Source organism: Caretta caretta, chromosome 24 (genome assembly GCF_965140235.1).
Source record: "Caretta caretta isolate rCarCar2 chromosome 24, rCarCar1.hap1, whole genome shotgun sequence".
Lineage (NCBI taxonomy): Eukaryota > Metazoa > Chordata > Testudines > Cheloniidae > Caretta > Caretta caretta.
Window position 1 is genome coordinate 13,262,962 of NC_134229.1, and position 67,958 is coordinate 13,330,919.

A 67,958-nucleotide genomic window follows, 5' to 3' on the forward strand; every position below is an offset into this window, starting at 1 on the left:
AGGGAACACCAAAGGCTCTTTGTGTCTGCAAGGCGGATCAGAACAGCTTCAATGGGAAACAAGTATCAAAGAGTGTTTTTCTGAGCTGGCAGCCGACTGACGCATCCCACCTCAGCAGCAGCTGACTGAACGCACCCCGTGGGGCATATCTGTGAGGCTGTGAAATAGCTGCTGCCCCTCACCCCAGAGGTGGCTGCATTTCAGTGGTGCGGGAATGGGTCACCAGGTTCATACACTGTGGAGTGTTTTGGAGAGACACCAGATTAATCTATAATTGTAGTGTGTGAACAGCAAATTCATTAGAGCGGGGGGTGGGGGTGGGGAGCCAGGATTCCTGGCTTCTATCCCTGGGTAGGGACTGTCTCTCAATGTGTCTGGGCAGCGCCCAGCAATATGGGGCTCTGATCTCAGCTGGGGCAGGGTCTGTCTCTCGCTGTGTCTGTGAAGACTCACCATGTTGAAGTTTCCACACTCACAACTCTCACCAAAAGCATTAGAGGAATTCTCAAAGAACAGGTTTCAGAGTAACAGCCGTGTTAGTCTGTATTCGCAAAAAGAAAAGGAGTACTTGTGGCACCTTAGAGACTAACCAATTTATTTGAGCATAAGCTTTCATGAGCTACAGCTCACTTCATCGGATGCATACTGTGGAAACTGCAGAAGACATTATATACACAGAGACCATGAAACAATACCTCCTCCCACCCCACTCTCCTGCTGGTAATAGCTTATCCAAAGTGACCACCCTCCTTACAATGTGTATGAAAATCAAGGTGGGCCATTTCCAGCACAAATCCAGGTTTTCTCACCCCCCACCCCCATACACACACAAACTCACTCTCCTGCTGGTAATAGTTCATCCAAAGTGACCACTCTCTTTACAATGTGCATGATAATCAAGGTGGGCCATTTCCAGCACAAATCCAGGTTTTCTCGCCCCCCACCCCCAACTCACTCTGGCCCACCTTGATTATCATACACATTGTAAAGAGAGTGATCACTTTGGATGGGCTATTACCAGCAGGAGAGTGAGTTTGGGGGGGGGGGGGACGGAGGGTGAGAGAACCTGGATTTGTGCTGGAAATGGCCCAACTTGATTATCATACACATTGTAAGGAGAGTGATCACTTTAGATAAGCTATTACCAGCAGGAAAGTGGGGTGGGAGGAGGTATTGTTTCATGGTCTCTGTGTATATAATGTCTTCTGCAGTTTCCACAGTATGCATCCGATGAAGTGAGCTGTAGCTCACGAAAGCTTATGCTCAAATAAATTGGTTAGTCTCTAAGGTGCCACAAGTACTCTTTCTCAAAGAACAAGCAGCCGAGGCCCCTGTTTCAGCCCCATCTTGACAGGGAGTGCGTGCGGGGGAGGGCGGGGGAGTGGGGGCGGGTGTTGGAGGAGGGGAGCTCTCCCAGGACAGCTGGGTGGTCAATGTGGTGGCTGATTGGAAAAGATCAGGGTGTCGGGGGGAATGGTTTTGGGACGAATGTCTGTGTTTTCAGGGATATTTACCTTTTACCCCATTATACAACCCCATACACCCCCACTGCTTACCTATCCATCCCCATCCCCCCTCCATTATCCATCCCCATCCACCCCCCATTATCCATCCTCCCCTGCTGCCCATCTATACATCTCCATCCACCCCGCCATTATCTGTCCCCATCCACCCCCACTGCCCATCTATTCATCCCCGTCCTCCAACCATTATCCATCCCCATCAACCCCCCTTTACCCATCCCCCTCCACCCACCATTATCCATCCTCCCCGCCACCCATCTATCCATCCCCATCCACACTCCATTATCTATCTCCATCCACCCCTTCATTATCCATCCCCATCCACCCCCCTTCGCCTATCCATCCCCATCCACCCTCCATTATCCATCTTCCCCCGCTGCCCATCTATCCATTCCCATCCACACTTCATTATCCATCTCCATCCACGCCCCCCCCATTATCCATCCCCATCCACCCCCACTGCCCATCTATCCAACCCCATCCACCCCACATTATCCATCCCAATCCTCCCCCACCATCCCTTGTTATCCATCCCCATCCACCCCCACCACCTATCTATCCATTCCCTCCACCCCCACTGCCTATCTATCTGTCTCCATCCACTCCCACCGCATATCTATCCATCCCCATTCACCCCCCCCCATTGTCCATCCCCATCCACCCCCATTATCAGTCCCCATCCTCATCCACTGCCTATCTATCCATCCCCGTCCACCCCCACTGCCTATCTATCCATCCCATTCCCCATCCACTGCCTATCCATCCATCCCCATCCCCATCCACTGCCTATCTATCTATCCCCATCCACTGCCTATCCATCCATCCCCATCCACCCCCACTGCCTATCTATCCATCCCATTCCTCATCCACTGCCTATCTGTCCCATTCCTCATCCACTGCCTATCTATCCATCCCCATCCACCCCCACTGCCTATCTATCCATCCATTCCCATCCACTGCCTATCTATCCATCCCCATCCCCATCCACCCCCACTGCCTATCTATCCATCCCCATCCCCATCCATCCCCACTGCCTATCTATCCATCCCCATCCCCATCCACCCCCACTGCCTATCTATCCATCCCCATCCCCATCCATCCCCACTGCCTATCTATCCATCCCCATCCCCATCCATCCCCACTGCCTATCTATCCATCCCCATCCCCATCCACTGCCTATCTATCCATCCCCATCCCCATCCATCCCCACTGCCTATCTATCCATCCCCATCCCCATCCACTGCCTATCTATCCATCCCCATCCCCATCCACTGCCTGTCTATCCATCCCATTCCCCATCCACTGCCTGTCTATCCGTCCCCATCCCCATCCACTGCCTGTCTATCCGTCCCATTCCCCATCCACTGCCTGTCTATCCGTCCCCCTCTACTGCACAGCTATCTATCCGTCCCCACCCACCCACCACCGCCTATCCATCCATCCCCATCCCCATCCACCCCCACCACCTATCTATCCGTACGCATCCACGGCCCACTATCTCTCCCCACACATCCCCCACTATCTAGCCATCTATCGAGTGGGCGCCTCCCCTAGGCTGGGTGACCTTCTCTGAGTCACGCAGGTGCTGTGTTTATGCTCCTACAACTAATGACTCTTCACTTCCCCTTGTGTGTCGGGGACTAAAAGTATCGTTGCTATAAAAGCCTGCGGGGCAGGGCGCAGTCGCTCTGGGTCTGTGAGCTCGCAGCGCCGCAATCAGTCTGTCTTCAGTGGCACCGTTGTTAATAGAACCCAGGCGATCTGCTCCCAGCCCCTCCCGCTGCTCTGACCCACCAGACCCCACTCCTGCGAGGGCAATGATAGAACTTGGCTCCCCGCTCTCCTGGCTCGCTCCCACTAGCTCCACTCCCCTCCCAGAGCTGGAAGCAGTGGACAGACAGACACAGAGCCCCTGCCTGGGGCCGGGAGAGGGGCGTGGGGGGGGGAAATACCCCAATGATTTGTCTGTCGCAGATTCACCAGCGATGTGCTGAGTCACTATTGATGACTCAGTACCTGGGGACCCGCTCCCTGCCCCATTCACGGACCCTGCCGCACTGATTCCCTTGCCCGCCCCTCACCCTACAGGCAACAGCTTCATTGCCGCAGCGAGGAGCATTTCCACCCGACACCACGGGGTGGCGCTACTCGGCAAACTTGGGCCCTTGGGATGGATAGATAGATAGTGTCCCATAGAAATAGCCTGTTAATTAGCATAGACCGATGGAGAGGGAAATTTTCCAATAAGGAGTGTCTAACTATCTCTATCCTTACTCCTGGGTTCTAACCCCAGCTCTTGGAGGGGAGTAGGATCAAGTGGTTAGAGCAGGTACTGGGGACAGCCCTCTGCTTCTCCAGACAGGAGAGAGCAATGGGGCAAATGCAGGAATGAAAGACTCCCCTCCTCAAAAGCCAAGACCACTCAAGTTACAGGGAAGAGCTGGCACCCCCAAGAAGGGAAAAGCCCATGCCCCATTCCGCGCCCCCCCAGCCTGTCCCCTGCCCTGAGGCCGGATGGGAGCCATCGCCCCCTAGAGGGGAGAGGCCCCCTGACCCATTCCCTGCCCCCTCCCCTTTAAGTTGCTTTTTCTGTCTCTTTAATTTTCTGGCTCTTCTCTTACCACTCACTAGTTGCCGTGGGAACCAGCTGCGTCGCACCTGGAGCCGGTCTCTGATTGGCTGCCCATGTGGGAACAAGCGGTTACCTCATAGGGAACCTGTGGTTACAAGTGGGTGTCGTGTATTTAAAGGGGCCCCCTGGGAGAGGCCGCCAAGCAGCAGTGCCTGGGCGCTGGCCCGTGGCGTGGGGAACACCCCAGGGCTGGGGGGAAGCTCCCGCCCCCGCCCTGACATACTGAGCCCCCTGAGCAGTGCGCCCGCCTGGTGTCACTTCTGCAAACGCGGTCATTGGGAACTCTGATGTCATGCATGGGGAACCCCTCCTCCCAGAGCTGGGAAGAGAACACAGGACGCCTGGCTCCCAGCCCCGCCCCACTTCTAACCGCTAGACTCCACTCCCCTCCCAGAGCTGGGCATAGAACCCAGGAGCCCTGGCTCCCGCGCCCCTCCTGCTGTAACCACTGAAGCCCCCCAGAGCCAGGAAGAGAACCCAGGAGTCCTGACTCCCAGCCACTGTGCTCTAAGTGCTAGACCCTACTCCCCACCCAGAGCTGGGGAGAGAACCCAGGAGTCCTGACTCCCAGCCCCCCTGCTCTAACTCACTAACGCCACCCCCCAGAACCCAAGAATCCGGGCTCCCAGTGATCTGGGGACAACCAGACTGTTATTTAGTTTTAGCCCCGCCCTGCTGAGGGGGTGGGGAGATGTCACTCTGGCCAGCCTCGGAAAACAGGTGGTGTTTCCTCTTCAAGGGGCGGAGCGGTGCTTGCCCCCTATAAGCCGGGACGCGCAGCTGCTGGGCTCAGTGGGGCAGTGAGCTCGCGGGGAACGGCGGCTGGGGGGCATGCGCTCTCAGAAAGGTGAGTGGGGGTACTGGCCCTTTAAGAGAGGGGCGTGGCTGCTTTAGGGAGATACATCGTTTCTTCTTTGCTCCTATTACCAGCCGCTGAATAAAAGCGGGGTGCTGTGACTATAAGGAGGGGTGTCTATATGGGACCAGTCGGTATACAGACTTGCTTAGCTGTCCCATGAGATATACAGCTATTCTAGACCGGGCTGTATTGGCTCAGTATCTCTCTGCCTGAGGTGCAGCTATGGTAGAGTGGGCTATATTGCTCGGGGGGCTGTATTGGACCGGTATTACTGTGCATAGGGGCTACGAATGGACCAGTCTCGCGGTGCCTGGGATACTGCTGTCATAGACTGGACTGTATTGTGCAGGAGGGGCTCTATATTGGACCGGTATCGGTGGGCCTGGGACATAGCTATCATACACCGGGTGTAGGGGCCTTCTATATTGGAGCAGTCCCTATACAGAACAGGGTAGCTGATACCTGAATTACAGCCATATAGACTAGTCTGCATTGAGCGGGGGAGGGGAAACTATATTAGACTGGTGTCAGTGCAGACCATCAGAGCTGAAACAGGGCTATAATACGTGGGGTGGGAGGAGTTCCTAGCGCTGCATGGTCTCTATAGACTGGTGCTGTAATAAGGACTGGCTATGACCAGTTATTAGGGCAGCTGGTGCCCAGACTGCAGCGGTATACGCAACAGGGGGGTAGGTGGTTAAGGGTTGCGTGGACCTCCTGGGTTCTGCGCCACCCCCCCCCCCCCGGGAGGGGAGTGGGGTCTAGTGGATACAGCAGGAGAGGCTGGGAGCCAGGATTCCTGGGTTCTATCCTAGCTCTGGGCGGGGAGTGGGGTCTAGTGAGTCAGAAGCAGGGGCGCTGGGAGCCAGGACTCCTGGGTTCTCTCCCTGGCTCTGGGACGGGAGTGGGGTCTAATGGGTGGAGTGGTAAAGGGATCTCCTGTGACGCTGGGGGGGGGGGCTGTCCCCTCTCCCCTGTGGGCCTGACCGTCGCAGGGCAATGGTGCGTGGAGCGGAATCCCCGAGCAGTAGCTCTGCGTCACCGGGAAACCCCTGCCGGCACTGAACCCTGACGGTGGGGAGGAAACAGCCTCTCCAGCGGACAGCCAATGACGGGCCTCGAGCCCGAGGGGGAGCGGAGGGTCTGGGGAACCCTCAATCCTTCCCAGCCACCGCTGAGGGTCTCCCGGGAGCAGAGAGGGACGGACGGTCCCTGCGCTATCCCTGGTTTTGGTTGAGGAATCCTGTCGCAGGAGCCCTGACTCTCAGCCTCCCGCCCCCGCCCCCTGGTCCAGAGACAGGGATAGAACCCAGGAGTCCTGACACCCGCCCCCCGCGCTTTACCGTCCCACACCCGTTTCCAGGACACACTGTCTCATTGTCCAGTGGGTCGGTGTCATCGGGGTGCGACTGTCTCAAATTCAGTCTGGGTTTGAATGTGGGGGCGGGGGAGGCGGAAACGAAATCGACTGGGGTTCGGGGGCGAGCTAGGACGGTGCTGGGGGAGCTTTGGGGTGGGGGTGCTGGGGTATTCTGGGAGAAGGAGGAGGGCAGGACTGAGGCCAAGGAGTGGATGAGAAGTAGGGAGGGGGCAGGGAAAGGCGGCAGCTCCAGAGTGGAAGGGCAGGCAGGGGGTGAGGTGCCCCCCCACCCAGAAGAGGAGCACTGGCTGGGACCTCTGACTGGTCAGATGGGGACCACCCCCCACACAGGAGTGGGTTGGGAGCAGCAGTGGAGAAGGCTCTTGGGTAGCAGATGGGGAGTGGGGTGGGTCACAGGGCTGGGGGGGCACTAGGCTCTTGTCAGGGGGCTGCCCCCTCTCCCCCCCTCAGGAATGGGGACTCCGTTCCCCCCCCGCCACCCTGGGCTAAACCACCCCAGAAACTGACTCCCCCTCCCCCCCAGTCCTGGGTGTGTCAGCCCCAGCTCTGGGGGAGAGGTCTTGTGGTTGGAGGAGGGAGGGCCTGGACGCCTGGGTTCTGAGGGGAGTGGGGTCTAATAGCCGGAGGGGGCTGGGAGCCAGGACTCCCGGGTTCTCTCCCCAGCTCCAGATACAGGGTGAGAGCTGGGCAGAGAAACCAGGCACCCTGACTCCCAGCCCCGCCCCCACCTGTCGCTGGGTCACGTCACTTCCCCGGCGGGCGGCGTGGGGGCGAGTGAGCTGTTGCTTTCCAGCATGGAAGGAACACGCCGCCGGGTGGCAGGGGCAGCCCTGCCGGGGGCACGGGGCGGGCGGCGGCAGCCGCAGCCAGCAGCAGGGGCCTTTGTCTCTCCGTGTCTCAGACGGTCCATGACACGTTTTCCTCCTGGGGCGGCTTGGAAAGGAAAAATCCGCTGTGTAGGCACCGGCCTGGGTGGAAACGATTGCTCCATGGTTGTGGGGAGGGGCGGTCGGAGAGTGCCTGAGACATCCCATTAGTGTCCTACCTACCACTAGACCCCAAAGCTGAGGAGACAACCCAGACGTCTTGGCTCCCTGCCTGTAACCAACTAGACACCCCCCACCCCCCTCCTTCCCTCCCAGAGCCAGAGAGAAAACCCAGGAGTCCCGCCCCCCCCACCCCAGCTCTAACCACTAGACCCCACTCCCCTGTCACAACCAGGGGATGGAACCCAGGAGTCCTAGGCTGAGTGCTTGGTCTCCCTTCCCCTCGCCAGGCGGTAGAGGAGACAGAAGCGCGGTCCCACCCCAGACAGTGAAGAAGCTTCTGGAGCAGAAGAGACGGCAGCAGACAGCACTGGGCTATGCAGCCAGCTCTCAGGTGAGCCCCTCTGCCCTGCCTCCCCCCGCCCCATTTCCCTGCGTGTCTTGGTCACAGCTGAGACTTCTCTAGCCCTGGACCTCAGGTGTGACTCCTGGTGTGTGCACCAAATCTCTTCGTGTCATTTCCATTCTGCCCCCCAAGGCACATGCTGCAGGACAGGCGTCTCCTTTATTTCCTGGCCACTCACACGGTGTTATGTGCAGTTGTTACCTGGCTGTTCTGCCCCAGAGGTGGCTGCATCTTGGCTCCAGACAAGCCATCCTGTGGCTCATCAGCAATTTCTGGTTTGTTCTTTTTCCCTCTCTGTAGGTCCCAACAGATGTCATTGACTCTTCTCAGACAGGTGAGTGAAAAATGGACTCCCCCCATTGCAGCTTTCCCCCAACCCTAGATACCCTTTGATTCCCCTGGGGTCCCCACTCCCTGCCTGTGGTATGACAACCCCAGATCCTCTGATCCCTCAGGAGTGCCATCCTCACACCCTGGGACACCCATGCTGTCTCTCATCCCCCCCCCCCCCCCCCCGCATGCTTTGCACCCACCATCCATGTCTCTCTCCCATCCAGATGATTGCCCGGAGCCCATGGGGCTGGGAAGGGGATCTGGGGGGGAATCTGCTCCTGGGCCCCCCCTGGCTCCCTACCCACCCTGGCAGGTCGACCCCTCATGCCATGCGACCTTCCCCGACTGCCACTATCACTGCTCGACCACGGCCAGCAGCTACCAGTCCCCAGGACCCATGTACGAGGCAACAGACTCCTACGCCTCTGTGGGGACCGGGGTGTTTGGAGCAGGTGATCCCTACAGCACCATGATGGCAGCCACGGGGGACTTGGAGGTGAGATGGGGGCTGCGGGTCAGGAGTGAGGGGTAGCGGCAGATCTGTGGGGCTGAGTTAGCAGGGGCGGTGGGTTGGGAAGCAGGGGCACCGGCAGAGCTGTGGGGCTGGGCTAAAAAGGGGCAGCGGGTCAGGAGGGGGCACCGGCAGGGCTGTGCTAGCAGATGGCTGTGGGTCGGGAGTGAGGGGCACCAGCAGAGCTGTGGGGCTGGGCTAGCAGGGCGCAGTGGGTCGGGAGTGAGGGCTGTAACCCCCCCGCTCTCTCCCCTCACCAGGTCCCTGTACCACCCCCCTCACTGGGCCTGTTCCCAACTCTGCAGGCATCCTCTGCCCCCTGGATGCAGCCCATCCGGAGCACCCCGTATTCTGACCCCCTAGAACTGGGCAGCTTTGGGGACCCGGTTGGGGTGCTGGATCCCGGGGAGCTGGCCAGGGCCCGAGCCGAGATCCGGAGCATGGACCCGGTGCGGCTGCTGCATCAGGATGAAGATGGGGACACGTGAGTATCTGGGAGGACCCCAAAACTCACCCTAGCCCCCCACTCCTGGGAGTGGAGGGAATGGGGCTCCTCAGCCCCCCGCCTCAGATGGGGTGTGCGGGGGCTGAACTGCTGTGTCCCAGGGAGGATAATGGATAGAGCTGGCAGGGGGGGGAAATAGGACTGGGGGGGCATATAGTGGGGGGTGGGATGGGATGGTCTGTCGGGGGGGGGGGGGGGGGTTGGGTAATGTTAGTGAAAGCCTGGGTGGGAATGGGGCAGGGGCAGTGCAAGCAGCAGGGAGGGTGGCACAGAGGGGGTGGGGGATCTCCTGGGCTTTAGGGAGGGACAGAAAGCAGGTGGCACTGGGGGGTGCAGGAGGCAGGTGGGGGATCTGCAGGGGTGCAAAAGCGTGTGAGACTGGGTAGGGCGGTGCATGGGCAGGTGTGAAGAGCTGTGGAGGTGCAAGGGTGGTGGCACTGGGTGGGGGATCTGCAGGGGTTTGGGGCAGTGGTGAGCTGGAGCTGGTTCAGAACTGGTTGTTAAATTTTGAAGTCGGTTTAGAACCCGTTGTTAAAGGGGTGGGCAAACTTTGGCCCATGGGACTGTTGTGTCCGGCCCGCCTGAGCTCTTGGCTGGGGAGACTCCCCTGAGAATCCCTTTTTAATTTTTACTCACCCAGCGGTGCTCCGGGCCTTTGGCGGCCCTGAAGGACCCGCCGCCGAAGACCCAGAGTGACTGAAGGGACTGGTTCTTCAGCTTTTGGCAGCTCCTCACTGGTTTGGGGGGTGCAAGGGGGGTCACTGACATGTCTCTCCCCCCCCGGCAGGATCCTACACCTGCTGGCTGCCCGGGGGCTGCGTCACTTTGCCCAGGCAGCTGCCGAGGCCTTCAAGGAATGCGGGCAGCTGGAGATCAAGGAACACAAGGGCAAGGTGAGCCAGGGGGGTTCCAGGGGCGGGGGGCTGGGCTGGGCCCCCAGCTCAGGGCAGGAGAATGGAGCGACTGTGGGTCAAAGGTCGCGGTGCTGCAGGTGGATGGTAAGGGTCATGCAGAGGAGTTGGCCAACCGTGCCAATGGGCTCAAGGAGCACGCCAAGGTAGGGGTCAAGGGTCACTGGGTGGTCAGGATAAGGCCATTACTGGGGATCTAGGTTGGGGTGGGAAAACTTTTTGGCCTGAGGGCCACAATGGGGTGTGAAACTGTGTATGGAGGGCTGTGCCTCCCCAACAGCCTGGCCCCCGCCCCCTATTTGCCCACTTCCCGCCCCCTGACTGCCCCCCTCAGAACCCCCCGACCCATCCAACCCCCCCGCTCCTTGTCCCCTGACAGGCCCCCCTGGACTCCCATGCCCTATCCAACCCCGCCTGAACCCTGACTGCCCCAGAAACTCTGCCCCATCCAACTGTCTCCTGACTGCCCCCCAGGACCCCCCGCCCCTAACCTGCTCCCTGTCCTGACTGCCCCCTGGGACCCCCTATCCAACCCTCCCACCGTCAGGTGTGTGCGCCACTCAGAGCGGCAGGAGCTCGCAGCCCCACTGCCCGTGCGGCAGCTTGGCTGCAGGGGAGGGGAAACAGGGGAGGGGCCGGGGCCAGCCTCCTGGGCCAAGAGCTCAGGGGTCAGGCAGGACAGTCCCGCGGGCCGTAGTTTGCCCGCCTCTGGTCTAGGGTCATGCCGTGGGCCCCTTTTCTGCCTTCTAACGCTGGGGTCTCCCGGCTTCCCCCCTCCCCAGACCCCACTGCTGGTGGCTGCCACAGCCAACCAGGCCGAGCTCGTGCGGGACCTGCTGGTGCTGGGAGCCGATGCCAATGCCGCTGACCACAAGGGCCAGACGCTGCTGCACTTGGCAGCCACCTACGGGTTCCCCAACGTCCTCATGGTGAGTGTGTAGCCGAGAGGGAACCCAGGTATACGGGATCACAGGCCCCCCGCCCTCACTTCTCAGAGCTGGGGATCAAACCCAGAAGTCCTGGCTCCCAGCCCCTTCCCCCCACCCCTTTAACCACTAGATACCACTCCTTCTACCCAAATACAATGTCTGAAATCGGTGTCAATTTACTCTCCCCCCCCCCCCTCGATTTAACTGAACCCAGTTTCTCTCCGCCAGGCCGTGATGGCGTCTGGGGTCCCTGTCAACGTGGAGGCCAGGAACTTTGAAGGTAGGACACATCCAGCTGGGGGGACGTGGGGAGCGAGGGAGTGTGCTGGGGGCGGGGATCTGCCGGCCTCTCCCAGCAGGTTTTGTTGACCTCCCCCAGCAGGGAGTGCTGTGGGAAGAGGGGTGCTGGCTGTGGGGGGGGCTGCTCTCACCCCTCCTCTTGGTGCCCCCAGGGCAGACCCCTCTGCACTGTGCTGTGATCTCCCACAACAAGGCCTTGCGGGCACTGGGTGTCGGGACCCCGACCCCAGAGCGGCTGCAGGACATGCTGGCCTGCATCCAGGCCCTGCTGCACATGGGGGCAGATTACACCAGCCAGGTAGGTGACCGGGGGGAGAGGGAAGGGGGGGTTCTGTGCCTGTCCCCCAGGGCCTGTAAGCCTTGACCTGTGCTTGGTGCAGGGTGGGGGAGGATGGGTGGGGAATTTGCCAGGAGGTCAGATCTGCCTCCTAGCTACCCAAGGCGTCCCCATTCCGTTCTGCCCCCCCTTCCCCCCACCATGCAATTGACCTTGCTGATATCATGGGGCAATGCTGGGAATTCCTTGTCTTCCTGCCCCCCCGCATAGCACCAGCTGTTCTGGCCTTCCCAGGGCTGTGTCAGTCTTCCATCTTGACTGGGGGTCGGGGGGGGGGGGCAGGCTGCCCAGGGATTTGGAGAGCAGGATCTGGTCCCCCTCCACCCCCATCCTACGCTCACCACCCTCCCATCCCTGCCCTCTCAGGACATAAAGAGCAGCAAGACGGTTCTGCACCTGGCCGTGCAGGATGGGAACCTGTCGCTGGTTCAGTTCTTCCTGCAGCTGCCTGGGCCAAGGCAATTCGTCAACATGAAGGTGAGGAAGGCAGGGGGTCTCCTTGCTTGGGGGTGGGATTGGATGAGGGAGAGGCCATTCTGAAGGGGGATGGGGTGGGACATGATGGGGGGGTGTTTGGGCAGGGGAAGCTGGACTGCAAGGGCTGGGGTGAGCTCAGCCAGGTCTGCTGGGGAGGGGGTGCTGTTCTGGTGGGGGGCAGGGGCTGTGTGTGACCCTCTGTCCCTCCCCTCCCCCCCAGGCCCACGGGAACACGGCCCTGCACATGGCTGCAGCCCTGCCGGGCCCACCCTGCCAGGAGAGCCTCGTGCGGCTGCTGCTGAGCCGGGGGGCTGACCCCAGCGCTCGCAACCTGGAGAACGAACAGCCAGCCCATCTGCTGCCTCCCGGGCCCGGGGGAGACCAGGTGAGACCCCCAGGAGATCCACTGCGCCTCTGACACTGCCCACCCCCCCCCCCCCGGACACCTGGAGTGAAGCGCCCCCAGCCCTGGCAGCTGGGCCCCCAACGGAAGCAGGTGCACCCCAGCCTGCAGGGGGGACACAGTGTGTGGTTGGGGGTTTTCCAGTGTCCCCCTAACTCAACCTCTCCTCTTCTTCCCCCGCTAGCTGCGCCTCTTGTTGAAGAGCCGGCGCCCACCCCCTGGTGCTGCCCGCCGTCCCGCCCAGCCCCCCTAGACCCATGGCTGCCAAAGGAAGTGGGCGGTGGGGGACTCGTCTGGTGCCGCTCAGTGAAGAAGGCTGGGGGGAGAGGATTTGGCATTTCTCTGGAAAATTGTCTGTAATATTTTCTGTATTTAACTAACTTATTGTATTAGGGCCCTCCGGACGCCTGGGTTCTCCAAGTCCACTGCTCCCTTGTTGCTTGGACCCCCCACTGGGTCTCAGCAGCACGCAGTATGGCCAACCAGATGCCTGGGTCCACTGCTGCCTGCCATATGAGGCTGCAACACTTGGGGGCTGAGCCCCTTGCCTTCCCCCTCTTGGGGCTGAGTGTGTAACTGCCCCTACTGGACTGATGTGTGGGCTGCATGTGCTTGTGCCGATGCAGTGGGTGGCAGCTGAGGGGAAGGCCAGGGACAGCCCCAGCTCTAGACCCCACTCCCCACCCAGAGCCGGGGGTAGAACCCAGGCGTCCTGGTTGCAGCAGCCTCCTTCACACCCAACCCCACGGGGAGGGAGGTTGGTTGGCCCCATTAACCTTTCCTCTGCTGAGCATTGACTCAGCCCAAATTTCTATCTGGGGGCAGCCCCACACCCCCTCTTGTGGTGTCCCCCCCCATATTGCTGGGGGGGTGCAGCAGAGGGTCCTGTGTTAATTTCAGCCCCAGGGATGGCTGGGGGAGATCCCCTGATTTCTATGAAATCATGTCTTGGTTGGGCATTGAACCCAGGTGTCCGGCCCCACCGAGGGGGGGGAGGGGGAAACTACCTCCCACCCTCCTTCAGTCATATCATTTCTGTGAAATGAACTTTTATGAACCACAGTGGTTCACATAGAGGGGGAGGGAGAGTGAGGCAGGGTGTGGGGCGGACCCCGGTGTCCGACTGGCTTTTGACCCACACCCTGTGTCTGCCCCTACCCTCCACATTATCACAGTGCCGCATCCCCAAACAGGCTTGAGTGACTGTGATAAGGGTGATGGCACGGCGGTGCCCCCTTCAGGCAGCAAGCAGAACTGCTGCCTGTGTTTCATAGCCCCTGTATTGCCAAGGGCCATTGTCCTTGGGAGGCAGCGGGCTGGGGTCCAGCGCTGCTATTATTACCCCCTCCCACAAAGGGGGGGTCCCAAGTTTGTTCCCTTGTTGGAACATGAGACGTTTCGTTGAGAAATAAGGTTTAGTGCTTCTCGCCTGTTCAAACTTCCCGCACAGCATCTGTGTTACTGGAAACCTGTAGGCCAGATACCCTGGTTCAACTTATAGCTGGGCCCAGTGGCCCTGCCCCAGCAGTGGCTGCATCTCAGCACTGGGCACACTGTTTATATGCAGCTGTTCCCTGGCTGCCCCACCCCAGAGGTGGCTGCATCTCCGTGCAAGTCCCCTGAGCTCTGACTATCCAAGGTGGGGAAGGGCAGACTGTAAACTCCTTGAGGGGCAGGACTGTATTTTTGTTCTGTGTTTGTACAGCCCTTAGCACCATGTGGGCCAGGATAGTGACTAGAACTCCTGCCAGTTGCCACGAGGGAACTAAGACAACTGCTTGTCCAGAGCCAGGGGGAATCAATGGGCCCTCCTAGCTAAACCCCTTTTCCTCCCCCCACCCCCTTCCCAGTGACAGCCAGGACTGTTCTGGCTCTAGGCAGCATAATGCTGGGGCATTGGGGCCAGCCCTGCCTGTTGGGGGAAGGTGTCCCCTATCCAAGACCCCTTTTCACCTGTCTGGGGATAAACATTAGAGCTGCTCCCCTTAATCCAGCAGCTTCCCTCCCCATGGTGACTCCTGTTCCCAGTGCCCTTAGTAGCCCCCAGCTAGCCAGCAACAACCCCACAGGGGCAGAGATCCTAGCTCCACCCTTGGGGGCAGGGAGCAAACTTTGGTCTGGGGGGGTTACATCTCCCACAAGCCAGCCTGGGGGGGGGGGTGCACCTGGGCAGGTGCCTGTTGCTTTGTGTTAGGTGGGGGGGAGCCAGACAAATAGTAAATGGCTATTGACATCCTTCTACCTGGCTTGCAGTCATTGAGAAGGGCAGGCGCCGAGTGGGGCTGAGAGGACAGACAGATAATGCCCCGCACTGAGCCCCTCACATTACTCCCCGTGGTTCCCCACACAACAGCGGTCAAGTCCAGGTAGGGTGGGGTTCAAGGCATTTATTCTATGGTCAGACAGACACCTGGCCCCTGGCCTAGCCCCCCTCACACTAGCTCCCCCTTTAGCTCAAAGGGCAGCCCCTCATCTGCCCCGGGGGGGAGCATGTCTGCCACCTGGTTGTAGATCCTCAGGGGGTCCTCAGAGCCAGCCAGGGACTGGCCCCTCCATGGATAGGCACCCTGGGAAGAGAGAGAGTCCGTCACCCCAAACCTGCACTGAGCCAGGCAGAGAACCCAGGAGTCCTGACTCCCAGCCCCTCTCTGCTCTGACCACTACACACCACTCCCCTCCCTGAGCCAGGAACAGAACCCAGGGGTCCTGTTGAAGCTGGGCAGACGGCCACTCACCGTATAGTCCTGGCAGGGTAGTGCCCCTGGGCAGAGTGGGGCAGGAGCTTGCAAGTGCAGGGCCCCCAGTTCCTCATAGATCCCAGGCTCCATCACGTCCTCGTATTCGTGGGGGGCCAAGGGGCCGAGCCAGCGTGCAGGGAACCCAGAGTCTGGAACTGCCACGGGACCTGTGGGGCCAGGACACAGCAAAGGACTATGGAGCCTTTCCCCTCTAGGGGGTGCTGGCTCCCATCCAGCCCCAGCGTGGGGACTAGCTGGCATGGGGGAGTGAGGACAGGCCCCCGGCCCCCTTCCCCTCTAGGGGGCACTGGCTCCCATCAGGCCCCAGCGTGGGGACTGGCTGACTTAGTGGGGCAGGGAGCCTGTCACCTCTAGGGGCACAAGCTCTTACCCCTCACACCCACCTGTGGTGCTGGTGTCCGTCTCCCCCTCGGCTCTCTCGGGGTGGGGAGGCAGCCGGGGTCGATACTCACGGCCAGGCATGTACCCTGGCCAGGTGCCCATGGAACTGCCCTACAGGGGAGCCAAAGAGAGACCCTGTCACACACCAAGGGAACACTCAAAAATAGCCCCCTCAAAATAGAACCCAGGAGTCCTGGATCCCACATCCCCCACTGTGACTGCCTGACCCTGCTCCCTTTTCACCAGTGTACATGCCCCAACCCTGTTTCTTTCCCTCCCTGCCAGGCCAGATACAACCCCTACATGTCAACTGAGCCCCACCCCACAGTACCCCCTGCTGAACCCCCACCCTGCTTCCCGCAGCACAGCGGCCCCTAGTGACCCCCCACCTGGCTCTCTGTGGCACAGTGCCCCCTAGTGAGCCCCCTGCTGAGCCCTCACCCTGCTCCCATGGCACAGTGCCCCCTACTGAACCCCCACCCTGGTCCCTGCAGCACCTCACCCCTGCTGAGCCCCCTCCAGCACAGCACCCCATACTGAGCCCCCCACCCCCTGCTGAGTCCCTCAACTTGCCCCTGCAGCATGGTGCCCTCTACTGTGCCCCCTGCCCTGCTCCCTGCAGCCTGCTGCTGAGCCCCCCACTCCCTCATCCTCTCACCCCAGAGGACGCACTCCTCTCTGAGTAACTGTCCAGGAGCGTCTGCCATGCCGCTGGATTTACCGCTTCCCCCAAGCTGTAGTCATTCCCAGCACTGGGCTTCCTCCTGAAAGGCAAAGGGTGGGAGCCAGGACTCCTGGGTTCTCTCCCTAGCTCTGGAAGGGGAGAGGGGTCTAGTGATTGGAGTAGTGGGCGCTGGGAGCCAGGATTCCTGGGTTCTCTCCCCAGCTCTGGGAGGGGAGTGGGGTCTAGTGGTTGGAGCTGGGGTGGCCGTGTGTCTGTGTTAGGTTGTCGTAGTGTGACAGAATACACAGAACTGCCTGCCCTCCACACTCACCTCTTCTTGGCCTCCTCCCGGACACCTGCAGTCAGAACCAGAAAACAGCAAGGATCAGCCTGGGCTGGGATAGGGGTAGGGCCTCATTGTGCGGAGGCTGTTTGGTGCTGTGAGTTTCCTCAGGGCAGAGCCCCTTCTGTGGGGGGATTACCTGCCTGGGCCTGGCGCCGTCTGAACAGGCAGGCAAGGAGGGTGGCGTTGGAGAGCAGTAGCAGGGCTCCCAGTGCGCTCAGCCCCCCAACGAGGGCCGGGGGCAACACCGGGCCTTCTGGGAAAGCAAAGGAGAGTGTCAGAGAGCAGCCAGGAGCCAGCGTCTGCCAGAGGGGAAACACGCGGGGTCCCATTCGCCACCCCCTGAGCCAGCCGATCCCCCACTCTGACCACCAGACCCCACTCCCCTCCCAGAGCTGGGACAGAACCCAGGAGGCTGGGCTTTCCGCCCCCTTCCAGTACCCACCTGTTCGGGGCACTTCAGGGTCCACAACTGGCGGCTCCTCTAAGGGCAGCTCTGAAATGACATCAGCTCCATCAGGGGTGAACCCCACAGACTCCCCCCCCACACCAATGAGCCCTTGCCTCTGTGCAGCATAGCCCCCGCCATCCCAGCACAGGGCCCCCACTACAGCCCCTGCCACCGCACGCTGCCCCCTGCTGAGACCCCCATTCCTCTAGCCTGGCACTGAGCCCCTGACCCCCCAGCACAGTGCCCCCTACCTGCGGTGGTGACGGTGACGCTGGGGCCCTGGGCGCTCTCCCCCAGGGCGTTGTGGGCGCTGACGCCAATACTGTAGGGGGTGTCTGGGCTCAGCCCTGTCAGGGTGAACGCGGGGGTCTGGGCGGGGAACACGTCCATGTACAGAGCACTGGGGGCGCCCGGCCAGCGGTACCTGTGGGCACAGAGGGTGAGGGACCCCAGACCCTGGGGAGGCCCCACCTCATCCATCCCCACCCAATGGCTTCCACCCATGCGAGCCCCCCCAGCTCTGAGCACCACTATCCCTGCCCCCCAGCCCCATCCTCCTCCTCCCCCCACCCACACCAGCCCCCCAGCTCTGAGCCTCACTGTTCCCAGCCAACAACACCCTCTTCATCCTCCTACTGCCCATCCAGAGTCCCCTCCAATCCCCTCCCTGCCTCCTCCACCCCACACCACTGCTCCCCACCTGATGCGGAATCTCTGGGGCAGCCCCCCATCGAACCCGGGGATCCACTCCAGGGTGGCTGAATTGTGGGTGATGCTGACGACCTTTAACCCCGTGGGGGGGTCAGGGGAGCCTGCAGAGACGGGGGAAGAGAGAGAGAGAGATCACCCTGTTCTGCCGCTGCCCCTCATTCCCAACCTGTAGCCTCTGCTAGCCCAGCCCTGGACTCCCCCAACCCCCCATCAGCCCCTCACTCCTGACCCGTAGGCCTCCCGGGCCGTACTGGTGCTGAGGAGCTGGATGTCCAGTCTGTCTGTGCCCAGTGCATTGCTGGCGCGGCAGGTGAAGGTGGCGTAGTCGTGCGCAGCACTGACATTGGCGATGGTCAGGGTGCTGCTGTGCCAGGTGCCCTCATGCCAAGTGTGCTCCGTGTACCTGTGGGGGTGGGGGGTGGAACTGGGGTCAGGTCAGAACCAGGACTGGCCCAGACCCAGGGACTGAATCAGAACCAGGGACTGACCCAAAACCAGGCGCTGAATCAGAGCCAGGGACCAGCCCCGACCCAGGCACTGAATCAGAACCGGGACTGGACTAGAACAAGGATTTGATCAGGATGGAGACTGGATGAGAACCAGGAACCAGATTAGAAGCAGGATGGAAGCAGCAAACTCAAGGGGTGAGGGTAGGTCAGGGACCCCACTGGTATTCTAAGGGGGAGGGGTTGTGGGGGGGCACTCTCCAGGGTTGGGTCTCAGTGTTTGGGGGTTACTGGGGTGCCCTGTGTCCAGGCAACGAGGGGCACATTAGAATGGGGGTCTGCCCCCGCCAGCCATTACTGTGACAAAGCAGGAATTTTCTGTGACATTTTTATGAAGCTACTGCCTCCCTCAGTTTCCCTCTCTGCTTCATGTTGCTCTCCAGGGGGTGCAAAAAGGCTAACATGCTGCTCCTAGGGCAGCGTCAGAGCCATGGGGCACGTGTGTCAAGAAGTTGGCTGGGGTGGGTTAAAGGACTGGCTGGAACCAACCTGGGTCCCCAGAAGCTGATTATCTTCAAGAGACCCCAGTGGTGAAATCAGGGTGCCCTGGCTGGGAGCAACAATTCTCAACAAAGAATCTTTTTCTCTCCTGGCCTGGCAGATTTGTAGTTTTGGTACTTTTGCCAGACAATCACAATGTTTATTTTAAAGTATTTTTTCCTATTTTTATCAGCTGACGTTTTCACAGTTGTGGGAAATGAGGGGGGAGGGGAGGAATCATGATTTAATGCCAGTAAGATTCCAAAAGTGAAAGCTTGATTAACTGTGAAAACACAAATTGCCAAGGTCACCTGCCAAAATATGCCAAACAACTTGCTGAAAAGCAACCTCTCCCAAGGTCGCAGCCAGCATCATTCGTAAATCCCTGGGCATACTGCTGCAAAGATCTTGCCCTTGGCTGGGGCATGGGTGGTGAAATCGATGGTGATCAGCATTTAGGGATGAAAGTCGGATCCTTCCAGCCCTCTCCACTGGCAGGCAGGCAGGCATAAATTCCAGCCGCTCAGGAGGGAGAGTTTTTGTAATGGAGCCAATTGACAGGGTCCCCAGTGAGCTCCGGCTGGCAGAGGACATGCATGGGTCTTGGGTGACCAGACGTCCCAGTACTAGGGGTTTTTTCTTATAAACGCAACTATCCTCCCCCACCCCCAATGAAAAAAAGTGTCCCGATTTTTCATGCTTGCTGTCTGGTCACCCTACGTGGGTCCTGGGGTCTGCAGGAGATGGAGAACCAGCCACCAGATGCCTGGGATAAAGGCCAGCTTTTGGAGCGATGCCCAGCTGTGCTCTGGCGCTGCCAATGAGACACATCTGGAAAAGGACAGAGCCAGGTGGGGGCTGTGCAGGGTTGGCCTGGGTCTCTGACTTTGCTTCTCTATGCCAGGCTCAGGGCTTCCTGATGCCTGTGTGCTGGGGACTAATCAACCCCGCCCAGCTTGGCCAAGGCCCCAGGGAGTCTCTGCCCATACTGGCGGGGGTGCACGAATCTGAGGGGTTTCATGTCCCTGCCCCTCCTCACACATGCTGGGCCACCACCTACCTGGGATTGTCAGGGTCCAAGGCTGCTCCGTTCTTGGCCCAGCTGAACTGCACGCTGGGGACCCCCTGGGCGTGGCACTGCAGGACGGCGGGCGAGCTCCTGTCCCCAGGCATGGCCACCTTCCCCAGCCCCATGCCCTTCTCAATCTCTGGCTTGACTGCAGGGAGAGAGAGAGAGTGAAGGGCAGTCTGGGAATCGGGGTGGGGTGGGGTGGGGGAAAGAGTTGGGAGGGCCTTGGAGGGTCAAGGAAGTCCCTGGGGAGGGAGATGTTCTGTGGGGCTCCCCCAGGCCTCAAGGGGTTCCCCAAGGGAGGGGTTTGGGGGAAGGAGGGAAGAGATCAGAGGGGACGGGCAAAAGTCACATCAAGGGGTGCTGGGTTCTGGGTTGTTCTCGGGAGGTGCGTCCCTGGAGAGGGGGTTCCAAGGTGGGGGAGTTGAGGGGGTTCCCAGGATGGAGAAGCAGTGCATGGGGTGGATCCTCAGAGTGGGGGAGGGGCAGAGAGAGGGGAGATCTCTGAGGTGGGGGGGCCAGTGAGTGGGAGGCCCTGGGAGTGGGGATTTCTGGGGGGGGTCCCTGGGGTGGGGGGGAGTCTGCATAGGGCACCCACAGCGCACAATGAGGCGGGCGCTGCCCCGGGCTGGGGGGGGCAGCCCGTTGTCCACGCGGCACTCATAGAGTCCAGCTTGTGCCCGCCGTGCCCCCTGGATCCGCAGCCGCCCCACGGCCCCCACGGCCTCTGGCTCCAGCTCCAGCTCCTCCAGGCTCCGCTCCTCCGCCCCCTGCAAGAAGGGTAGGGTCAGTGGGCAAAGGCAGGGGGACATACTAGGGAGGGCAAAGGTCAGAGGGGCAAAGGTTACCACAGAGATAACAAAAGTCAGAGCGGGGCAAAGGTCACCCTGACATTTGCATGGCTCAAAGGACACACTGGGGAGGTCAGCAGTTGAATGGGCAAGAGCAAATGTTAAAGGTTAGAGAAAAATGAAAAGTCAGCAGGGGGTCGAAGGGCACAGGTCAGGGAGGGGAAGGTGCAAAGGTCATGGGGGCAAAGGGTAGAACCGGGTAAATGAGGGTCAAAGGTGACAAAATAAATTAAAAAGGCCGGGGAAGGACAAAGGTCACATAAGACATCAAGGGTCAGAGTTCAGTGCAGAGGTCAAATAGGAGAGGGCAAAGGTCAGAGTGGAGACAAAGGTTGCCACTGGGGCAGAGGTCGCCCAGATAATTGCATGGGTCAAAAGCCACCTTGTGGAGGTCAACAGCCAGACAGATGACAGCAAACCTTAAAGTTTGGAGAGAGTGGTCAGAGGGCACAGTTCAGGGATGGGAAGGTGCAAAGGTCACAAGTTGGAGGGCAAAGGGCAGATCTGTGTACACGAGGGCCAAAAGTCAAAGATCATAAGCTAAATCAAAAGATCAGAGGGGGCAAAGGTCACATAAGAGATGTCAAGGGTCAGAGGTCAGACAGGAGATGGCAAAAGTCAGATGGGGAGGCCAGGTGGCAAAGGTCACAGGTGGCTCGTGCCTCTCTGAGAGAAGCGGCCAGAGACGCCCCCCCTTACCAGCCACGTCCACTGGAACATGCCCACAGGGGTGGGGTTGGCGTCAGCTATGCATACGAGCTCAGCCGTGGCACCCAGATCCACGTAGACAGGGTCTCTCAGGCTGCGGATGGAGGGGGCATCTGGGGGTCAGAGAAAGGTGGGGGTCAGAGGGGGGCACTGACATCAGGGGGCAGCGGGATGGGGGGGTGGCACTCACAGTGCACATCCAGGTGGAGGTGGGTCTCGTTCTGCCCCTCAGGGTTCTGGCACCTTGCCCGGTACTGACCCACGTCGGCCCGGCTCACATTCCAGATGGCCAGGCTGCCCCCTGCCTGCAGGTGGTGCCGGGGGGACCCCTCTGTGAGAGAGACAGAGAGAGGAGTCATAAGGGGACCCTATGCCCATCTTGGGCAGGGACAGCGCCCCCCCGGAGACTCCCCCACAGCCAGTCTTAGCACCTCTCCCCCCCACACACACACCTGGTCTCAGCACCTCCCCGCCCACACACCTGGTCTCAGCGCCTCCCCTCACCACACACCTGGTCTCAGCGCCTCCCCCCGACACACCTGGTCTCAGCGCCTCTCCCACACACACACACACACACACCTGGTCTCAGCGCCTCCCCGCCCACACACCTGGTCTCAGCGCCTCCCCCGACACACACCTGGTCTCAGCGCCTCCCCCCGACACACCTGGTCTCAGCGCCTCCCCTCACCACACACCTGGTCTCAGCGCCTCCCCCCGACACACCTGGTCTCAGCGCCTCTCCCCCCCCACACACACACACCTGGTCTCAGCGCCTCCCCACCCACACACCTGGTCTCAGCGCCTCCCCCGACACACACCTGGTCTCAGCGCCTCCCCCCGACACACCTGGTCTCAGCGCCTCTCCTCACCACACACCTGGTCTCAGCGCCTCCCCCCACCACACACCTGGTCTCAGCGCCTCCCCCCGACACACCTGGTCTCAGCACCTCCCCTGCCACACACCTGGTCTCAGCACCTCCCCCCGACACACCTGGTCTCAGCACCACCCCTGCCACACACCTGGTCTCAGCACCTCCCCCCGACACACCTGGTCTCAGCGCCTCCCCCCGACACACCTGGTCTCAGCGCCTCCCCCCGACACACACCTGGTTTCAGCACCTTCCCACGGAAGCTCCAGCTGCAGCTCATTTCGGGGGGGTTGGCGGAGACGTGCAGGGGGAGCTCCACGGCTCCGTGTTCCACACCCTGGACCATGGACGGCTGCTCCGACGAGAACTCAGGTGGATCTGGGGCCCACAGAGGGGGCAGCAGCAGCTGAGACCCTGCCCTGCTCAGTGACCCCTGCTGAGCCCCCTGACTGCTCCCTGCAGCCCAGAGCCCTCTGCTGAGCCCCCAACCCCTGCAGCACAGCGCCCCCGGCTGAGCCCCCTCCCAATCCCTGCAGCACAGTGCCCCCGGCTGAGCCCCCTCCCAATCCCTGCAGCACAGCGCCCCCTGCTGAGCCCCCAACCCCTGCAGCACAGCGCCCCCGGCTGAGCCCCCTCCCAATCCCTGCAGCACAGCGCCCCCTGCTGAGCCCCCAACCCCTGCAGCACGGCGCCCCCGGCTGAGCCCCCTCCCAATCCCTGCAGCACAGCGCCCCCTGCTGAGCCCCCAACCCCTGCAGCACGGCGCCCCCGGCTGAGCCCCCTCCCAATCCCTGCAGCACGGCGCCCCCTGCTGAGCCCCCAACCCCTGCAGCATGGTGCCCCCTGCTGAGCCCCCGCCTGCTCCCTGCAGCACAGCGCCCCCTGCTGAACCCCCCTTCCTGCAGCACAGCACCCCCAGCTGAGCCCCCTCCCAACCCCCGCAACGCAGCGCCCCCAGCTGAGGCCCCAACACCTGCAGCACGGTGCCCCCAGCTGAGCCCCCGCGCTGCTCCCTGCAACACAGCGCCCCCAGCTGAGCCCCCAACCCCTGCAGCACGGTGCCCGCGGCTGAGCCCCCGCCTGCTTACTGCAGCCCAGTGCCCCCGGCTGAGCCCCCGCCTGCTTCCCGCAGCATGGCGCCCCCTATCCCCAGGCAGGGGAAGCTCTCACACAGGATGTTGAGCTTGTAGAAGGTGTTGACAGTCTCAGCCAGGACGGAGCTGTAAGCTTGGCACGTTACCCGCTGCCCATTGTCAGAGGACGACGCTACCAGGGTCACCTTCCCCGAGCTGGAGAGACCCCCGAACTCTGCCGGCTTCTGCCCCAGATCCACACCCTTCAGCCTGAAAGAGCAGCACAAGATGGAACAGCAGGGGACTGTGGGTCGGGAGTGAGGGGCACCGGCAGAGCCGGGTGGGGGGAGCCCAGGGCTGGGACAGCAGGGAGCTGTGGGTCGGGAGTGAAGGGCACCGGCAGAGCCGGGTTGGGGGAACCCAGGGATGGGACAGTAGGGTGCTGTGGGTCGGGAGTGAGGGGCACCGGCAGAGCCGGGTGGGGGGAGCCCAGGGCTGGGACAGCAGGGAGCTGTGGGTCGGGAGTGAGGAGCACCGGCAGAGCCGGGTTGGGGGAGCCCAGGGCTGGGACAGCAGGGTGCTGTGGGTCGGGAGTGAGGGGCACCGGCAGAGCCGGGTGGGGGGAGCCCAGGGCTGGGACAGCAGGGTGCTGTGGGTCGGGAGTGAGGGGCACCGGCAGAGCCGGGTTGGGGGAGCCCAGGGCTGGGACAGCAGGGAGCTGTGGGTCGGGAGTGAGGGGCACCGGCAGAGCCGGGTTGGGGGAGCCCAGGGCTGGGACAGCAGGGAGCTGTGGGTCGGGAGTGACGAGCACCGGCAGAGCCGGGTTGGGGGAGCCCAGGGCTGGGACAGCAGGGAGCTGTGGGTCGGGAGTGAAGGGCACCGGCAGAGCCGGGTTGGGGGAACCCAGGGCTGGGATAGCAGGGTGCTGTGGGTCGGGAGTGAAGGGCACCGGCAGAGCCGGGTTGGGGGAACCCAGGGCTGGGATAGCAGGGCGCTGTGGGTCGGGAGTGAAGGGCACCGGCAGAGCCGGGTTGGGGGAACCCAGGGCTGGGACAGCAGGGAGCTGTGGGTCGGGAGTGAAGGGCACCCTCTCTTACTTCTCTGTGTCCTTGAACCAGGCCAGGGTGGCAAAGGGGTTGCTGCTGCCGGTGATGCAGGTCAGGGTCAGTGTCTGGCCACGTCGCACCTCCTTGGCCATGGTTGTGATCTTCACGTCTATGGGAGAGACTGGGTGTGGGGTGGGGAGCAAAGGGGCAGAACTGAGACTGGTGCGTTGTTGCCACCACCTAATGGGGGCACTGTGCCCTTAAGGGGCGGGGTTACTTGGCTCCGCCTTATGTACAGACCACCCCTCCCTCCCTCCCACCCCCGCTGAGGGCCGAGGACGCACACTGGACGAAGAGGCGGGTCTGGGCCGTGAGTGCCGGACTTTTGCTACCGTTGGAAGCATTGCAGCGGTAGATGGCCAGGTTGTCGCTGGGGCTGGTGGTCAGGATCAGCTCTTTGGAGACAATCTTGCCCGAGGCCACCTGGGTCCCCTCCTTGAGGGACTTGGTGTCCTGTCGGGAGAAAGCCCAAAGCCCAGTGAGCGACCCAGAGATGCAGCCACCTCTGGGGCGGGGCAGCTAGGAAACAGTTGCATATAACGCCCCATGGGTAGGGCTCACCCATCACAGAGATGCAGCCACCTCTGGGCTAGGGTGGGTCTCATTCCAAAGGGACACTGCCCCCCACTGAGACCCCTGCCCCACTGCCCACAGCATGGTGAGCTGAGCTCCCCACCCCACTGCCTGCAGCACAGTCTCCTCACTGAGCCCCCTGCCCTGCTCCCCACAGCATGGCGCCCCTGCTGAGCTCCCCACCCCACTCCCCACAGCACAGCGCTGAGCTCTCTGCCCCACTCCTCACAGCACAGCACCCCCTGCTGAGGCTCTCATGGCCCGGTGCCCCCTGTTGAGCCCCCGACCCGCAACCTGGTGCCCCCCCCATGACCTTGATCCAGATGAGGCGGGGGGCCGGGTTCCCCCCACTGGCGAAGCAGGTCAGCCTGACCTTGGTGCCGGCCCGGAATCGGCTGTCAGGGGGTGGGGCCTCGATCCACACCTTCTGGGGTGGGTCTAGGGGGGATGGGGAACAAAAGGAGGGTTAATGGCAATCAACTCCTGTGTTGCCATGACAACCTGTATCAGCCCCCCCCCACCATCCCCCTCCAACAGCACCACAGGGAGTGCAGCCCCCCCCCCCCCCCTTTCCCCAGGGCCCCTCTCCACCCATAGGTCTGGCCATGAGCCCCAGGCTGGGGTGAGATGGGGCTTCCACAGAGGTGGGGGGTCTCAAGTCTCCACAGGGAGCTGTGGGGCAGAACGAGGGGCGTTTCCCCACCCCCTGTCCTCCACTTCCTCTGCCCCCAACCTCCTCTGCTCTCATTCCAGCCCCACTCCCATTCTTCCCCCTCCCTCACTGCCCCCTTATCGCTCCCTGCCCCCTCCCCTTCCTCCAGCCCTCCCCGCCGCCCCCGCAGCCTGGCCAGCCTCACCACCCATTGGCACCCCCCTGTCCCGGGTGGGGGCTCACACTGCACGCTGAGGGACAGGCTGGCACTACGGGTGAAGAGCACAACCTCGTTGAAGGCCTCGCAGGTGAGGGGCAGCCCGTTCTCCTCGCGCCGGGCCATGTGCGTCAGGTTGGAGACGGTCACTGTTCCGCCGTGCGCTGCCTGCGGGAGAGAACCCGGTACTCAGCCCCTGCTCCTGGGGCCTGGCAGGCTGGGGGGCAGGGAATGGGGCCTGGGGCCTGTTCTCTCCAGGTGGCGCCAGCCCTGATCTGTCCCAAGATGGGGCCTGGCTGGCTCAGGGGGCCAGGGAATGGGGCCCGGAGCCTGTTGTCTCCAGGGGGCGCCGGCCCTGATCTGTCCCAGGGCGGGGCCTGGCTGGCTCAGGGGGACAGTGAATGGGATATTCACTAGTGTTATGCAGAGAGGGAAACTGAGGTACCCATAATGGGAGGAGATCAATGAAATTCACAAAGGATTCAGAGAGAGAACCCAGGAATCCTGGCTCCCGGCCCCTCCCAGTTTCCCCTGGCTCAATGTTTCCTCCTTTGGTGGCCGTGGGGGCAGCAGGTGGGGCATCTCCGGGGGTCCATGGCTTGGGACTGACCTCGGTGACGGTGACCTCGGTGGTGGTGAGCTCCCGCCAGCCCAGCCACCAGCGCAGCTGCACCGGGGGGTTGCTGGGGGTGGTGGAGCAGGAGAGCGAGATCTGCTTGTTCTCCGGGGTGCTGCTGGAGCCCAGGATGGAAACCTCTGTGGGGAGAACTGGGGAGGGGAAGAGATCTCAGACCCCCCAGCCACTGCCAGGAGGGGGCACTGTGGGGAGAGGCACAGGGGCACCAGTTGGCGGGAGCTCCCAGCTCCTGGCTACTCCAGCCTGACCCAGCCTGAGGTGCTGTAGGGGGCAGACACAGACCACGCATAGGGAGTCACTGGCCGGCAGGGGGCGCAGGGTGCTGGGGGGGTGGGGAGGTCATTTGCAGACCACACGCAGGGTGACACTGGCCAGCAGGGGGAGCTGGGGGGAGCAGGGAGGTGGGGGTGCTGCAGGGCAGAGAACTCACAAACCACACGCAGGGAGACACTGGCCAGCAGGGGGCGCTAAGGGGAGCAGGTGGCTGGGGGGTTAAGGCTGGGGTCAGTCTGGAGGCGCTGGGGGGGTTGCTGGGGGGTGGGGATGCAGCACTCACAGACCACACGCAGGGTGACACTGGCCATCAGGGGCAGGGGTGACACCTGGTTCATGGCTTCGCAGCGCAGCTGAGCCCCATTGTCCTCGGGTTTGATGCTGAGGGTCAGGAGGCTGCGGGAGGCGCCCCTGGCATCCTCTGTCTCCCAGCTGGTGGAAACCACTTTCCCGTTCTGTGGGGACATGGGCTAGCGTCTCACATGGCTCTGCTGGTGCCCCTCACTCCCGACCCGCAGCCCCCAGCTAGCCAAGACCTGCCCCCACCAGCTCTGCCGGTGCCCTCACTCCTGGCGCGCAGCCCTCTGCTAGCCCAGCCCTGGGCTCCCCCCACCCCCAGCTCTACCAGTGCCCCTCACTCCCGGCCTGCAGCCCCTGCTAGCCCAGCCCTGGGCTCCCCCAGGTGCCCCTCACTCCTGACCTGCAGCCCCTTGCTACCCTAACCCTGGGCTCCCCCGAGCTCTGCCAGTACCCCTCACTCCCAACCCACAGCCCCTGCTGTCTGTTCTCCTTGTTACCTTTAGCCATTGCAGCGTGGCCAGTGGGTTCCCGCTCAGCGAGATGCAGGTGAGTTTCAGGGTCTCTCCAGCTTTGATTTCGGGGCGTTTGTACCCTTCAATGGTGGGTGGCTGAGGTGGGACTGGGGGGGAGAGACAACAATGGGTGGTGGGGGAACGCAGGCACAGCCTGTGCTCAGGGGCACCCCCTTGTGGCATGACAGTGTCATGTCCTGCCACTGGGGTGGGGAGTCAGTGGGGCCAGCTTGAGGGCTGGGGAGGCGGGCGTAGATGGGCCCAGTCAATTGGAGCTGAAACATGCTGCCCCCCACCCCGCTTTGGGGGCAGTCAGATCTTGTAGCTGTGTATGGGGGGGGCAGTATGGGCTGGGAGCTGACTTGGGGCATCGGAACAGAAGGAGGGTGGCAGGGGGAGACAGAGAAGGGGGTGGACCTGGTCAGACAGACAAGGGGATGGGCAGGATGTGTGAAACACACACAGGCCTCTCCCCACTGCAGGGCCCCCTCCATGGCCTGGGGCCCCCTGCAGCTGCTCACTCATCAGGGTGCTTGGGGAGGGGAACAGCCCAGAGTACTGGGTGCGTAATTAGGGTAATTAACGAGCTGACTAATGACTCTCATGCTGGGAGACTAGGGGACGTGGAATCACCCCCCCCCATCAAATAATCTCCCCCACCCCTTTCGCCAACTGGGGGGCAGAGCCCTATGCCTCTGGGTGTTCCCAGAGTGGGGTTGGAGCAGGGAGAATTCCCCACCCCCTCCATCCCCACACCAATGTATCCCATGTTCCCGGAGCCAGCTAGAGACAGACCCTCCTAGCATCTCTGGCTCCTTGATGCTGTATGGGTTAATGGGTTTGGCCTTCTATACCCAATTAATCTCTTCAGCACTCATAGGGTTAACGGTTGAGGGGTCGACTTATATACTCAGATACAGCTCCTTGGTGCTCTCAGCATTACTTATTGAAGGGTCAACTTATGTATGTCAGCTCTTCCCCTTCAGAACCTCAGTCTTCTAAAGTTTGATGGTTAAGGGGGTTGACTTATATAGGGAGTGAAGTTAATGGTGGTGGGGTGATGGTCACATCCTCAGCTTTGACTCTCCATTGTTTTAAGGAGTAACTGAGGAGTGGTTGACTGAGACACAGGCCTCAGCTCCTTGGGGCTGTAGGGGTTAAGAGGTGAGGGGCCAATTTATATACACTACAGCTCATTCTCCTGAGAGTTGATCACGGAAAGGGTCAGCTTATAGAGTGAAGAGATCCCACATCTTGTTCTGAGGGCTCAAAGTACATCCATGGGCCAACCTCAGCTCTTCAGAAAATCATTGCTCTAGGGATTACCAGTGAGTCACTTCCTCAGGGCGCCACGGGCTACGGCTGAGGGGCCAACTGAAATACTGTAGACCCAACTCATCTTCCCCTTCTCCTTCAGTGGCGGTTCCTTGTCTTCCAGTCCCCATTGTTCTAACAGTTAAACATTGAAGGGCCAACTTATATACACAGGTCTTTGTAGCCTCATTGTCTGAAGGGTTAAACTTTGAGGGATCAACTTATGTACATGAGCCAACAGGAGTCTCCAGGACCTCATTGTTTTAAGGGTGAGCCATTGAGGATTCACTTATATACATGTCACCTCCTGATCCTTGACTTCTCATTTTCCTAAGGGTTAATGGTTGAGGTGTCGATTTATATACATGAGTCTCCTTGATGAGTTAACTGTGGTAAACCAGAAAGCCTGCAAATAGGAAGAGCCAGAGGCAAACACTACAACTGGGTGCAGGCTATGGAACAGAAGACACCCAGGAGAGAAGAGGGTGAGGCTTATATTTTAGGTGAGGAGCCACTGCGGGTCAGCTGATAGGTGGAGTTGATGTATATGGAGGAGAATATGACTGTGGGGATCTTTTTAACCCTTTCACTGGTGTCCCCAGAGAGATTGGAGGGACGACCAGAGCATGGTGGGCCTTACTCACATAGGATGTTCATGGTGAAGCCAGCTACCACAGGGTCCGAGACAGCCTCATTTGTGGCTGCACAGACCAGACGCTTCCTGTTGTCCAAGCTCTGTGGGGTGACCCTGGAGACAGAAGGGGAACGGGCTATACCAACTACCACCTACAAGGGGCTGCAGATTGGGAGTGAGGGGCACCAGCAGAGCTGGGGGTTGGGGAGCCCAGGGCTGGGCTGGCAGGGGGCTGCAGGTTGGGATCGAGGGGGACCAGCAGAGCTGGCAGGGAGGGGGAAGCCCAGGGCTGAGCTGGCAGGCGCTGCAATCGAGAGTGAGGGGCACTGGCAGAGTTGTAGAGGGCGCAGGTCTCCTAGCTGAGGTTGGGGAGGGAAGGGGGCACTGCGCTGGTGTCTCAAAGGGGCACTGGGGGCACCTGGCTGGCTACACCCTGGGCTAAGTCAGGGCCCCCCTGCTCCAACGGGGAAAGGGACCTGGAGCGGGGGAGTGTCCCCTGGACCCTCTCACCTGAGCACGGCCTCGGTGCTGAAGAGCTTCTCGCTGGACCCAGAGTGCACCTGGTGTGACACATCGGAGAGGGGGCTGCCATCTGGGGGCGGGAGGGACCATGAAGGACAGGGGGTTCCCAGCATTCCCACCCCTGCCAATATATCACAGCATCGCTGAGGGCACCCCCATTGCCGCGCGCCCCGGGAAGAGATGCCCAGATACCAGTGGATGGGCTGGGGTCATTGAGAGACATCCCACAGCTGTGTGTCCTGGGGAAGAGATTCCCAGATACCAGGGGGATGGGCTGTGGTGACTGAGAGACACCCCATGGCTGCGCACTCCGAGGAGAGATGCCCAGATACCAGGGGGATGGGCTGCGGGTTACTGAGAGAAACCCCACAGCCATGTGTCCCGAGGAGAGTGCTTAGCTACCTGGGGGTGGGCTGGGGTCACTGAGAGACATCCCATGGCCATGCACCCTGGGGGACATGTGCCCAGATACCAGGGAGATGGGCTGGATTAGATAGAGGGGTATATATGGAAAAAGAAAGACCCTCTCACATGGTCCAATACAGTGAGTGCTGGCCGCATATAATAGCCCAGCCCCCACCCTCTAGATCAGACCCACGGGCCCCTCCAGCCCAGCCCCCCCGATCAGACCCATGGGGGGCACTCACCATTGCTGAAGAAGATCTCTGCAGCCGGCTTGGCGTCCCCGGAGCTGCAGGTCACCCTGTACTCCACACCGGCCACCCAGGTCACGATGCTGTTGACCTCGTACTCCTTGAAGATGGGTGTCTTGGGGGGCACTGTGGGGGAGGGGAAAGGAGAAATGGTCCTGAAGAGTCACCCCTCCCCCAGCTCCCCAGAGCCAAGGCTACCCTCCCACCCCCATCCTGGCAGCTCACCCAGCACACTGAGCAGTGCCGTGCGCGACACAATGCCCGGGCTATCCTTGGAGCGCCCCACCTGGCACTCGTAGCCCCCGTCGTCTGCCAGCCGGCTGCCCACGATCCGCAGGTGGTGCTCCCCTGCTGGGCAGAACACAGAGGGAATGGTGAATCTATATGGCCCGGACACCTGGGTTCTGTACCCAGCTCTGCTCCTGGCTTGCAGGCCCGTTCTAGCCACTGGACCCCACTCCCCTCCCAGAGCTGGGGATAGAACCTAGCTTCCTAGAACTGGGCTAGCCAGGGTTCTCACACACATAGGTGTCCCCAGAGCTGGTTCACAGCCACAATGGCTAAACTGGGGGTGGGAGGGATAGAGGAACTCAGCCCCATCTGGCTGTCTGGAGGCCAGACCGACCCACTCGCCTTTGCTGGGGTCTCCCGTCATACTGTAGCGGGGGAATCCGGGGATGTTTGTGTTCGGTCCTAGCAGCAACCCATCCTTCACCCACTGGACCATGCCTGAGGGATTGTCCACCACGCACTGCAAGACAGCCACAGCCCCTTCCAGGACTGTGATGTTATCTGGCTCCACTCTGAAAGCCTGCTGGGGGCTGGCCCCTGAGAGAGGAAACACAGGGGGGACTTAATTAACCTCTAATTTTTAAAGATTTCATGTCAAAATTGAGTATTCATTAATTATTCCAGGAAACCACACACCAGAATCCCCTACTCTGGCCCACCTTCTCGCCCAACCTCAGAAAAATACAATATGCTGAAGCACCATGCCACTTTAAATCCCTTGTTCCATTTTCATCCAACTTGGCCTGTTGTTTAGATGTTCCTGTGAACTCCAAAGCGAGCCAAGATTGAAGGAAATTGGCCCAGCTTTTCTCATTTGACTTACATGCAAAATTTCTGATGGGATCATTGGTGGAAATAGAGATGGAAATATCCATAACTTTAAATCCCTTTATTACATTTCTCATCCTGCTTGGCTTGTTGTTTAGATGCCAGTGAGAGCTCCAAAACAAGCCAAGTTTGAAGGAAATTGGTACAAGTGTTTTGGCATGACAGCTGGGCAAAAAAACCTAACATTGATTACTTTTGGGGCTTGGGATCCTCTGGTTGTAACTCAGAAAAGCTCAGACAGATTTGAACAAAACTTCCAAAAAATGGTGCCCTCTGGAGTGAGACCCATCATGGAAAACTTCAGCCTGGCAGGATTTTGTTTGGGAGAATTGTGAACAATGGGGAACGGGTGGCTGGGTGGCAGGGGAAAGTCGGTCCATGTCTGGCTCTTGTCACTACTTGGAGATTATCGTCTGCAGAGAACTCTCACCTCTTGTGAAGGCACCAAGGAGAAGACAGAGGAACATGGTGGCAGGTCCCTTGGACACCATTCCCACCAATGCTGCTGGGACAGGCTGGGAGGATAAACTGGGACCACGGTGGATGGTTGCAAATCTGAAATACAATTGGAGATATACTGAAATAGCTCACAAAAGCTTATGCTCAAATAAATTGGTTAGTCTCTAAGGTGCCACAAGTACTCCTTTTCTTTTTGAAATACAACTGTGTCCCATCTTCCCAGCCTGGCACTAGGGGGTGCTACACTTCAACCTGGCTGTCCCCAATCTCACCAGCCTGGCGCTAAGGGGCGATGCTCTTCATCCCCTGGCCAAGCCCCATCTCCCCCTGGCACAAGAGGGCTTTGCTCTTCATCCCCATCGCTGTGCCCCTTCTCCCCAGCCTTGCACTAATGAACTCTGTCCTTCTTACCCCAGCAAAGACTCATCTCCACAGTCTGGCCTAGGGGGGATGCCCTTCATCCCCCTGGCCATGCCCCAACTCCCCACTCTATCGATAGGGGGCTCTGTCCTTCTTCCCTTTGGCATTACACCATCTCCCCCTCCTGGCACTAGGAGACAGTACCCTTCACTCCCGTGGCTATGCCCCATATCCCTGCCTGGTGTTGGGGACCCTGCCCTTCATCCCCATTGCCATGCCCCATCTCCCCACCTGGCACTAGGGGGTGCTGCCTTTCATCCCCCCCAGGCCATGCCCCACTTCCCCCACCTGACACTACGGGGCGCTGTCCTTCATCCCCCTGTGTGACGGAGTAGGGAGTGGGGAGTATTGACCTGGTAACATTGCTTTGGTGCTGGATGGTGGTGGGATATCAGGGTGTGACCTCACGTGATGATACCTAACCTGAGCCCAGGAGGGGGCTGGGGCCAGGTGACACCTTCTGCCCAGGAAACTGGACAAAGGCTGGAGGAGGAGCCGGGGGTGTGGCTGCAGGGAGACTGCTGGAAGGGGTTTCAGTTTGGAGCTGGCAGGGGAAACAGAGGGAGGCCCAGCACCAGGGTCTGGGCTTTCTAACCCCCAAGGTGGACCTGACTCAGGGGTCCTGTTTTCTGTACCTACAAGCTCTGTTTTGGACTGTGTTCCTGTCATCTAACAAACCTGTTTTACTGGCTGGCTGAGAGTCATGGTGAATTGCAGGAAGTGGGGGGTGCAGGGCCCTGACTCCCACACACTCCGTGACACCCTGGACCTACCTCATCTCCGCAGCATGGTGCAAGGGGCACTGCCCTTCTTCCACCTGCCCATGCCCCTGTCCCCAGCCTGGCATTGGGGGCACTGTCCTTCATCCCTCTAGCCATGCCCCTGTCCCCAGCCTGGCGCTAGGGGGTACTGCCCTTCATTCCCCCAGCTGTGCCTCATATCACCACATGGCATGAGGAGGCGATGCCCTTCATCCACCTGGATGTGCCCCATATCCCTGCCTGGCGCTAGGGGCAATGCCCTTCATTGCCCTGGCAGTGAGCCATCTCTTCAGCCTGGTGCTATGGGGCGCTGCCCTTCTTCCCCCAGGCCATGTCCCATCTCCTCAGCATTGTGCTAGGGGGAAGTGCCCTTCATCCCCCTGAACATGCCTCATCTCCCCAGCCTGGCACAATGTAGTGCTGCCTGTCATCCCCCTGGCTGTGCCCCATATCCCCGCCGGACACTAGGGGGCGCTGCCCTTCATCCCCCCTGGCCATACCCCATCTCCGCAGCCTGATGCTAGTAGGTACTACCCTTCACCCCTCTGTCTGTACCCCATATCCCTGCCTGGCACTAGGGGCAATGCCCTTCACCCCCCCCCCGGCCATGCCCCATCTCCCCAGCCTGGCCCTAGGGCACACTGCCCTTCACCTCTCTGGCCATGACCCATCTCTGCAGCCTGGCACTAGGGGATGCTGCCCTTTATCTCCTCCGTCTGGTGACAGGGCACACTGCTATTCATCCCCTTGGCCATGCAACATTTCCTGAGCCTGATGCTAGGGGGCTCTGCCCTTGATTCCCTTCGCCATGCCCCTGTCCCCAGTCTGGTGCTATGGGGCTGTGCCCTTTATCACCCTGGCTGTGCCTCATCTCCCCAACCTGGCACAAGAGGGTGCAGTCCTTCATCCCCCTGGCAATGCCCCAACTCACCAGCCTGGCTCTGGGGGGTGCTGCCCTTCACCCCCTGGCTGTGCCCCTGTCCCCAGCCTGGCACCAAGGGGCTCTGACCTTCATCGCCTCCCCCCGGCCTTGCCCCATATCCCCATCTGGCGCTAGGGGGCGCTGTCCTTTATCCCTCTGGCTCTGCCCCATCTCCCCTGCCTGGAGGCCAGTCCTGCTGCCAGGGGGGAGATGCTGGGGATGTAACCTGCTTCCCTGCCCACCCCTGATCAGACCCATGGCCCGTATCCTCCCCTCCCATCAGACCAATAGGCCCGTCCTGCCCCGTATCTCCTCTAGGATCAGATATGGGCCCATCCCACCCTATATCCTCCACATACACCCCCAATCAGACCCATGGGCCTGTCCAGCCACATATCCTCCCCCATCCCCACCTGATCAGACCCATGGGCCCATCCCATTCCGTATCACCACCCCACCATCAGACCTATGGGCCCTGCCCCACCCCATATCCCCGCACTTACCCAGTGCCCAGGCCCACAAGTGTCCCCAGCTCTGGGAAGAAGAGTCCCCGTGGGGCTACACCAGCCTGTGTGTGCCCAGCCTCCGGCTGCTTGCAGAGTGAGGGGAAGGGACAAGCTTCCAGCCCTGGGTGACGCCCCCTGCCCTCCCCCCGTCCCTCCCGCTAGCTGGCACCAGCTGGGACATCTCCCAGCACTGCCCCCGCTGTCCTGTGAACTCAGCCCAGGGATGCGGCTGGAGTTCCTGGAGGCAGCTCAGTTTATTACAGGATGAGGCAGAGGCCAGTGAGGGGCTGGCTAGGCCCAGAGTTCCTCAGGGCAAGAGCTCAGCACTTGTCCCCACCCGCCCCACTGCTCAGGGATCAGCTGCAGGAGAATCCCCTGGAGCCAGGAGCAGTACAAGGGGTATGACACACAGAGCAGGGCTAGTTCCATTCAGCAGGGGCATACGTGCCTGCCCACGCGCGCACACACGCACACACAGAGCAGGGCCCGTTGCCCAGGTGATGGGATCCTGGCCCCAGTCTAGCATTACAGTCATCAGCATCCATGGCATCGCCATGCTTTGGGTGGCACCAGGCCCCCTACTGTCCACTGCCGGTCCTTATATAGACAGGAGCTGCAGGCTCTGGCCAGGGGTGGGTTGTCCTGGGATTTGGGGATGGGGACAGAAAGCAGAGCTTGGTGGCTGTATGTGCAGGCACCTCCCCCCGTCCTCCATGCCTCGCCACCTCCCGTGTATCCGCGATTCACAGTGCCATGGAGTCAAAGCACCAGGAGAGCCCAGGCTGGGGCCACCACAGAACCCTGGATAATGAGCCCCGTAACCTTAGATTGGAGCATTTCAGGCCTCAGGAAACTCAACTGCTGAGTGCCGAGTCAGAGAACAGGAGGAACTGAGGTGCCCTGATGCCCGACCACCTGCCACAGTGGGGAATTGGCTAGGTGAGAGCTGCCTGGGAGAGCCACGCCCTGCAGAGACAGGTATAAAAAACCCCAAACCCCTACCCCAAGGTTCCTACCAATCTGACCTGGGGGGTCATCCCTGCCCCATCCAGAGTCTGATGATCAGCCTTCCCTGAGCACGTGCGCAAGACCCACCAGCCAGGCAGCCAGAAAGAGCTCCCTAGTAGTGGGTAACCCTGCCCAGTGTCCTGTCCCCAGCTGTGGCTGATCCCTGAGGCTGCAGAGGAAGGCCAGCGGGGGGGAGGGGGGAGAACAGAAGCCATCTGGCCAGTTGTGCATTTGGGGGGGGGGGGGTGCAAAACTCTTCCTGACCACTACAGGTGCTCGGCTGCCACCCTGGAGCATGTGATTGGCTCAGAACCAATGATATGACAGCCGAGCTGCCAATGTAGGAGCATGTGAAGGACAGTGCAGGCTGCCTTGCTCTCCCCAAGGCCCGGGAAGGTAGGCCAGGCCCAAGGTTCTGCTATCCCTGCCTCTCCTGGCCTGCGCATTGCAGAGCCCTTAAACTTTTCCCTCTCAGGGAGCTGTTGGGAGGGGGGATTCTTGTGACTGGCCCAGCTGCATGCCCAGTGCTATGCCAGATGCTCTGCCTTCCCGTCCCAGACATTCTCCTTCTTTTCCACAGAGCTCTGGAGTTACTGGGGCTGTGGGCAGGAATTTCATTCCCTTGCCTGCCCAGCGTTTTCCCAGGGTGTTCTGAAGGGGTGAAGAATTCGTCCACCTGGACCTCTGGGGGATGCCCGGCTTTCATGGCCCCTTGCCACAGCCTCCCTCCAGCCATTAATTATTTAAGCATGTAAAGAATTTGCTGTGAGACAGGCCCAGCGGGTGGGAGTCACCCGTCATCGCCCTACTTGGCCATCAGGTGGCGGCAAAATGCCAACAGGTTTGGGGGTGTGTGTGTGTGTGTGTGTGCCTGCGCGCACGCAAGTGAACATAATGGCACGACATATGCCCTGTGCAAATGGGCTGAGGGCTTAATCCACCAGCAGAGCGAGGGGTTTAAGGCTGCGTGCTTAAACCGACCGACTGTGCGAAAATCCACAGCTAGGAAATACGGATCAATGGGCAGGATCGTCCCCCTCAGCCCCTCCCGCCTTGTTTCCAGCTGGTGCCACCTCTCACCACAGCCCCCCCCGAATACCTGCCCCCGCCCCACATGAACAATGACAGTCTGGTGACCTGGCACTGCCAGCCAACCCACCCTCGCCCCTCACCAGCCTCTCCTCTCCCTGTCCCCTTTTCTAATTAATTGTAAGGATTGTTGGCAATCAATCAGCTTCTCTTAACAAGATTACAGGATTAGTGAGGGGCCACCTGCACCTCCCCCCAACCCCAAACACATCAGCCGCTTGGACGGTGGGCATGAAATTGGACATGTGACCAGACGCCAGGGTGAGGGATGTTGTGGGGCAGGGGCCATAAGGAATCCACCATCCACCTTTAGCTCCCCATGCTGGGATCTCTGGGTGGTTGGTGGAATCCAAACAAATTACAGGTCATCCCAAAATTTTGAAAGATCCCCCCATGAGGAAAATGGGATCCTGCCACCCCATCTTACCCCTCTTCACCCCCCCCACCCTATCCTGTAGCTTTGCCCTGGCCCCGTCACTCAAATGAGGCCTGCTGGTGTGATGAAGCCACCCCTGGGGTATTTCCCCCCAGCCCTGCAATAGGCCTGCCCTGCTGGGCACCATGACCCTGGCTGGGGTATTGGCCTTCATCTTCCATCCATTCGAAGGGATTAGAGAGCTTCCTGAAAATCCAAATTAAATACTTCCCAGCAAGCTGAGCATGGACAATGATGCCGCTGCTGGGAATGAAGGGGTCCCCTGTGGGGTGAGCCTGTTTCTGTGTCTCCCACCACACACAGCCCCACGCGACTGTAAGACCTACCCATCAAAGTGGTTGGGGAATGGGAGATGGGGCCTTTCTCCTGCAGGGGGCGATGGCTGTAATCTGGCCCTGGGGTGGGGGCATTGGCTGATTTAGGGGGTGGTGAATGGTACACAGGCCCTTTCTTCTATGGGGGCACTGGCTGTAATCTGGCCCCAGGGCAGGGAGAGGAGTGACAGCCATTCCTGTCTCCACCATCTATGAAGATTTTGGGTGAACTACATTTTGCTGCGGCCTTTAACAGATGCCACATTCTATAGAGAAGCAGCGTATTAGAGTGGGCCATGGAGACCGACATGCCTGCACTCCAAACAGACAGGGCAGATAGATAGATAGATAGATAGATAGATAGATAGATAGATGGGGGGGGTGTGTCTGGGGATAGACAGAGGGGGTGTCTGGGGTTAGCTAGATCCATAGCTCGCCAGTCCCCGGGCTCCTCACCACAGCGGGGGAAGGAGGCCACAGGGCAATGCCCAGAGGAAGGCAGGCAGGCCCAGCTACGCAGCCCCCCATCTCCTCCCTCCCACACTGCCAACATGTCAGGAGGGAATGAACGCGGCAGAAACAGATGGTACTTTTGTGACCCTTGCTGGGGATAATGGTGCTGCGGGCTGGGAGCGGAGGGGGAAGGGGTGGGGGCGGGGGGCCAGGATTAATAGACTATGCAGGAATGTCCAAACCACACTTTTAATGAACTCCGATCAAGATTTAATGAAGCACAACGTGGCAGTACAATCGGGGTCCCCGACCCCACGGAGGGGGCCAGAGGTCGTCATGGTGAGAGCGGCCCCACCCCCCCGCCCGCCTCACCTCACAGGGACAAAAGGGGGAGGAGGGGCCGGCGCTTGGTTATACAGTAAACCAACTGCCAGGATAGATAGATAGATAGATAGATAGATAGATAGATAGATAGAGGGGGTGTCTGGAAATAGATAGATAGATGTGCCTGTGGATGTGTAGGCAACGGGTATGACTCCCCACAATCAGGGCAGGTTCAGTCCCCATTGTGGACACGAGGCCCATGATGGCCGCCGAGGCCTAGTCCCATCTGGAGGCCTCCACGGCCCACAGCGAGGGCAGACAACTCGCAGCCCGTCCCCACACAGGGAGCACATCTATAGCTAGTTGGGTGAGGGGCAGTTCCCTGCTCCCCGTCCCAGGCGCAGATATCCAGGTGGGGATGGGCAGCCCTGGGGGCTCTGGAGCCCTGCGAAGTGCTCGTGAGAAATTAAAGTCCCAGCAGCCCAACCTACGTGCTAAGGGATTGGGGCTGATCGCAGTCTGTCCTCCCCCCACTCCAACACAAGAGGTGCTTGGTTAATGGCAGGGGGAGCTCAGTGTTGTGCTCACAGCTGCTGTCCAGCCTCTGCTCAAGGCTGGAATTCCCCATCCTGCTTTGGGTGACTGTGACAAATTCACAGATGGGGAAACTGAGGCACAGCGTAGGCAGTGGGTTCTACAAGGTTACAGCTGAGAACAGACCTCAGGAGTCCTGGCTCCCAGCTCCTCTGTTCTAATCACTAGACCCAGGTCCCCTCCCAGAGCTGGGGATAGAACCCAGGAGTCCTGATTCGCAGACCTCCCTGCTCTAACCCACTCGGCCCACTGTCTGCGGCAGGTACATTGGACCGTAACTGAAATGGGCAGCTCATGAGATACTCCTGGAGGAGGAATGGTGGGTTAGGGGACAGGGCCTGGCATGGAGAACAGAGGGGAAGCCTGCTGCAAAGCCCAGCACCCTGGCTTCCTCCCCCTGACACCCAGGATGTGCCCCTCATCAATCTGCCTATGGGAGCTCGGAGCCAGGACCCCTGGGTTCTGCCCCCCTGGCTGTGGGAAGGGAGTGGGGTCTGGTGGTTAGAGCAAGGGGAGGCTGACAGCCAGGACTCCTGGGATCCCTTCTCTGATCCCAAGTTTCCCCTGTGAGTCGAAGGAGGCTGTGGGGATCACATCAGCATCCATGTTGCCCCGCTGTGGGGCAAACGTTAGGACTCCCCACAATCAGGGCAGGTTCAGTCCCCGTTGCGGACAGGAGGCCCATGATGGCCGCCGAGGCCTAGTCCCATCTGGAGGCCTCCACAGCCCACGGCGAGGGCAGACAACTCCCAGCCCGTCCCCACATGGGGAGCAGATGGCCGCCACACCGTCCATCACCGACTGTCAGCCCCTGAATGGCAACAGGGCGCCACAGGCAGGTCAAGCTGAGGTGCGGGGGAGCGGGGGGAGGAGATGAGGGGCAGGGTACCCAGTGAGTCTGGGGGAGCAGGGAGTCTTGGGGCTGCAGTGGGGGGGAGCACAGTGGGGGCAGGTTATATGGAGATATATGGGGCTCTGTATATTGGGGGGGAGTGGGAGCAAGGTACATGGGAGATATAATTGGCCTGTGTATATTGAATTGGGGTACACTTGGGGCAAGGTATATGGAGATATAATGGGGCTGTGTATATTGAGGGGCAGGGTACATGGGGATATAATGGGGCTGTTTATATTGGGGCACAGTGGAGGGTAGAAGGGGGAAGAAGGATATAGTGGAGGTGCAGTGGGAGGCAGGGTATACAGGGGTTCACTCTGGTTCCAGCTAGGGGTCAATCTCCTATCAACCACAAGCTGTGACACCAGCCCCCCCCCCAGGCATATAAATGCCCCCCTTGTTCCCTGCACTCCACCCACTAACCACCCCCACCCCGCTACCCCAAGGGTCTCCCATCCAACCCACAGTCAGTGCGGAGAAGCCCTGGCATGCTGTCCCCAGGCGACTCATGGAAGATGCTTTAATTAGCTCCATCGCCAGGCGCTGTTTATTTTCCACAGGTTGTGCTCCCCCTGGACCCAGTGCCCTGGCCACAGCCTCGGCTCCGTGCGTGGCATGAAGCCGGCCTCCCGCTGGAGATAATTACCCTCCGCGCTCTGCCCCACTTTCTTCCATGATCTCATCCCGCAGGTCCCCCCGGGCGTGCGCTCGGAAAAAAGCTCCCAAAGGGATATGACGCTGTGGCCTGTTAACCCCAATCTCCAGGCTGATGCCCTCCCCCCCCCCACTACTCACACACACACGCACGCACTGGGGTTGTGCTTAGGCATGGGATTGTTCTTCACTTCCTGCCCCAAACCCTCACTGTGCGGTTGTTCCCCAGCTGCCCCGCTCCAGAAGTGGCAGTATCTCAGTGCTGGGCAAGAGAGGGTCAAAGGCGAGGGAAACCTTCTGGGGTGGGGAAGGAGCTTTCTCCCCTTATTCCATTCAGCCCTTACCTTCCTGCTCAGGGGCCCAGCTTAGTATCAGCTGGGCCCTTGTCATGAATCAAACTGGGGTGTGAGAACTCACTGACTCATTACAGGGCCTCACAACAAACAGGAAGCCTCCCAAGTGGTGGGAAGAACCATCACCTAAGAATCAAAAGACATCAAGGCATAGATAGAACCCAGGAGTCCTTGCTCCCAGCCCTGCTGTTCTAACCCACCAGACCATGCTCCCCTCCCAGACCTGGAGTGAGAACCCAGGAGTCCTGGCTCCCAGCCTCCCCTGCTCTAACCCAGCAGACCCCATGCCCGCCCCGCAATAGAAAGAGAACCCAGGCATCCTAGCCCCCAGTCCCCTTACTCTAACACCTGCATCCCATCTCCCTCCCAAAGCTAGAGAGTGAACCCATGTGTCCTGGTTCCCAGCCCCTCTGCTCTAACCCACTGGACCACACTCCTTTCCCAGAGCTAGGGAGAGAACCCAGGAGTCCTGGCTCCCAGCCCCCTGCTCTGGGCAGGGGCTGGTGATTGGCGGGACTGCCGGGCAGCTGCGGGACGCGGATCTGGGTGGGAGCGCAGCCACATGTTGCCGGGGCTGAGGGGGGAGGGGGTCCCTTGGCTTTTTCACACTCCTCCCTTGGGGACTTTGTCCCCCTCCTCCATCGCCTGCCCTCAATAGGGCCGCAGCAGGCTCCGTTCCCACAAGGCCCCGTTACCGGGGCAACGGGCCCTGCTGGGCCTGGGAAGCCCGACAGCTTTTCCTGACGCCCGCGGCAATTGATGGGCCGCTCACTATTCAGATTTGGGGGGATGGGGGGCAGGTGTTGGGGGGACAGTCCGTCCCCCCCACCCCTGCACTGTGAGCCGATGGCACCAGTGAAGGATTGGGACCTATGGTGGTCTCTTAGGAAGAGTTTGTGTTGCCAGGACTCCTGGGTTCCATCCCCAGCTTGGGGAAGGCTGGAGTGGGGAGAGGGAGAGCTGGGACGCCTGGCTTCTCTCTCTAGCTCTGGGAGGGAAGTGGGGTGCAGTGGTTAGACTCAAGGGACCTGGGAATTGTATGTTGGAGTCCTGCCTCCCAGTGCCCTGGGAGCTCTGGTGTGGCTGGGCCCTGCCCCCAGCCCCAGTGATTTCCCCTCCCCCACTCCATACAGATGCCAATTTTTTTCTGTTTAATCCCCAAATCTTCAGAATATTCTTTCCAAATCCTCTTGGGACGGATTCCAACGGCGGCTCACTGGGTACATCAAGCTACACCCCCACTCAGAGCACTCCGCCACAGTCCTCTGGACACACCCAGAGCCAGACACAGTCCTGCTCACTGACCCCAGAGATACAGCAACACCAATGCACACACTAGGGCGTGGTACATGCAGAGCTACACACATTGCACAAACACACCGAAACACATGAACAGACAGAACTATACGCACTGCACAAACACGCCGAAACAGAGGTGGGGCCTTAAATCTGTCTAGCAAAGAAGACACAAACCAGCAGAAATCCCCTTAAATCTCCCCCCCTCCACACACACCCCAGCACAATCTGCTTCCCATTCACCCACATCACCCAAGGGACTGGCAGGGAAGGCATGTGTCTGCAGCATTGCCTTGCACAGGGAGCAGGGGGGTCTGGGAGCCCGGACTCCTGGGTTCTATCCCCAGCTCTGGGAGTGGAGTGGGGGGCTAGTGGGTTAGAGCTGGGAGCCAAGATGCCTGGGTCCTATCTCCGGCTCTGGGAGGGGGCAGTCAGGAGTTCTGGGGTCTAGTAGTTGGGGGGGGGCTGGAACGTAGGATGTCTGGATTCTATCCCCCTGTGTGGGGTGAGTCAACTCCCTGAGGTCTCAGCTTCCCCCATTTCCCCTGTTGCACAAACTCCCAAGAGATAATTGGGAACAGATGGGGGTGGAATTCCCAGCCCCATGGCATTTCCACTCCTGTGGGAGCAGGACTTCCCAGGGGGCAGGGTCACAGAGCTGGGGATGTGCTCTGTCAGTGGGTGCTACCAGGCAGAGAGAGGTGGCATGAGGGCTAGCAGCTGGGAAAGACCAAGAAAGAACAGGGGCAACCAGAGAAAGACGGTGGAACCAAGGAGGGGGAGCAGGCCAGGGAGAGGGAGCCAGCTGGGCCGGGCATTTGGGGGCTGGGGCTGAGGAGCCAGCCAAGCAGGCTGTGCCTGGTGAGGAGCTGGCAGGAAGCCGGGGGTTGCGTCAGGTTGTTGTGCAGTGGCTGTCCCCCGGGATTCCCAGTCCCTATTCTTAGGCCTCCCTGCCAGGGGTGGGGGAGCAACCAGCTCCAGTTGTGCTCACACTGCACACAAAAACAGCACACAGTGCACACACCTACTGCAACACATGGGCACAGCGCAGAGACACACAGACACCCAGCATGTGCACACATAATGAATCTGCAACTCACACACATCCCGCTATGCACAGCAACACTGCTGCACTAACACAACCCTCACTGCACACACACAGGGTCACACCCCTGCTGGGGTTGTGGAGGTGCACGTGTTGTGTGCCCACTTTCCCCTTTACTGTTCTTGTGAGCTGGCTTGATCCATGCATGTGTGCATTGTGTTGTGTAACACACCTACCTACCTACCTACACACACCCCATATCCCCTAATGCCCTTCTCATGCCGTGGGGAGCACCCTCTGTCTGGGATGAGGGGCTCACCCCACCCCGCCACTCAGCTGCAGATGACCCAGTCCCCGTGTGTGTGATCTTTTTTATTAATGAGAGCGCCTGCTCCACCAATCAGCGCCTACCCTGGGCGGGGCCTTCCTGCTGCTGGCCTCAATGAGTCGCTATCCCCAGAGCTGAAGGACTCCAGAGCATCATCAGCCTGGCTGTGCAGAGTGGGTCCTCGGGATCGAGAGAGAACCCAGGAGTCCTAGCTCCCAGCCCCCTCAACTACTAGTCCCCTCTCCCAGAGCAAGGGATAGAACCCAGGAGTCCTGACTCCCAGCCCCCGCTCTAACCACTGGACCCCAATCCCCTCCCCTCCCAGAGCTGGGAATAGAACCTAGGAGTCCTGGCTCCCAGCTCCCCCAACGACTAGACCCCCGTCCTCTCCCAGAGCTCGAGATAGAACCCAGGAGTCCTGGCTCCCAGCTTCTGCACACTCTAACCACTAGACCTCCCTGAGTTGGGATAGAACTCAGGAGTCCTGACCACCACCCTCCCCCGGTGCGTGTAGAGGAATCCAGAGCAGAGCTGCAGTGTGGATTTATCGATCCCTGTCCCAGTGCCAGCAGCGGACCGGAACCTGGAGCTGGATCCCCAAGGGGCTCCCCAACCCAGCATGGAGATGTCAGCCCTGCTCCCCTGCATCCTGGCCCTGAGCTGCCTCGCTCACATAGGTAGGAGCTGGGGGGTGGGGATCTGGGCTTGTGGGGTGGGGATCAGTTGAGTCCTCCTGGGCCTATCCCTCACTATCCCCGAAGTGGGCTGAGCAATGGCTGGTTTTGGAGGGGTCTTCTTAGCCTTTCTTCCCAGGACTCTGCAAACACACCACTGGCTACAGTGGGGGGCTGGGAGCCAGGACTCCTGAGTTCTTTCCCTGGCTCTGGGAGGGGAGTGGGATGCAATGGATTATGGGGGGGGGAGGGAGGGGGGCTGGGAGCCAGGACTTCTGGGTTCTCTCCTCACCTCTACTACTGGCATCCTGACCTTGAGCAAACTCCTCTGGCCTTTGCCATTCAGGATGATGGTGCCAAACTGTGTGTTGGGGGGGATACGTATGTGTCTGGGTGTGTGAGCGTGTGTGTGTGTGGGGGGAGTGCACTAAGTAAATGCACTAAGCCCCTTCAGGATCTTACTGGGAAGGAGCCCCAATGAGCACCCATAGTGGGGTGCTGTGATATAGCCCCCATGGGGGGGAGAAGGGGAGCAGGCAGTGGGGAACTGTCCCCCAGCCTCTCCTCCATCCCATGGGGCGCTCCAGGGAAAGAACTAGATGAGTCCTGCGAGTCTGCAATTTCCGGCATCATCCCCTACAGACTTCCAGGGGAGGTGATTTCTGGGTTCTGTCCCAGCTCTGGGAGGGCAGTGGGGACCAGTGGTTGGAGGGGAAGGGCTGAGAGCCAGGACTTCTGGGTTCCATTGCTAAATCTGCCTCAATTTCCCCTTCTGGAGGCCCAGAGCATTGTGAGCCATCCTACGCTCTGGCAGGGATACAGAGAGGGATGGGGGAGAGCAAAATCTCAACTCCATTTCCCCCCGCCCCCGCCTGTTCCAATGTGTCTGTCAGTGTCCCAATGTGCCTTTCCTCCTGCACTGACAGAAAAAGGAGCAGACCTGTCCTGGGGCAGGTGCGGGGGTGCCCAGGCACGGCTGGGTGCTAGTCTCCCCCAAGGTGTGTCTGTGTGGCGGGGGGTGGGGTTTCTGGAGGTGTCAGGGGAGCTGAGCTGAGCTTACACTTACACGCCTGGTCAGGCCGCTGGGCCCCCCAGCTATGAATTCCCTTTACAGAAACACTAATGAATCCTGAGAGGTTCGGAGCAGGGTGTCTGGGTGTGTGTGCGGGGGTGGGGGTGGGGGGGTGGATGCAGTAGGGAGTGTCTTTGCCTTAGGGCATCGTTTTCCATCCACTCTGCTCAGAGGGGCTGGGTGGGGGCCTAGAGGAGTGGGTTTGGGGTCTGACAGGGGAGGGATGGGGGCCCAGGTGCTTGTGGGGGAAATCGGGGGGGGGGGTTATGGGACTCGGGGGGCATTGGGGTCTGAGAGGGGAGAGATGGGGCACAGGTGCTTGTGGGGGAAATCAGGGGGTTATGGGGCTGGGGGGCATCAGGGTCTAACAGGGGAGGGATGGGGGCTCAGGTGCTGGTGGGGGAAATCAGGGGATTACAGGGATGGAGGGATCAGGGTCTGATGGGGAGGGATGGGGGCACAGGTTCTAGTGGGGGAAATCAGGGGGGTTATGGGGCTGGAGGGCATTGGGGTCTGACAGGGGAGGGATGGGGGTGCGGGTGCTTGTGGGGGAAATTGGGGGGGTTATGGGGATGGGGGGATCAGGGTCTGATGGGGGAGGGATAGGGCCCTAGGTGCTTGTGGGGGAAATCGGGAGGGTGCTTGTGGGGGGGTTTCCAAGGCTGCTTGAGATGGGTTGGTGGGAGGGGTCAGGAGAGGGGACTGTAACTGTTCTGTAGCAGCTCTCCATGGCCCATCCAGCCCCATATCTGCCCCTGCCCCAGATCAGACCCACGGACCCTGGTACCTGCTGCTCCCTGCTTCCCTGCTGCCCAGGATGTCAAACCCAGAGGCCCTGATGGTCTGGCCTGGCGGGCTCAGTAACTAACCCACTCTCTGGTGATACTTCCTGTAAGGATCAGGACGCCTGGGTTCCATCCTCGGAAAGCAGTCGGTCTAGTAGGTTACAGCAGTGGGGCTGGGAGCCAGGACTCTTGGGTTCTTTCCCCAGCTCTAGGAGGGGAGGGGTGGGGTGGCTGGGAGCCAGGACTCCTGGGTTCTAATCCCTGTCTGGGGGGGTTGCCTTTCCTCTGGGCATGGGGGAGGGGCCGGCTTTGCAGACACACACACAAAATTAACATCTGTTGGCTGTTTGGAAGTGACCTAATTTCTGGGGGCCGAGCTGGTGCCAGCCGGTGCTGGCAAACCTGCCAGGGGGTGTTCTGCTCATTGCCAGGCTGGCTGGGGGGCAGGTGGGGCATGTGCCCCCCACCTGCTGCCATGGGGCGCCCGGCGGGGTTTTTTCATGCCAGTGGGGTGGCCCTGTGCAGCTGCAAGACTCCCCCACACACACACAGTAAAAGGGGGAGAGGCAGTGGAGAGAGAAGGTGCAGGGTTTGTTTGTCTATCCATCCATCTGCATACACACGAACACCCATCCATTTATCTTTCCCTATATCCCGCCCTGTGCTCCCCCCACTTTCTCTCTCTCTCCTGCTGCCCCCCTTTAGCCAGTGGGCTGTGCTGTGCTGTGGTGGTGGCAATGCTGGGCTGTGTTTTGGGCAGTTGGGAGGATGGAGGCGGGGGCCAGGTCAGCAGAGGTGGAGCGGGGGCCCAGGCCATGGGGAGCCAGGCCAGCAGATGTAGGGGGGGCGCAGGCTGGGGGGTTGAGGGATCAGGCTGGCGGAGGTGGGGGAGGTGCAGACCATGGGGAGCCAGGCCAGCATAGGTGGAGGGTTGCTGGCTGGGGGACTGGGGGGTCACAGGAAGTGGGGGGCCAGGCCGGTGGAGATGCCAGGCTGGCGGAGGTGGGGGGCCAGGCTGGCGGAGGTGGGGGGTGCAGGCCGGTGGAGAGTGGGCGCAGGCTGTGGGGCCAGAGGGCCAGGCTGGCAAGAGGGAGAGTGGCCAGCCCTGCTCTGGGCTGCCAAGACAGCAGGCATTGGGGTGGCTGCATGGAGGAGGGGGGATGGGCGCTGAATGAGCCCTGGCACAAAGGGGTCCATTGTGGGTCCTGGCAGCTCCCACTCTCACAAGCTGCCTGTCCCAGGGTGGGGCCCCCTGCTTTCCTCCCTGCCCCGCACCCTCCCACTGCCACTCCCAGCACAACAACACTGGCTTTGTGTGGGCCCTACATTGACCCCACAGGCCCCCACAGCCTGGCCTTGGTTTGCCTGGCCCTCCACTGCCCTTGCACACCTCATCCACCCCTCCCTGTCCCACGACAGAAAAGATACTGGCCCTGGAGCTAATGGGTGGCTCAGGCGGGTGGGGAATTGGACAGCCTCCTGGAGCTGCCCCCTCTGTCTGTCACTCTCATTATCCCCTTTATGTAGATGGGGGAAACTGAGGCATAGAGAAGCAACAGGACTTGTCCAAGATCACCTGGGCAGCAGTATGGGGCAGAGCCAGAGAGAGAACCCAGGAGTCCTGGCTCCCAGCCCCCTGAGCTCACGTGGTGGAGTCTGTGATTCCTGACTCGCTGTCCCGTGCTCTAACCACTCACCCACCCTGCCTCTGGCTATTTCCATCCTGGGAGGCTCAGCGTTTTCTGCTGGCCCTTTCCCCCATTCTGTCCCCCCTTCTGCATAGGGTGGGGGTTACTGGGGGGCAGGGGGCCCGGCCAGGCTGGGATCAGCAGGGTCCCACATTCTGCACAGAGCTATTTGCTGGAACTGCGCTGCATCCCCAGAGCCAGGCACACAATGGGCCGAGATTTCACGCCTATTAGGGGGCAGGAATCTGAGGCCTCTGTGCAGCTTCCAATGGGATTTGCTGCTGAGTGTGGAAATGCAGCTGAGTATCTCTGAGTGCAGGGGGTGGGAGAACTGACAAGTGGGGAAGGAGGGATGGCGAGAGAACCCAGGCATCCTGACTCTCAGCCCTCCCCTTCCCCCCTGGCTCTAAGCACTAGACATCCTCCCATCCCCAAGCCAGGACAGAACCCAGGTGTCCTGACTCCCAGCCCCCCTCTTGCTCTAACTCCTGGGAATCATTCCCCCTATTTTCAGCTGTGGGTCAAGAGTGGGTTCTAGTGAGGACTCCTGGGTTCTATCCCTGTCTCTGGGAGAGGAGTGGGGTCTGGTGGTTAGAGCGGGGGGGCTGGGAGCCAGGACTCCTGGGTTCTCTCCCCAGCTCTGGTAGAAGAGCGGGGTGCTGTAGCAGGGGTCTTCCCCCCCATGGGGGGCTCCATGAAGTGCCATGATGTATCTGCTCTCCACAGGCCGGGAGTGGGGGCACGGGGCTAGCCCGGTGAGCTGAGCGCTGGTGGGCGGGTGTGCCAGGCTGTGGGCATCAGCCTGAAGTGCTGTGGCTGTTGCCGTGGATCTGCGTCACAGGGTGTGAATGTTCTCGGGAGCCTGGGGGTGAGTCCGGGTCATCCCTAGAGTGTGTGTGTGTGACCCCAGCACCAGTGTGAGTCTGTGCGTGGCTGTGTCCATGCCGTGCGGGGGAAGGGGTGAGCCTGTGTGGGGGTGTCAGGAGGGGTGAATGTGGGTCAGGGTGTGCATGATCCCTTGTGTTTCTGTAAATCTGGCAATGTCACGGAGTGTGTCTTAGTCAGCGTGTGATGGGGAGGGGGTCAGTGTCACTGGCTACAGAGGAGAGAGGTGTGTTTGTGTATCAAGCCAAAGCTAGGTGTGTCAGTGAGCAGTGTGTGTATGGGTATCAGAGCCCTGTGTGTGTGTGTGAGAGAGAGAGAGAGCCCTGTGTATGCAGATCTGTGTGTCTGTCTCAGCTCTGTGTGTGTGTGTCGAGCCCTATGTGTGTGCATGTATCTGTCACAGCTGTGTGTGTGTCTCCGTGTGTGTGTGTGTCACATCTGTGTGTGTGCATACATAACCCCCTCTGTCTTCCCCCGATCACCAACACACTACCAGCCCAGCCCCCCAACCCGCTGGGCATTGCAAGTGGGTGAGAATGTAGTGCCCATCTTTCCCTGCTCCGTGGCTGGTGTCCGTCACCTGACACTGTGCATGGGGGGAATCCCTCATGCATCTCCCCCCCACCCCAGAAATCCCATTAACTCTCCCTGAAATTTCAGAGCCACAATCTAATTAGTGGGGGTGGGGGGGGAGGGAGAGGATTCAGTATCAGTGAAGCCAAAACAAGTCAAAGGGTGAAATTAAGAAGGGGGGCTGGAAATTAACCAGGACATCATCCCCCCTCCTAATTCTGTGGAGGGTCATGACTCCATCACTCTTCCCCATCATTCTTCCCTGCCTGCTCCTGGAAACCAGCTGTGCGCCCGGACACCTGGGTTCTATCCCTGGCTCTGCGGGAGGGAGTGGTGTCTAGTGGGTTGGAGCAGCGGGGGCTGAGAGCCAGGACTTCTGGGTTCTGGCCCGGGCAGTGGGGTGTAATGGGTTAGAGCTGGGACTCCTGGATCCTCTGTGCTACAGAAAGCCTGGCATATGTGCATCTCCCTCTGCTTTGTTCTCTCCTCCCTCCAGCTCTGCCATCCCACCCCCAGCCCCTCCTGACCCTCCTCAGAGGATTATCCCCTTATTCAGATCCTGGTTTATTGGGTAAACTTGGAAACAATCGGGACAAAGGGCGGTGTTATTGGATTGGAATTAAGAAGGGTTTAGCCAGGAGATCAGAGCCAAGGAATCTCAGCGACGCAGAAAGGATCTTTCACCCTTCAGCCTCTGGGCTCCTTTCCCGAAGAAATGGAGCAGTTCCTGTCCCAGGGGTACCGGGGCTGGGGCACAGAAGGCTGGTGCGGGTGTCTCGGGCAAGGCCTAGGGGGAATGGGGCAGTGGGGAAGAGTCCACAGGGCAACTGGGGGGCAGAATTGGGTGGGGGGAAGGTGTATCTATCAGGGCTGTCCTTAGGCACATGCGGCTGCGTAGGGCACCCGAAAATTTGGGGCATCACCTGCACAGCAGGTAAGAGCAGGTTGGCTCCCGCACACCCAGCACGGGCTGCAGTCTCCTTAGGCAGGGGCCATATTCACAGAGCCGAATGCACCAGCACGGCGCATGCTGCACGAGGGAGAGGGTACGGGGCAGGGAACTGTGACTCCACTGCCCTGAGGGGGGCCCAGGCTGCCACAGCTGTGTAGGAAGCTCGGTGTGTGTCAGCAATTGGTGGGGGAGGTGTTTCTTCTGGGGGTCTGTGAGTGGGGGTGGTGGCTGTGCCCCAAGTTGGGCATAGGGGCACCAGTTTAATAATACTGCATAGGGCCCCATCAATCCTAAGGACAACCCTGGTATCTATAGTGGGATGGGGTGGACAGTTCGGGGTTGCTGGGGGAGTGGGTATCTGTGGGGTTGGGCTAGGGAACAGTCCCTGGGGAAGGGCTGGGGGGACCCTGGGGGAGAGTGTGTCTGTGGGGGGTGGAGCTGGGGGGCCCAGGGGAGAGGGGCACTTCACCATCCAATCTACCCCCACCTTGTGGGGGGCAGATAGCCCTGAGTACATTGCGGGGGTCTCTGACTCCTGTTCCCAGCCCTAGCATCATTTGGGCCCTAACACCTACACCCCCCCCAACCAGCCTTCCAGCCCTACAGAAAGGCTGGGCCAGCTCCGTGGGGATTGGTACCACAATGCCCTTACAACCCTGTTTAAGGTGCCCAGGGCAGGGAGGTTGGCAGAGACCCCATAACCCCCTCTCTCCCCTATGGAATTCTCGGGGGGGGGGGCAGTCCAGGTGGACCAGCCCCCCCGCAGCCAGCCAGGCCCCTGCCCTGGGTCCAGATCACAGCTGGCACCCACTACAGGGGAAAGGTCCCAGACCCCATTTCCTGCCCCGCCGGCAGCCACAGCAGCTGCCCTTCCATGCACCCCTCTCTGCCTGCCCCTTCTGTCTCCCTGCCTCACTCCCTTCACTGAGCTATCCCTCCCCAGCTCCCTCCTCCCCGCTGCTTGAAACCCCCATGCCCCCCTCCCCTGCTGACAGGATCCCCCATTCCCCCCAACTGTGCTACTCATGCCCCCCTCCCCTGCTGCTGGGATCCTCCACCCACCTCCATCATGCACTCCCCATGCCCCCCTCTCCAGCTGCTGGGATCCCCCATCCCCCCCAGTCTCTGTTCCCCACGCTCCCTCCCCTGCTGCCTAGATCCCCCATCCCTCCCGGCCTGCGCTCCCCACACCCCCTCCCCTGCTGCCAGGATCACCCATCCCCCCATCCTGCGCTCCCCACGATCCCCTCCCCTGCTGATGGGATCCCCCCTCACCCCCAGCCTCTGTTCCCCATGCCCCCCTCCCCTGCTGACAGGATCCCCCATTCCCCCCAACTGTGCTACTCATGCCCCCCTCCCCTGCTGCTGGGATCCTCCACCCAACTCCATCATGCACTCTCCATGCCCCCCGTCACCTGCTGCCTGGATCCCCCATCCCCCCCAGCCTCCATTCCCCCCATCCCCCCACTGACAGGATCTCCCATCCCCCCCAGCCTGCAGTCCCCATGCCCCCCTCCCCCACTGCCGGGATCCCCCACCCCCCCAAACTGTGCTACCCACACCTCCCCTGCTGACAGGATCTCCCATCCCCCCCAGCCTGCGCTCCCCATGTTGCCCCTCTTCCCCATCCAATCTGCCCCCACCTTGTGCTCCTGTTGGGAGCCTTCCCTCATGAATTCCCCTCCACTCCCCTCCCCAAGCTGAGATTGAACCCAGGAGTCCTGGCTCCCAGGCCCCTCCATAATCCCTGGGCCCCCATCTGGTGACCTGGGTGGGTAATGCTTCCCCCCCCCCTCCCACCAGGCTGGGGGGTGTATTTCTTTCAGCAGCCCATGGACCAGGTGATCGTGGCGGGGCAATCGGTGACGCTGGCTTGCGTGGTTGTGGGCTACCAGGGTATGGTGCAGTGGACCAAGGATGGCCTGGCACTGGGTGGAGAGCGAGACCTGCCTGGTATGTACACGGCTGCAGGGGGAGGGTCAGCAGGGGGCGTTGTGCTGGGAGGGACCACAGGGTGCCGTGCTGCAGGGGAGGAGAGTGGGGGTCCCCAGAGGGCACTGTTCTGCAGGGGGGAAGGGACCAAGAGACCCCCATAGGGTGCCATGATGCGGGGGGGAGGAACTGGGGCTCCCTGGGGAGCGCCGTGCTGCAGGAGAGGGGACTGGGGGTGCCCAGGGGAGCTGTGCTGTGAGGCGGGACTGGGGGTTCCTAGAGGGGTGCTGTGCTGCAGTGGGGGACTCGGTCCCCCTGTGGGGTGCTGTGCTGTGAGGGGGACTGGGGATTCCTGGGGACATGATGCTGCAGGGGGGGAGACAAGGGGTCCCTGGGGGGCGCTGTGCCAATCCCTGCAGTCTGTCCCTCTCTCCCGCAGGCTGGGCCCGGTACTCCATCGTCGGGGATCCAGCGGCCGGGCAGCACAACCTGAGGATCGAGTCCGCTGAGCTGGGCGATGACGCCATGTACGAGTGCCAAGCTACGCAGGCGGCACTGCGTTCCCAGCGTGCCCAGCTCACGGTGCTCCGTGAGTGTCCCCTCCTGCCCAGCTGGGGCACCGCCCTGGGGACGCTCACAATACTGGAGCCCTCTCTCCCCACAGCTGGGGCACCGCCCTGGGGACTCCCACCCCATCGCTGACCCCCTGTCTCCCATCTGCCCCCCCAGTACCGCCCAATGACCCCGTGATCCAGAACGGCCCTATCGTCCGGGTCCAGGCCAGCGTGCCCTACAATCTGACCTGCCAGGTGTCTGGCGCCAAGCCTGCCCCTGAGATCAGCTGGTACCGCGATGGGCAGCTGCAAGGCTCTGCCCTCTATGCCAAGGTGAGGGGCCAAGGGGCAGGGCATTAAAGGGAAGACACAGGGTATGTGTGCGGGCAAGTTATTAAAGGGGCAGCTTGGGGTGTGGGGGCAGGGTATTAAAGGGGCAGAGGTGTATGGGGTGCAAGGAATTAAAGGGGCAGTCCAGGTGTGCAGTGGGAAACAGGCTATTAAAGGGGCAGTCGGGGGGCAGGGGGAAGGATATTAAAGGGGAGGTGGGATATGGCATGAAAGGACAGCCCAGTGGGGGGTGGGTGATTCTCCCTCCAGCCCCCGGACCCATTGGGAGATGGGTCTAGTGGGCCCCAAGCTGAGGCCTGACCTCTGCCCCCACAGGCCCTGATGGAGGATGGGAAGCGGGCAACGGCCCTCAGCACCCTGCTCCTCACACCCAGCACCCAAGACATGGGCAGTGCCTACACCTGCCACGTCACCAACCCGGCCGCGCCTGCCGGCAAGCAGACCTCCATCACTCTCGACGTGCTGTGTGAGTCCTGACTTGGGGGGAGGGGGTGTTGCGCTGTGGGGGGGCAGGGCCAGGTCTTGGCATGGGGCACCGTGCTGCGGGGGAGCTGGCAGGGACACCATGTTGTGGGGGGCCAGGCAAGGGGCTCAGTGTGGGGTACTGTGCTGCGGGGGCTGGCAGGAGGCTCAACGGGGGCACTGTGCTGTGGGGAGCAGGCGAGGGTCTGGTGGGGGGCACCGTGCTGTAGGGAGTGGGGGGCCAAGCAGGGTGCACTGTGCTGTGAGGGGCAGGGAGGGGACTTGGCGGGGGGCAGGTGAGCCCCACCCCAGAGCTGGTCGCATGTCTCTGACCGTCTTCCCCTTCCCCCCTCCAGACCCCCCCACGGTGATCCTCTCCGTCCAGCCGCAGACCGTCGCGGAGGGGGCCAAGGTCAGCTTCCTCTGCACCGCCACTGCCAACCCCGAGGTGACCGGCTACCGGTAAGAGCCGCTGGCTGACCCCGGCGACCGGGCGCCCTGGGCGGCCCCGGGGGCCCAGCCAGGGGTGGGGGCGGGGCTGCACTGCCCTCTGGTGGCTGCAGTGGGGACGTGCAGGTCCCCTCCCACCGGCTCTCGCTGCCTTGCCTGCCGGGAGCAAAGGGGAATCTGGGCCCCCTGGTGGTAACAGGCGGTACTGCCCCCAGCTGATGGCTCCCCCTAATTCTGCGTCTCCCCCCGACCACACACCGGCTGTGGGGCAGGTGGGCAAAGGGCGGCGTGGCCATCGCCGAGGCCAACGGGCACAGCTATGAGGCCAGGGTGGATCACTCCTTCTTCACCCAGCCCGTGTCCTGCGAGGTGGCCAACGCCGTGGGCAGCACCAACGTCAGTACCCTGGTGGATGTGCACTGTGAGTTGGGGGGGGCGCTGTGAGGGGGTGGAGGGGCGCTGTGAGTGGGAGTGGGGGGATGTGCACTGCGAGTGGGGGATGGGGCTGTGACTTGGGGGGATGGGCGCTGGGGGGTTGCAGGGGAGGTGGCGGATAGGTGCTGGGGGACAGGATTTGGGTTGGGTGTGGGGGGAAGGGTGTTGGGTGCTGTCCGTGCAGGGGGTGGGGGAGAGGAGAGGAGCAGGCTGGGGATGGAGGGAAGGGCACACTTGGGGAGCCGGGCTGTGGTTGCTTCAGGGGCTGGGCACTGGGCGGTGGGAGGACAATAGAAGGGGGGCAAGTACGGGAGAGGGGTACAGTATTGGCAGGGAGCCATAGGGGGTGGGGCTGGCAGTGTGGGGAAGATGCCCCAGCTCCCCAGAGCCCCACCCCTGCACTCACTGGATCCTCCCCCTGCAGTTGGGCCCCACCTGGTCTCCCAGCCCAAGCCCCTCACCGTGGATGTCGGGGCTGACGCCTCCTTCACCTGCACCTGGACCGGGAACCCGCCCCTCACCCTGGCCTGGACCAAGAAGGGATCCAGCGTGGTGAGTGACCTGCGTGGTGCAGTCCTGGCTCCTGCCTCCAACTGCTAGAATCCACTCCCCTCCCAGGGCCAGGGATTGAACCTAGGAGTCCTGGCTCCCAGCCCCACTGCTCTAACCACCAGACCCCCTCCGCTTCCAGAGCCAGGGTTTGAACCCAGGAGTCCTGGCTCCGAGCTCCACTGCTCTAACCACTAGAAGCCACTCCCCTCCCACAGCCAGGGCTGGAACCCAGGCATCTTGGCCCCCCGCTCTAACCCCTGCCATGTGGCTGCAGGTGCTGAGCAATGGCAACACCCTGCACCTAAAGGCTGTGACACAGGAGGACGCTGGCACATACGTGTGCAAGGCCATCGTGCCACGCATCGGCATGGCTGACAAGGAGGTGACGCTGGCGGTCAACGGTGAGGGCAGGGGTGGGGCATTGCCTGGGGGTGGGGCATCCTAGGGGGCATTGCCTGGGGGTGGGCATTGCTTGGGGGGGAGGGTATTCCCTGGGGGCGGGGCATCCTAGGGGGATTTGCCTGGGAACTGGGCATTCCCTGGGGGCGGGGCATCCTAGGGGGCATTGCCTGAGCGGAACATTACCTTGCGGGTTGAGCATTCCATGGGTGGAGCCTCAGGTGGCCCATCCCCATGGGGTTTCTCGTAGGGTGTGGGGAAGGTGTCTGGGGAGGGGGGGGTCTCTGTCCTGGGGGAGGGGTATGAGTAGGTGCTGCTCCCCCTAATTCTACCTTCCCCCATTGCAGGGCCCCCCATCATCACCACTGAGTCTGGGCCACAGACAGCGCTCGGGGACAAGGCACGGTTGGAGTGTCTAGTGAGGAGCACGCCCCCCCCTGACCGCATTGTGAGTACTGTCCCCTGCCCTCACTGACCCCCCAGACCCCCAACCTGCCCCCGAATGCATCATGACTGCTGACCCCCCCCAGCCCACCAACCTGCCCTCGACTGCATTCAGTGCTGCCCTCTGCCTGCCCCCCAACTCACCCCCAGCTCCCCAACCTGCCCCCAAATGCATTCTGAGTGCTGATGGCCCCAGGCCCTCCAATCTGCCCCGACCGTATCATTAGTACTGCCCCCCCATCTGCCCCCTGACTGACCCCCTGAACTCCCCAACCTGCCGCAAATCGCATTGTGAGTGCTGCGGTCCCCCGCCCATCCCCCACTGACCCCTCCCCAACCTGCCCCCTGCTGACAGGGCCTGTGTCTTGGTCTCGTGGCAGGTGTGGGCGTGGGGCGAGCAGGTGCTGGACAGCGGCTCAGAGGAGCGCTTCACAGTGGACACGGCGCTTACGGAGCGGGGGGTGCTCTCGGCCCTGCTTATCCAGCCCACGCGCACGGAGGACTTTGCCTTGCCCTACAACTGCACGGCCTGGAACCGCTTTGGGGCCCGCTCGGCGGCTGTCACACTGCACCGGCAGGGTAAGCCCCGCCCCCTGGCCCATAGCCCAGCCGGCCCTGCCCACACGCAACCCTGCAACAGCTGCACAGACTGGCACCACTTAGCCCCATGCTGACAGGGTGGGTCCCATGGGTTCCAACCCCTGACCCAATTGCTCCACCCTCCCACACCAAACCGGCTACAGTTTACCCAGATGCCCCACTCCAGAGGTGGCTGCATCACTGGATGAACTGTCCCCATGAGGCATTATGTGCTGCTGCTCCTTGGCTCCCCAGCCCCAGAGGTGGCTGCATTTCAGTGCTAGGTGAGTCATTCCTGTGAGGTGTTATGTGCAGCTTTTCTCCTGTTAACCCCACTCCCCAGAGGTGGCTGCATCTCAGTATTGGGCGAGCTGTCCTTGTGCTTTAGCAGCAGGGGCCTGCTCTCACCTGCTCTTTCCCTTACAGAGGTCCTGCCCATCATGATAATCGGGGCCTCAGCCGCAGCCGCTGCCACCCTGCTGCTGGTCTTGGCCGTTGGCGTGTCTGTCTGCTGCCTGCGCTGGTGCCCCGGGAAAGGTGAGGTCACTGGCTAGCTCCGCCCCTCCCCATTTACAGATGTGATCACCCAAAAGGCTGACATGGGCCTTTCCTCCTTCACATGCAGACACACTTCTAACAGATGTTAACAGGCCTGGGCTAATACGTGGGTCCACACACACCTCGACATGGTACCACACAGACCTGTGCTTCTGTGCATAGGGACACATGAGGACACACATGGACATGCTGGTTTAGATACAAGCACCCACGCGAGTTGGTGTTAGCAGTCTTGTGGTGTCATGGACAGGCTTCATGCTCCCGAGAACATCTGTACAGGCATGAAACATGTGTCCCATGTAAAGGTCACACAAACATACCCTTACATATGTGGGCAGCCCCTTTAACATGTGCCTAGGCCCCCAATACATGAACATACGAGTCATTCCCATGGGCACCTGGAGCCATGACGTGTCTCAGACACGTCTGCACTGATGTGGTAACCCCGGTGCATGTCTCTTTTAACACGTGTGTGACTGGATCTGGACAGCTCGCTGGCCAAGTGTAGCCTCTCCCTCCTGTGTCTGGTGCAGGATAACAGCCCTCTAGTGCTACCCACCGATGGAGTGACTCCTTCAGTTCCAGTGGCAGTTTCTGCATCTCAGTGCTGGGCAAGCTGTTCCCATGCAGCATTATGTGGGGGTGTTCCCCAGCTGCCCCGCCCCAGAGGTGGCTGCATCTTAGCACCAGGGGAGTCATCCCTGTGCGGTGTTATATACAGCTGTTCCCCGGCTGCCCTGCCCCAGAGGTGGGAGGGGGGACCACACCAATGGGGCACACAAATTCCCCCCCTCGAGCCAGTGGTGGGTGGGGCCCATAGGGGAGCTGGGGACCCAAGAGAGGTTCACACCCCTGGGTCTGTCTGTGTCCAGCAGCCAAACGAGGCACCAAGCTGTCCAAGACAGATGTCCTGGTGCAGATCACCACGAGTGACAGCAGCCCCAGCCGGCCCAGCGATACAGAGGAGGACGTCAAGGAGCCCATGGTGAGCATGGCATGGTGTCCTGTACTGAGCCCCCTCATCATGGCACTGCGCCCCCTACTGAGCCCCCGCAGCACGGCGCCCTGTACGGAGCCCCATGGTCCCCACAGTACTGTGCCCTCTACTGTGCCCCTGCCCCGTGGCATGGCCCCCTGACGAACCTCCTGCTCGCATGGCACAGCGTCCCCTACAGAGCCCCTCACTCCGCTCCCTGCGGCCCGGCGCCCCACAATGCCATGCTGGGCAACGCATCCAGATTCAGTTGGTTCCTGTCGGGGGGAAGCCCTGGGATCTGGCTGCGGGGGACGGGGGGGTGATAAGGCTGGATACCCCTACCCTGAGACTCAGCCCCTCCCCCTCCTCCCCCCCACCCCCACAGGCCACGAGCAGCGAGTCCCCAGCCACCTCGCACACAGAGCACAGCGAGATCCTGGAGGAGGAAGAGGACAGCCAGGACAATAAGGTTGGCGGCCCTGCCCCTGACCCAGGCCCCACCCCCTTTCCCCCAAGAGGCAATGCTATGGTATCTCCTCCCCCTCTCTTAAAGGCACAGTGGCCCTCCTGCACTTTCCCTGGCCCCCTCCTGCCCCACATAGAGTGCCCTGCTGGCATGGGGCTGGGGGTCCCCCCCGGCTAGGCGGGCTGGGAATTCACACCTCATTGGGATGCACACAGCAGCTCCTCTCTCCCCAACAGCAAGGGGCACAGGCTCGCTGCAGACTCAGGCAGCGTCACTGTGTCGGTCGGAGTTGGGGCAGTTCCCCCACTCTGAGGGGCAGCCCCCCACTCTCCCCTCCCCCCTCTGGCTCATTGATGTCTCTCTCCTACTCCCCCCACCCAGGACCCTACCAACGGTTACTACAAGGTCCGTGCTCATGAGGAACCCCACCTGTCTGGCAGTTTCTTGGAGTATGCCCCAGCCCCGCGCACCCTCTACACCGGGTCCCACGCCACCATGTTCCCCCCCTCAGGGCAGCCCTACAGCCACCGCTATACTCTGGGGGCACCCGGCTCCCGCACAGCCTACGAGCCCCACTACCCGCGGGATGGGGTGTACGGGGGGGGCTACCTCACAGCCCCCTACACCCGGGCCTTCACCAGCTACGTCAAGCCCAGCACCTACGAGAAGGCAGAGAGTGGCTATGAACAGTCAGACCAGGCCAGCAAGGTGTCGGGCGGCTCCCGCTTCTCCTATACCTCCCTCTCGCAACAGTCGGACTACGGGCGGCCTGCCCAGCAGCGCATGCAGACACACGTGTGACTCTTCCTCCCCAACACACATCAAGCCATTGGGGGACAGACGCCTAGGGCCATCCCTGTTGTGGGAGGGGGTTGGTCCGGCTTAGCCAACTGTCTCAAAATGGCCAATAGGCCAGCTGACTTGTGCTGCTGGAGGTGGAGATGAGTGGCCATCGGCTAGGGGAAGGGGGTTCAAGATGGCTAACAAACTGGGTTCAAAATGGCTGTCTCCCCAATTGACTTTTGCTCCTAGAGGCAAGGATGAGTGGCTATTGGCTGGGGTTAGGAATCAGGGCATGGGTTCAGAATGGCTGACGAGGGGGGTTCAAAACGGTTGACGGCCCTGTTGACTTCCTCCATTGGACCTGAGGATGGATTTGCACTGGATAGGGGAGAAGTCATGATGTTGGATACACTAACGGCTATTGAAAATGGGTTCAAAATGGCCATTGAGTTGGGTTCAAGATGGCCAATGGCCAAGCTTACTTCTTTGGTTGGGCCTGGCGATGAATCCCATTGGCTAGGGAAGAAGTCAGGCTTATCCCTGGGATGTTGAGATGGGTTCAGAATGGCTGATGATCCCATTCACTTGGTGAAATCAGCCGGTTTGCTTAGCCCAGGGCTGCCAAGATGGATACAAAATGGCCACTAAAAGGGGCACAAAATGGCTGATGGCCCAATCAGCTTCCTACAGAGACTAGTGGAGGGAGGAGCCAGTGGATGTTGGATTTCTGAGTGGCTTCCCCCACTGCCGCTGGCCCTGGATCAGCTAGGCCTGGACGCAAGATGGTGACCACCGGGCCAAGATGGCGGCTGGTGCTAGGCCCTGCCTGCTGGTTTTGCAGGCCCAGTAAAAATGGTAGCTCTCAGCTTTCCTGTGGGGCCCGATAATGGGGCTCATGGGGGGCAGTGGATGTATGCGTGAATCCACCCGCTGGCAGCACCCTCCCACACACCACCAATGCGGGAGCTGGGTTTGCTGCCCTCTGTCCCACACCACTGTTCCCTCTAAGCTGTGCGCGTGTGCACGCACGCACAGATCTGAAACCCCACGCACACAGCGAAACACTGCGCTCACAAAAATTTGCCCAGAAGCACAAAAATTTGCACAGAAGAAATTTTTTGCGCACTAAGCCTGTCAAAAATTAGAGGGAACATTACCCCATACCCACCCTCTGCTGGGGTGGGGCTGGTAAGGGCCCCACAGAGGTGTGGGGCTGGGAACTAAGAGCCCATGGGGATGCTAAGGGCAGCTTCCCCCTCTCAGAGCATGCAACCTCAGGCATGTCCCAGGGTAGCTGCCTGGCTGGCTTGGCGGGGAGGGAATGGGGCACAGGACCTCTCACCTCCAAGGGGCACCAGCTCTAATTCCCCATTGCCAGGTCACAGGGGTGAAATGTTGATGTTATAGACAGCCTCTGCCTGGGCCAAATCGATTCAGGTGGGGCCTGGGTTTTTCCTGCCATTAAAAACACCCCGTTTCCCGGCCATGCCCAGGCACTGGGGTCCCCGCCAGGGGGGATGGGAGTTCTCAGAGTGAACCCCGCCCCGCCACTGACCTGTCAATCTCCTGTTGCAATTGCGCAGCACCGAAATAATTTATATTTAATAAAACATATGGAAAGATGCCGTGAGACTTTTATTGGGGAACCAGCCTGACGGGCCCCCTAGATCTGACCACCACCTGCCCCCTCCCTGCCCCACAGATCTAACCCATCCAGCCTGGTACCACCCACCCCACAGAGCCAACCCATCCAGCCTGGAACCTGCCCCTTCCTGCCCCCCCAGAGCCGACCCATTCAGCCCAGTACTTGCCCTCTCCCTGCCCCCCAGAGTTGACCTATCGAACCCGGTACCCGCCTCCCTCCCTGCTCCATCCAGCTGGTACCCGCCACTCCCTGGCCTCACAGAGCCGACCAATCCAGCCCAATACGCATCCCGTTCCTGCCCCCCAGAGCCGATCCATCCAGACTAGTACCCGCCCCCTCGAGCTGACCCATCCAACCCGGTACCTGCCCCCCAGAGTTGACCCATCAAACCCGGTACCCACCCCCTCCCCGCCCCCTGGAGCCAACATATCCAGCCAGGAAACCACCCCCTGGACCTGACCCATCCAACCTGGAATCATAAAATCATAGAATATTAGGGTTGGAAGAGACCTCAGGAGGTCATCTAGTCCAATCCCCTGCTCAATGCAGGATCAATCCCCAACTAAATCATCCCAGCCAGGGCTTTGTCAAGCCAGGCCTTAAAAACCTCTAAGGATGGAGATTCCACCACCTCTCTAGGTAACGCATTCCAGTGCTTCACCACCCTCCTAGTGAAATAGTGTTTCCTAATATCCAACCTAGACCTCCCCCACTGCAACTTGAGACCATTGCTCCTTGTTGTCACCTGCCACCACGGAGAACAGCCGAGCTCCATCCTCTTTGGAACCCCCCGCTTCAGGTAGTTGAAGGCTGCTCTCAAATCCCCCCTCACTCTTCTCTTCTGCAGACTAAATAACTCCAGTTCCCTCAGCCTCTCCTGGTTAGTCATGTGCCTCCACTGGACTCTCTCCAATTTGTCCACATCCTCCTGCAGTGTGGGGACCAAAACTGGATGCAATACTCCAGGTGTGGCCTCACCAGTGCCGAATAGAGGGGAATAATCACTTTCCTTGATCTGCTGGCAACGCTCCTACTAATACAGCCCAATATGCTGTTGCCCTTCTTGGCAACGAGGACACACTGCTGACTCATATCCAGCTTCTCCTCCACTTAATCCCCAGGTCCTTTTCTGCAGAACTGCTGCTTAATCAGTCGGTCCCCAGCCTGTAGCAGTGCATGGGATTCTTCCTTCCTAAATGCAAGACTCTGCACTTGTCCTTGTTGAACCCCATCAGATTTCTTTTGGCCCAATCCTCCAATTTGTCTAGATCACTCTGGACCCTATCCCTACCCTCCAGCATATCTACCTCTCCCCCCAGCTTAGTGTTATCTGTGAACTTGCTGAGGGTGCAATTAATCCCATCATCCAGATAATTGATAACGATGTTGAACAAAACCAGTCCTAGGACCAATCTCTGGGGCACTCTGCTTGATACCGGCTGCCAACTAGACATGGAGCCGTTGATCACTACCCGTTGAGCCCAACGATCTAGCCAGCTTTCTATCCACCTTATAGTCCATTCATCCAATCCATACTTCTTTTACTTGCTGGCAAGAATACTGTGGGAGACCGTATCAAAAGCTTTGCTAAAGTCAAGATATATCACATCCACTGCTTTCCCCATATCCACAGAGCCAGTTATCTCATCATAGAAGGCAATCAGGTTGGTCAGGCACGACTTGCCCTTGGTGAATCCATGTTGACTGTTCCTGATCACCTTCCTCTCCTCCAAGTGCTTCAAAATGGATTCCTTGAGGTCCTGCTCCATGATTTTGCCGGGGACTGAAGTGAGGCTTTAGTTCCCGGGGTTCTCTTTCCTCCCTTTTTTAAAATGGCACTATATATACACCTTTTTCCAATCATCCAGGACCTCCCCCGATCACCATGAATTTTCAAAGATAATGGCCAATGGCTCTGCAATCACATGAGTCAACCCCTCAGCAGGCTTGGATGCATTTGACCTGGACCCCTAGACTTGTGCATGTCCAGCTTTTCTAAATAGTCCTTAACCTGTTCACCACTGAGAATCCGCCCCTCCCTGCCCCCTAGAGTCGACCCATCCAGCCCAGTACCTGCTGTTAGGATACAAATATTCAGGCCTGTCTGCAAAGGCCTATACTTTAAGAATTTAGGTGTATTCTTATCACTTAACTAGTTATAGAGGTACAAAACAAGAATCATCACTGTGATAGTTTAAGACTTTGTTCTTAGGCTAAGGCCTTTGGCTAAACAGCAGGGGCAGCCATAAGCTGGGAAGCGAAGGGTCACGTCCTCACCAGTCACACTGAAATAAGGCAGTTTCGGGCTGTTAAAAAGATGATCTAATCTATCATCTCCAGAGAAAGGGAAGAGCCTAGAAGATTTAAAGAAAATGTAGTTTGATAGCATCCTGTCTGGCAAAAACTCATTTCTCAATAGCTGGGGTGTGAAATCCTCACTTCTGTGTTTGTTCTGTCACTGTAGTCCCCATTTTCCTATTGTTTGTCTGTATAATCTCTGTCTGGTTCTGTGATCATTTCTGTCTGCTGTATAATTAATTTTGCTGGGTGTAAACTAATTAAGGTGGTGGGATATAATTGGTTAAATAATCATGTTACAATATGTTAGGATTGGTTTAGTTAAATTTCAGTAAAATGATTGGTTAAGGTATAGCTAACCAGAACTCAAGTTTTACTATATGGTCTGCAGTCAATCAGGAAGTAAGGTGGGGAATTGGAATCATGTTTTGCTAAGTGGGGGAATGGGAACAGGGACACAGGCATCAGAGCTGGGAAGGGGGACACTGAGGAAAGAAATTGGAATAATTGCTTGCTGGAAGTTCACCCCAATAAACATTGAATTGTTTGCACCTTCGGACTTCGGGTATTGTTGCTCTCTGTTCATGAGAGAAGGACCAGGGAATGGGAGGGTGAAGGGATAAGCCCTCTAACACCTGCCCCCTTCCTGCCCTCCCAGAGACAACCCGTACAGCATGGTACCCACACCCACCCTGCCCTCCAAAGCCGACCCACCCAGCCCGTTACCCAAACGCTCCCTGCCCCCCAGAGCTGACCCCTCCAGCCAGGACTCCACTGCCTCCCTGCACCCCCAGAACTGACCCACCCAGCTGGGAACCCACCAGCTCCCTGACCCCCAGAACCAACCCATCCAGTCAGAAACCCACCGCCTTCCTGCCCCCCAGAACTGACGCATCCAGCCCAGTTCCCATCCCCTCCCTGCCCCCCTATCCAACCCGTCCAGCTGGTGTCACGACTCCCAGGCGTGCCCACTCTTGGCCCCGTATGGTCGATGGGGGGGAACCCCCTTCACTGAGACAGCCCTTTTTGGGGGTCCACTCTCTCTTGGAGGTTAAGCCCCTCTGCCTCTTGGAACCGCACCTCTTTGAGCCTTAGCACACCTGTCTCTCGCTGTGGGCCCCTGCAAGGAGTCCACTCACTCTGGACCCCCAGGGCCTCCACTCCAAGAGGGAATAATGCCCCCTGTTCTCTAGACCGGAGCAACTATCAGCCAGCATAAAACAGGAGGGTTTATTGAGCATCTGAACCTAGCATAGGAAACTCTCAGGGCCTCAGGCCTGGCCTCCCTCAGCACAGCTCATCTAAGTCTCCCCTGCATCCAGGTGGGCTCTGCCTGCTTTCCCTCTCCAGTCCTGAGACCCTGCGCTTTCCAGCTGGGCATCTGATATCACCAGCCCCACGTCCCACCTCTGTCCATTGTCTTCTATCCAGGTAAACAGGGTCAGCTGGGCCTCCTCTCCTCTCTTCTGTCCTTTGTACCCCAATGGCTGGAACCAGCTTGTCAGGTCACCAGGGTCCTCTCTCTGCAGGCCATTGTCCCACTGGCCAGAACTGGCTGTGACTCCCTGAGCTGGGCCTCCCGGTCACCAGTCGCTGGGGTATTCATTCTCCAGGGAAACTGCATTCCACCCCCTCTGCATGCAAACCATTGAAAAAACCAAGAAATCCTCCCACTTTGTCACATCTCTGCCCCTTCAAGTCTGAACTGAGCGGGGTCACTTAGCCAGTGACCTGGGGAAGTTCAGGGCCCCATGATAAAGCATGGGCTATAACATTGGCACTCCCCCACACACACTACCTTCATGTCATAACCCTGGAGGAGCAGGCCCTATCTCAGCAGCTTGGCATTAGCCCCTTTCATTTGGTGCAGCCACATCAGGGGTGAATGGTCAGTGTACACAGTAAAGTGCCACCCAAATAGATACAGCTTCAGCTTTTTAAGGGCCCACACCATGGCCAGGCGTTCCTTCTCTATGGCTGCATAGTGCTACTCCCGGGGCAGCAGCTTCTTGCTCAGGTACACAATGGGGTGTCTCTCCCCCTTAGTATGAGTTTGCATCAGCACCGCACCCAGCCCGGTGTCTGAGGCGTTGGTGAACACCAGGAAGGGTTTGTTAAAATCCGGGTTTACCAGCACCGGGCTTTGGATAAGTGCCCCCTTCAGCGCTCAGAGAGCCCTCTGGCACTGCTTGGTCCAGACCATCTTGTCTGGCTTTCCCTTCCTACAAAGCTCTGTGAGGGGAGCTGCCAGGGAGCTAAAGTGGGGCACAAACCTCCGGCAGTACCCTGCCATCCCAATGAAAGTCTGGACCTGCTTCTTAGTCTGGTGAGCGGGCTAGTCTTTGATTGCCTTCACTTTGGCTGGCTCTGGCTTCAGGTGGCCTCTCCCCACCTTGTGGCCCAGGTATGTCACCTCTGCCATCGCCACCTTGCACGTTCCAGCTTTTATAGTCAGTCCTGCATCCTGGAGGCAACCCAGCACCCTCTTCACTTGGGACACATGGTCCTCCCAGGTCTGGCTAAAGACATAGATATCGTCAATATACGCTAGAGCAAAGTCCTCCATCCCCCTTAGTAATTGGTCCACCAGGCGCTGGAAGGTGGCAGGTGTCCCCTTAAGGCCAAAAGGCAGGACCAGGAACTCGAAGAACCCTATTGGGGTGGTGAAGGCAAACTTCACCTTGGCCTCTGGGTCCAAAGGTACCTGCCAGTAGCCCTTGGTGAGATCCATGGTAGTGAGGTACCAGGCGCCCCCCAACTTGTGTAGGATCTCATCAGTCCCAGGCATGGGGTAGGTATCAGACTTGGTGATGGCATTGAGCTTCCAATAGTCCACACAGAACCAGATCGACCTGTCCTTCTTGGGGACCAGCACCATGAGAGAGGTCCAGGGGCTGGAGGACGGCTGGGTCACCCTTGAAGACCTGGTGGGACTCCTCTCTCGCTGGAATATATTCCCATCTCAGACCAACTAATCCCTGCCCAAGAAGCAGAGATCAGAGAGATGTTGCCATAAAGAAGGAATGCCTGGCAATGGTGTGGGCCCTTCTTGGGGACCAGCACCGTGGGCGAGGCCCAGGGGCTGGAGGATGGCTGTACCACCCCTAAAGCCAGCATGTCTCCAACCTCTCTCTCGAGGTCCTGGGCTGCTTTCCCAGTGACCCTGAATGGGGAACACCCGATGGGAGGGTTGGCTCCCGTCTCCACCCAGTGGACAGCTCAATTAGTGAGCCCAGGCCGGTTGGAGAACAGCTGCTGGTATGAATGCAGCATCTCTCTGATCTATGCCTGCTGGACAGGGGCTAGCTGATCTGAGAGGGGAACTGATTCCAGGAGGAGTCAGCCCCCGCCTGAGGGAGGAGTCCCACTAGGGATCCTCTCCTTTCTCCTCCCACTGCCCACGCACAGCCAGCACCAACTTCTCCCTGTCCCAGTATGGCTTCGTAATGTTGACATGGGGCACCTGGTGGTTGTGTGCCTGACTGGACAGTTCCACTACATAGTTCACCTTGTTTACCTGTCTGATGACCTTGAAGGGGCCGTCCCAGACAGATTGCAGCTCGTTCTTCCTCATGGGGATGAAAAGTGTTGTCAGATGTCACCGGTGTGGTGCTCTGCTCTGTTCAATGTTGATAACAGTCAGCTGCGTGTGTGTGTTTCCTCCGTGTGATGCCCTGGCTCTGCGCAGATCGCTGACACAGCAGACCCCGAGAGAACCCCCAATGACCACAGACTCCAATAAGGTACAAAGACACCGGCCAGGTTTATTGCCAAATGAAACACAGTCTCTAGCTCCCAGGATCAGACGTCTGTGGTTCTGCTAGTACATATGTGCTCCCGGACAATGGACCGGCTCAGTCAGTGGTGGGACTCTCCACTGCCCCCTGGGCTGGACAAAGACAGCCCTCAGGGGTGCATCTCATACACAGGTACAAACAAGTTACCCATCACTCCTGACACATCGAGGTACAGCCCCTCTACGCGTTAGGGTGCTGTCTCCCTCCTGGTACATGTTGGTTCGAACAAACAACTCTATCCATCATATTGTCCTTTTGACCCTGTCTTTAGGATGGGTCAGCCTGTTCCTCATTATCTCTGTGGAATGTGTTCATACCAGAATGTTCTGGTGCCATCCTGGCACATGTTCATCCTATTAGGACTCGATACCTTTTAGATATGTGTGTACGTGCAATTAGCAGCTTCCAACTTGTGTGAGCAGGGCCTGCCTCTGGCTCACAGCTTAACTTTGCTTTATGTTAGCAAAGTCTTCACCATTACTATAGTTCAGGCCTCAGGCCTCACACTAGGCCTCTTATACGAGGATTTATGTGTCAAGGCCTCATCTTACTACAAGAAGCATCACCTAGTCCCCGGTAGCATAGGAGCAGCACGTGCTGAGCAGTCGTACCAGACCTTCTGCTTCCTCTGTGCCCTGGCTAGGTTTCCCCTGGCCATGAGCTCAGCGAGCCTTTCCCGGAAGGTCAGGAGATATGCCACCACTGATTCTCCATCGGGAAAGGCCTTCCCCTCCCACTCGTCTCTCATCAAGTCCAGGGGTCCCCTCACTCTCCTCCCATACAGCAACTCGAATGGGGAAAACCCTATGGATTCCTGGGGCACTTCCCTGTATGCAAACAGCAGGTGGGGTAAATACTTGTCCCAGTCCTGCGAGTGCTGGTCCATAAAGGTTTTCAGCATCATCTTTAGGGTCCAGTTGA

General features: G+C 60.0%; 3 protein-coding genes across 8 annotated transcripts; 2 read left to right on the plus strand and 1 right to left on the minus strand.

Moving 5' to 3' along the window:
• The first annotated feature begins 4,894 nt into the window (after positions 1-4,894).
• On the plus strand, positions 4,895-32,452 carry NFKBID (NFKB inhibitor delta). 4 transcript variants are annotated; one of them, XM_048828613.2, is made up of 12 exons: positions 4,895-5,002; positions 7,672-7,775; positions 8,088-8,121; positions 8,345-8,616; positions 8,892-9,115; positions 9,924-10,029; positions 10,830-10,976; positions 11,205-11,256; positions 11,429-11,574; positions 11,980-12,090; positions 12,311-12,475; positions 32,290-32,452. In XM_048828613.2, exons 1-12 carry the CDS (start codon positions 4,987-4,989, stop codon positions 32,395-32,397), a joined length of 1,485 nt encoding a protein of 494 aa, XP_048684570.1. In that variant the 5' UTR covers positions 4,895-4,986; the 3' UTR covers positions 32,398-32,452. The 4 variants fall into 4 exon arrangements, with proteins under 4 accessions (XP_048684570.1, XP_048684569.1, XP_048684572.1 ...); XM_048828612.2 differs by lacking the exon at positions 4,895-5,002 and having other exon boundaries at positions 7,260-7,775; XM_048828615.2 differs by lacking the exon at positions 4,895-5,002 and having other exon boundaries at positions 7,260-7,775; positions 8,937-9,115.
• On the minus strand, positions 14,861-30,833 carry NPHS1 (NPHS1 adhesion molecule, nephrin). The gene is made up of 23 exons (XM_075122740.1): positions 30,746-30,833; positions 30,087-30,168; positions 26,517-26,674; positions 25,933-26,074; positions 25,351-25,475; positions 24,749-24,917; positions 24,456-24,585; positions 23,456-23,628; positions 22,523-22,663; positions 21,607-21,747; positions 21,408-21,529; positions 20,456-20,627; positions 19,849-20,005; positions 18,054-18,205; positions 17,792-17,903; positions 17,343-17,515; positions 17,086-17,136; positions 16,780-16,896; positions 16,629-16,653; positions 16,292-16,397; positions 15,636-15,744; positions 15,229-15,398; positions 14,861-15,060 (listed from the first exon to the last, which is right to left on the minus strand). Exons 1-23 carry the CDS (start codon positions 30,746-30,748, stop codon positions 14,926-14,928), a joined length of 2,865 nt encoding a protein of 954 aa, XP_074978841.1. The 5' UTR covers positions 30,749-30,833; the 3' UTR covers positions 14,861-14,925.
• An 11,423-nt stretch (positions 32,453-43,875) lies between the features above and the next one.
• KIRREL2 (kirre like nephrin family adhesion molecule 2) lies at positions 43,876-63,799 on the plus strand. Of its 3 annotated transcripts, none has more exons than XM_048828628.2 (15): positions 43,876-44,404; positions 52,160-52,309; positions 52,728-52,877; positions 53,018-53,175; positions 53,509-53,659; positions 54,012-54,117; positions 54,378-54,526; positions 54,965-55,092; positions 55,367-55,493; positions 55,839-55,939; positions 56,316-56,514; positions 56,941-57,051; positions 57,945-58,057; positions 58,434-58,517; positions 58,896-63,799. In XM_048828628.2, exons 1-15 carry the CDS (start codon positions 44,347-44,349, stop codon positions 59,313-59,315), a joined length of 2,205 nt encoding a protein of 734 aa, XP_048684585.1. In that variant the 5' UTR covers positions 43,876-44,346; the 3' UTR covers positions 59,316-63,799. The 3 variants fall into 3 exon arrangements, with proteins under 3 accessions (XP_048684585.1, XP_074978895.1, XP_074978896.1); XM_075122794.1 differs by having other exon boundaries at positions 57,948-58,057; XM_075122795.1 differs by lacking the exons at positions 43,876-44,404; positions 52,160-52,309 and having other exon boundaries at positions 52,734-52,815.
• Positions 63,800-67,958: the final 4,159 nt, after the last annotated feature.

What these genes read in the sequence shown, in the direction of transcription:
- NFKBID (XM_048828612.2), top strand. Translation starts at nt 7,620, where the DNA reads ATGGAACCCAGGAGTCCTAGGCTGAGTGCTTGGTCTCCCTTCCCCTCG. An exon ending in GGAGGCCAGGAACTTTGAAG is followed by an intron (nt 11,257 to 11,428) that starts GTAGGACACATC and finishes TGGTGCCCCCAG; the next exon opens with GGCAGACCCCTCTGCACTGT. An exon ending in GGCAATTCGTCAACATGAAG is followed by an intron (nt 12,091 to 12,310) that starts GTGAGGAAGGCA and finishes CCTCCCCCCCAG; the next exon opens with GCCCACGGGAACACGGCCCT.
- NPHS1 (XM_075122740.1), bottom strand. An exon ending in CCCCAGAGATTCCGCATCAG is followed by an intron (nt 17,516 to 17,791) that starts GTGGGGAGCAGT and finishes CTGTGCCCACAG; the next exon opens with GTACCGCTGGCCGGGCGCCC. An exon ending in TACCCTGCCAGGACTATACG is followed by an intron (nt 15,061 to 15,228) that starts GTGAGTGGCCGT and finishes CTCTCTTCCCAG; the next exon opens with GGTGCCTATCCATGGAGGGG.
- KIRREL2 (XM_048828628.2), top strand. Translation starts at nt 44,347, where the DNA reads ATGGAGATGTCAGCCCTGCTCCCCTGCATCCTGGCCCTGAGCTGCCTC. An exon ending in CCCGAGGTGACCGGCTACCG is followed by an intron (nt 54,118 to 54,377) that starts GTAAGAGCCGCT and finishes GCTGTGGGGCAG; the next exon opens with GTGGGCAAAGGGCGGCGTGG. An exon ending in CGCCCCCCCCTGACCGCATT is followed by an intron (nt 55,940 to 56,315) that starts GTGAGTACTGTC and finishes GTCTCGTGGCAG; the next exon opens with GTGTGGGCGTGGGGCGAGCA.